General features: G+C 43.6%; 3 protein-coding genes across 9 annotated transcripts; all 3 read left to right on the top strand.

Moving 5' to 3' along the window:
* Positions 1–9,577: 9,577 nt before the first annotated feature.
* Positions 9,578–25,522, top strand: fhdc2 (FH2 domain containing 2). The gene is made up of 12 exons (XM_083785314.1): positions 9,578–10,024; positions 10,512–10,700; positions 11,051–11,109; positions 13,835–13,937; positions 14,743–14,828; positions 15,118–15,218; positions 16,459–16,529; positions 17,416–17,523; positions 18,291–18,361; positions 20,395–20,512; positions 21,306–21,467; positions 22,756–25,522. Exons 1-12 carry the CDS (start codon positions 9,719–9,721, stop codon positions 24,730–24,732), a joined length of 3,351 nt encoding a protein of 1,116 aa, XP_083641440.1. The 5' UTR covers positions 9,578–9,718; the 3' UTR covers positions 24,733–25,522.
* Positions 25,523–33,598: 8,076 nt separating this feature from the next.
* LOC310873480 (UDP-N-acetylglucosamine--peptide N-acetylglucosaminyltransferase 110 kDa subunit) lies at positions 33,599–59,230 on the top strand. 7 transcript variants are annotated; one of them, XM_083785884.1, is made up of 22 exons: positions 33,599–34,043; positions 36,320–36,470; positions 37,194–37,437; positions 37,856–37,924; positions 41,462–41,578; positions 41,725–41,804; positions 43,083–43,278; positions 44,201–44,341; positions 44,490–44,590; positions 45,139–45,292; positions 45,526–45,627; positions 46,052–46,231; positions 46,823–46,981; positions 47,804–47,893; positions 48,835–48,960; positions 49,571–49,741; positions 50,374–50,490; positions 50,969–51,139; positions 54,553–54,705; positions 55,518–55,770; positions 56,842–56,965; positions 57,699–59,230. In XM_083785884.1, exons 1-22 carry the CDS (start codon positions 34,007–34,009, stop codon positions 57,883–57,885), a joined length of 3,123 nt encoding a protein of 1,040 aa, XP_083642010.1. In that variant the 5' UTR covers positions 33,599–34,006; the 3' UTR covers positions 57,886–59,230. The 7 variants fall into 7 exon arrangements, with proteins under 7 accessions (XP_083642010.1, XP_083642008.1, XP_083642009.1 ...); XM_083785882.1 differs by having other exon boundaries at positions 44,183–44,341; positions 46,052–46,249; XM_083785883.1 differs by having other exon boundaries at positions 36,290–36,470.
* Positions 59,231–61,253: 2,023 nt separating this feature from the next.
* Positions 61,254–70,344, top strand: gcna (germ cell nuclear acidic peptidase). The gene is made up of 11 exons (XM_083785399.1): positions 61,254–61,375; positions 61,875–62,045; positions 62,602–62,674; positions 63,152–63,210; positions 63,439–63,502; positions 63,788–63,858; positions 63,998–64,847; positions 65,272–65,416; positions 67,469–67,607; positions 68,857–69,061; positions 69,765–70,344. Exons 2-11 carry the CDS (start codon positions 61,892–61,894, stop codon positions 69,994–69,996), a joined length of 1,992 nt encoding a protein of 663 aa, XP_083641525.1. The 5' UTR covers positions 61,254–61,375; positions 61,875–61,891; the 3' UTR covers positions 69,997–70,344.
* The last annotated feature ends 1,254 nt before the right edge of the window (positions 70,345–71,598 follow it).

Here is a 71,598-nt window from a genome sequence, read left to right as displayed (position 1 = left end):
ATTCAGAATAACTTTCCCTCTGCATTCCTGTACTGTAGAATATTTGCAAAAGCTAGAAAGTCATGCCAAAGAGTATGTGTGGAGAGAATACACAGAGTTAAAGTAAGACCAAGGATTATACTGTGTGTGCGCGGGCGTACGTGCGCGCTCGTGTGCGTGCGTAGTGCGTAGGTCCGTGCGTGCGTGCGTGTACTACTTGTGCTGGGAGTTGATCGTGATGATGGGGGAGGTATAAAGGGCCGGCTCTGCTTTGATAACTCACTATAGCCTCCAATGCATGACCACCCTGGCACGGCCCAGCCCTCCATTGCTCTCCTTGCTATATACACAGCCTATTTGGGGACGGGGGCTTTGTCTGTGCAAACGCGCTTTGTAAACCTCCTTTTACAGCAAACCCTTTGAATATGAACTGTGTGATCGCTCTTTGCCACACTGGCAGGCCCTCCAGACCCCCCCTGCCCTCCTAGAAGAGCTGCCCCAGCTCTTTGCACTCTGCCTCGGGGCTTTTTGCCCAAAACCACAGCCTGGATGAGCCTTTATACACCAGTGGATCTCAAGGTCTCTCTCAAACAGCCAGTTCGGGGGAAAATGTAATTTCCATTGCTTCGCACTGACATCATTCATGAAGCGTCTGATTCATTTCACAGCTGAGGACGCAACTGGAACTGGAGGGTCGGAGGATATGAGAGGAGTCTGTCGCGTTCGGCCGAGCGCGCAGAAAGACACAAAAGTGATAAGAAGACAACAGACAAGAGGAGGGGACATTTGTCAACTTGAGCGCGTCATTGTACGACTCTACTGGAGTGAGACTGTGTTCCTTACTGGTGTAATGACCATGGCAGCTGGGACAGGAAGGGTGCTGCTGAGGGTGGGGGCGTCTGGACTGGTGTTTTTGCAGGCCAATAATCCCCTTTATTGAGTCTCAGGATATCCTAATTGGAGTCGGAAGTGGCTCCAACTCCACTGGCCAGATGTGTGCAAAGACAAACAGATACTGGAGCCCTGCAACCCCCATGGACAACTGACCTGCACACACACACACACACACACACGCACACACACACACACACACACACACACACACACACACACACACACACACACACACACACACACACACACACACACACGCACACACACACACACACACACACACCTACACACGCACGTACACACGTGCGCGCCCACACATGCTCAGACGTCTAATACTAAAAGTACTGTGGCAGTAGACAGCTTGGTAAACATAGAAAAGCTTCAGCTGTGCACGCCGCGCAGCCTGCGGAAACGGCCGGCGGCGGAGGAGCAGGGTTCATGTATGGCTTGTCCTCTGATTAATAAAGTTGACAGACACAACGCTGCGCATGCAACGCTACAGCACATAGGAGCACATAGTGGAGATTCCTCTCGCATCTGCAATGTATAGAAATACTCAAGTTACAAGTAAAAATGGTCGACTCGCCATTCAAATTGTCAGCCCCCTGGTCACCCCAGGCAAGCCCCCAGATGCCCAGGTCATCACATGACATGAGCCCACCATATATGGTGCCCAGGTCATTGTGATTTATTGGTCATCCCATGCCAAAGCGACCGCTCTCACCCAGCAGTCTGACGTCACCCATGGGCGGATGTGTGCACGCGCCGATCTGCCCCAGCAGTACGACCTCCACACTCTCACGGAGGAGACTGCCGATGAGTGGCGCGGTCGTCTGGCCAGAACTAGAGTTCAAACTAGAGTTCTCAACAGGCCCGAAAATTAAGGCCCGGCCCTACCTGGGCCCTCATCAAACCCTGTACATTCAATACACTGCCCCCGCTGCCACCCTTAGATCTACACATTCCATATCTTGATCTGACCTCATCACACCCTGTACACTCAAGATACGCTCCATATATGGCCAGTGCATGCAACCTCTCAGGCGTCTTACTGGTACTTGAAGTACCAAAAGTAAAAGTATAAATGATGCAGAATGTCCCATTTCATGTTTTCAAATGTATACTAAATCCTTGAAAATGGCAGATCTACAAGCTCACAATGCATCACTCAGTGACGCATTGTGAGCTTGTATTTTCAAATGTCCGAAATGTATATAGGGGCGGCTGAAGGGGTTAATGTATGTTTTGTAATATTATCAAAATCTTCAAACGTAACTATAGTAACTAAACTATTCAAATAAATGTAGTGGAGTAAAAAGTATAATATTTGGATCTGAAATGTATATTGGAAATTGGAAAGTAAAGTACAAACACCTCCAAATCGTACGTAAGTACAGTTCTTAAGTAAATGTACTTATTTACTTTCCACCACTGAGAGGAACGCATAGTGGAGATTCCTCTCAGATCAACCAATCAATCCCCTCGTTGTGGCGTGCGTCTGCTCTGTAACAGACAGTAAGGCCTCTATTTTCGTCCATGCTAAACCCCTTATGCCTAAACTAGACGTTTAGGGATAAGGGGTTTAGCGGTGACGAAAATGGAGCCCTAAGAGTGCTTTCCCTCAGGCTGTCAGTCAGAGACACAAACAAGGGAGCGATATGCCGGCAGGTCAACTGTCTACAACCTGTAAATAACCCTCACTCACAACAACAGAACACATGCAGCTTTTTTAGCTCAAAACATTTAAAACATTTCCTTTCCTTTGTGAAACATCAAAGTGAAAGGGTCTGGCGGTGAACTTGAGACAAGTCCATGAAGGCACTCTGCTCAGTTGAAGTTATTTATCCATGGCAGAATAAAATGAAACGCAGGTGACCAAGGAGGGGTTTCGGCACTACAAGGCCTTCGTCGGGGTCCACTGGGTTTCAGTTTGCTACAATAATGACGGACCCACGTGTTGTTCCTTCATCTCTTTTAGATATTGTGTACCAATGTATTGATTCTCAACTTTTAAAATCTCAGTTCTAATCTAGTTCTGTAATCTACGGGACCCTATATAGTGTAAAACGAAAGAAAGAAAGAAAGAAAGAAAGAAAGAAAGAAAGAAAGAAAGAAAGATACAGAGAATCCTTCCAGCATTATTTTTCTCTGACTGACAGCCATGACAGGCTCATCTTCTGGTTCTTGTCTCAATAATGTTTGCAACAAGGTCTAATGGCCTGTCTGTGAACCCATACTGCCATACTTTCTCTCTGTCTCTCTCTGTCTAGTTTCCGTCTGTGTCTGGATGCCATGATCCTGCAGCAGGATCTCTCTGTGATTTCAACCACTCAAACCCTAGACACGTCGCTGACTGGAGTCCCCCCGGGGCCTATACTAGGCCCTGGTCTGTTTAATCTCTACGCCAAATATCTTCACAGATAGCTGATTGTAGATCAGTTCGGCAAGATTCAAAGACTTTATTTGTCATATATTCAGGAGGAGGAGGGCATGTACTTTATATATAACGTGGCAGGTGAGTGTGTGAAAGAAGAGAGAGAGAGAGAGAGGGAGAGAGAGAGTGAAATGGAGAGCGAGGGCGAGTGCGACTTGCTGTCTCTCCTTATCAGTTGTCGCAGTCTGACCAAAGCCAGAGATCCTTGTCCTCTTCCTGCACGTGAGCAGAATGCAGCTGGGCATGGAACTGAGACCTGAGAGCAACCTGGCTTTGATTAGAAACAACCCCCCCTCCCCCCCAGACCTACTGTTCCAGTCTAAGATCAGACATAGGTTAGTGTGTGTGTGTGTGTGTGTGTGTGTGTGTGTGTGTGTGTGTGTGTGTGTGTGTGTGTGTGTGTGTGTGTGTGTACCTACTTCTATTACTGTGAGGGCCAAATGTGTCCCCACAAGCAGAGTAGAATTTGAGAAATAGACATCATGAGGAAAACATTTCCTCGTCCTCAGAGAAATGGTTATTTCTATGGTTAATAAAGGATGGGTTTAGGTTAGAGTTAGAGTTACGTCTGAATCTGATTCATACTTAGTTGCATGCCGGTGTTGCACATAAATAATAGCAGATGTACAAGCTCCACACGTTAGTAAACTAATAATAATACAAACATGTGTGTGTGTGCGTGTGCCTGCGTGTGTGCGACTGTGCGTGTGTGTGTGCGTGCGTGTGTGTGTGCATGTGTGTGACCTATTTGCTTCACTGTGAAAGTGGGGGAACCCCAGGAGATAATCCACAGCAGGCAGGCAGGCATCAATACGTCGTATCAATACTCTGACATGGAAATGATTTCACTCACTGTGGTGTTTTTATGGCCCATATAAACGGAACAGCTGGGCGACAAAAATATATTCCATTGATTCCTTTACATCCGCATTCATTTCTGCAGCGTGAAATGCCAATTAAACCAGGGGTTAGATCGGGGGGGTCACTGCGTAGAACTTGATCGCCATAGCAAAAGCAAAGTTCTGAGTGTGTGTGTGCGCGTGTGTGTGCGTGTGTGTGTGTGTGTGTGTGTGTGTGTGTGTGTGTGTGTGATGCTTGAACACCATCTCTGGGGGAGTCCGGGGTTCAAACTGGGAACCTCACGGTTCCCATCCGGCATTTCTACCAGCCACTCTACCCCTGAGTCCCTGCATGCCGCTATGCATTTCTACCAGCCACTCTACCCCTGAGTCCCTGCATGCCGCTATGCATTTCTACCAGCCACTCTACCCCTGAGTCCCTGCATGCCGCTATGCATTTCGATTGTGTCTGGATATGTGTGTCGCGATTGTGATTGAGTGTGATTGTTTGTTAGTTTGTGGGTGTCTGTGTGTGCGTGCATGTGTGCCGTGCGTGTGTGCGTGTGTCCGTGCGTGCGTGCATGTGTGTGTAAGCAGTGAAGGAGGGAGGCTAATAGCCTTCACCTTTACGTAACCCTGCTTCGACATCAAAGGGAGATTAAGACGGAGGGAGAGGGAGAGAGAGAGACTAACACTTGCTGCACCGCTGCAAACCGCCCCATCACGCTAAGCACGCTAAGCACCCCCACTTCTGAAGGGGGGGGGGGGGTCGGCGCAGTGATGATTATGAGTTAACCCTTATTTCATCACTGTTGGGTGGAAACCTTGTATGTCCAAAACTGTTACTTTTCAGGAAATGGAAAAAAAGTTCCAATAGATCGTATAGTTATCAGTTAGTCACAAGCTCTTATTGGTTCAATAGTTATAAAAGCCACAGACACACTGAAACACTTTCACTGTCACTTTCAAAAATGTTAAAAATCACACCTGTGTGAACTGAGCGGTGCAACTATACATTTATTGTTATAGTTATACTGTACTGTGCTCTGTACTGTATTGTAGTGTACTGTGCTCTGTACGGTACTTTGATTATTTTTTGAAAATATCTTTGAGAAATGACAGTTACTGTGTGGGGGTCCCCGGGGGGGGGGGGTCCCCGGAACATCCAGAACCCCAGGAACGGCCCGGTGCCGGCGAGCCTTCCCGTGTCCGAAACGGTTGTGATCTTGTACATTTTCACTAATTGTACGTGACACTCTTAGGGCATTAATGGAGAATTGGAGATACAAGGTTTCTGCAACGAGTTGTTCATTGAAGAGAGAGAGAGGGAGCAGGTTCCCTCAACACATCTGAAAGATGATTTGTTCATTTGAAGAGGGTGGGGGAGAGGGAGCAGGTTCCCTCAACAACACATCTGAAAGATTCTCACTCTTTAAGATCTGTCGTTGCTTCACGGAGGTGTTGATGAGACTCACTCGTACCGTCGTGGCGCTCTTTGGCAGAACAACACCATCACAAACACCGTTTCTCAGCCGGGTGGCCGGGAGGCCTGTGGCGCCACAGGCCTCCCGGCGCTGACGTTCACGCAGGGCAGTCTAACCTTGAATGCAGTTATTCACAAAAACACTCAATGAGATGGGCCTTCCCTCTTGCGCTCACTCACACACATAAAGTCTTACACATGAACACCCTCGCGCGTACATTCATTCACCGAAGAATAGGGCCCACAGGCTTTTGGGGGGCTCTCTCTCTCTCTGTCACTGTTATGCAAACGTGGGGCTCCTCCTCTGGCGTTGGGAGTGGGCCTAGAAACTCCATCAGAGTGCAGACTGGTTTGCCTTTCCCAGTTCCACTGTCATGGTGAAACAAGTGAGGGATGCCTAAATGAACTGCTGTAGCTCTTCATTAATCACTGTCGCGGTGCTCCCGTGTTGCACTGAACCATTACGGCACACAATATACGGAATTGTGCAGGGCCGTTCGTGGGCTGTATGGGATTTAAGTAGCCCGTCGCTCAGCAGTGGCATTTCCTTGTATTCTGACCGGCTGCACTGTACTCGGGGGAGCGAGTGACTCAATAGAAAGTGAAGTTTCCTGAGAATGGTTTATTCTGGCACGAGTGGGCCCATAACATGCCTGCCGGCGGACAGCGACAACAATAGCCACATCTCAAGGGGTCCTAACCCCCTAATTACTGTTCCAAAGCCAGAGAGGTGCTGACTAGCACTTGTCAGCGGGCCATGGGAGAGGGGGTTATAGTTACCTGAGCTGCATGGTCCCCTGCATGGTCCCATGGGGTGCACCAGGTGATGTGGTGGGCCAGAAGCGCTCCAGCACTTGGGATGAAAGGGCCCGTGTTAGGGCTCTACACCCCCGCGTGTCAACAGCTCAGCCGTGGCCATTTCAGCACTCCATAGGAGACTTCTAGCTTCTTCATGTCTCTCTTTCTTCCAGGCGGATCCTGGAGAAATGAGGAGAAATGTGGACATCATTTCTGACAGCCATCTGCTCTCTCTCTCTCTCTCTCTTTCTCTCTCTCGTATATTATTTGCAGTCTGATCAAACCCCTCTGCACTCAAGGATCACAACCCGGACCCCCCCCCCCCCCCCCCCTCCATCCCTCTCAGGTGACTCCTCTGAAATAGACACTTATCAGGTTGTCAATATATGCTCCTGTTGCAGAAGACAGGCTTTCATCTCATAATCTTATCTGGACGTGACAGACATTGTTCTGCACAGTCTATAAATATGGCTCTCTCTCACAGGTTTTCCCATTAATTTGGGGGGGTTTAAAGTGACTGATTGTAGTTACTCATATATAGTCTATACGCACTTTCACCCAATACACAAAGGTGCGATGTACTCACTACTCGGTTACATTTACAATCATTTAGAAACTTTTTTAATCAATTGTAGGCTAGCCTACTTAGGACTTAGGGTTAAGGTTAGGTTAGGGTTAGGGTCCTACTTAGGACTTAGGAGTAGCCTAGTTTTACAGTTAGGGTTAGGGTCCTACTCAGGATTTAGGAGTAGCCTAGTTTTACAGCAACATACTATTCATTTTTACTATTCATGGATGTACTTTTACTTCGGCTCTTTTACCTTTGGGCCAAATGTAAAAGAGTAAAAGTAAGATTTTTTTTAAATGCACATTCTGTTTGTTTCATTCATTCTCTCAGAGAAATCAACTTCAGCCAATGTTGTTTATTTCTATAAGAGGACTTACCTTACCTAATTTTAGATTGGCTAATTACATTCTGATTATTTAATTGGATTGCATGAAGTAGCTCTTTACTTCATTTACTTTTACTCAAGCACATCTAGATTGTTGGACTAGTATTTCTACATTGCGGTATTGATACTGTTACTTAAGTACAACATTTGAGTACTTTTCCCACCACTGATGGGATGCCATTCCCACCATCAATCCATTCCATCCACCATCATGGGAAAACTGGGAGGACACTTTAGACTAGTCTGATCTGGCCGCGGGAGCGCGCCTGCGCGTTCCTGGAAGGCTTTGGAAAGTTTCCCGAGAGTTGAGTTTAGTTTAGTACACCGAGAAAGGACCTCAGTAGCGCACGGACATAAACTCACTCAACGTAGCAATTTACATTTATATTGCGTGAAGTTTATAGTTTAATATTTGTGGCGTGAAAGGCTGTAGCCTAATTCATCTATGTTGGATATTTGTGGAGATAACTCACTGTGTGGATATTGTGGAACTGTACTCGCGGAGGCGCACAAGTAAGTATTCTGAGAATTGTTTGGTTTGGATTGTGGCATTATTAAAATAGGCAGAATATAGCTAAAGTGTCAAGTCGTTTGTAAATCTAAACTAAAGATGAAACATCGCTTTGTTTTACTTATTAAAACCGCAAATGGGCTAGGCATATAGCTTAAATTAAGGTTGGGCTCGTTTAAATCAAACCTGTGACAGGTTTTGTAAATCACATAGGCTATCTATCTTATCTATACTATAGAGGGACTTGTTACGGTTATTACACTGACACTTGGCAAATAACATGTTTGAAATTATGAATTATAACTTGTATAGGTCTTAAAAAATCCTACCATTGAACCACGTTGAACTCGATGAACGGTGGCTTGATGGATTTCGTTGTGCACTCATGTGGTGGTGGTTGGTTGGCCACTCACTCACTGGAACAATTTGGCAATCAATTGTGTCAAAAGTGGTAAAGTGCTCTAATTCTTACTAGTCACGCTATTATGGAGTTCTGGGCTAAATCTAGAGACTACAACCATGTTAATGATTGGAGGCTTTTTCAGACACTTGAGTCCTATGAGTCATTTGTAATTGCATAGAGATAGACTAATCCATCCCAAAACTTGCTGGTGCAAGTGTGTACAATAATGCTCTTAGATTTGTTTTGTTTATTTGATCAGAGGTGACTGACCTCCCACAAGGACAAAACAGACATTTTAGTCATTTTGATTTGTCATAAACACTGCTGATAATAGCCTAACAAGTAAGAACATAATTTCTCTGGGTTTAATTTATTTAGGTGTTACTGTGTAGTGTGTAGCCTGTGTAGTGTGGGCAACTCTTGTACATTAACAGTTAACTTCATGCTGGCACTAAACACAGATTTTCTGCCACACAAACTAGGAGGTGTTCATTTGTGCCAGAGTGAAGTTAAATGTTAATTTACTGTAGGTGCTAAATTAAATTGATCTCCAACTAATGTAATTGGGGCTGTTTTCACTCTTTCATGGCCATTGCCAGAATACTTTCCAGGATTTCTATGCAGCCAAACCTGTAGCCCCTTTCTCAGTCCTGTGGTTACCTGTAGCCCCCTTCTCAGTCCTGTGGTTACCTGTAGCCCCCTTCTCAGTCCTGTGGTTACCTGACTGTGTGGTTACCTGTAGCCCCCTTCTCAATCCTGTGGTTACCTGTGTGTCCACCTGTAGCCCCCTTCTCAGTCATGTGGTTACCTGTGTGTCCCCTCGCTTCAGATGTCTTCATTTCAGTCTAATTAGAAGGAAGAAGAAGGCATGCGTGATTGTGTGTGTGTGCTGTGCACGCATGCAGTAGGGTGAAACCGAACAGGATGGAACAAGCTGTTCAAACAGCCAATGAAGGAGAGAGAGAGCTAGGGTTCATCTCACAGCTAGTACTTTCCCAAAGACGCCTTGAACTTCCACTGAAAGTTGAACCCGAGGTTACGTTCAGCTCCAACTGACTGCTGAAGCCACGCTAATGAAAGGACTTACAGGCCAGGTGTCACAATTAGCTCGCTGGCTAATTATGGAACATTTAGCTGAGGTCATCACCTTTTAGCTGAAAGAAAAGAAAAACAGAAATGGTTGCAACAAGAAACTCCCAAGATGTTTGTTTGTGTTCAATAATGTGGTCTGAGGTTATTTATTTCACTGTTTTTTTTCTTCTCCTCTAGTCTAAGAGCCGGACCGACTGACTGACCTTTGAACTGGACCACACTGTGTGGTAGAGAGGGCATCCTTGGCTGAGCAGAGACTGTTGGCACACGGGGATTAGCCTCCATGCCACAGCTCTAAAGCCCCCTAGCCGTCAACCTGCCTGACCCCCTCTATGCTTATCAACCTGAGCGTGTCCGGCAAGGAGTCGTCCCGCGCCTTTCATGGAACGCCGCCTGCCGTCGCCGTCGACCCTCCTCCACCTGCTTTCCCCGCCGCTGTGGAAGTGACTGCCATGGATATGCCGCCCGCCCCGGCGGAAACCACCAGCCCCCCGCCGCCTCCTCCGCCACCTCCGCCGCCTCCCCCCCCTCCACCGCCGCCCCCTCCGTCATCGCCGTCTTCGCCTTTTGACCGCGCGGACATCGCCCGCCGGAGCCGGCTGAGGAAGCTGAACTGGGAGCGCATCCCCAAAGAGAAGGTAAACCCCCAGCCTTCCCTGCCACCTTCTCTCCCCAATGGATGCTGGCGAGTAGCGACTGACCAACATATATACCTACTGTGCAGACTTTATTTTGGTCACTCGTTCTCATATCTTTTGTTTCTTAGGTTCGGTTTTTCTTGACCTCAAAATGTCAAGGATGTAATTTAGATGGCGTGTTATTTAGATAGATGCCAGGTTCACTGTTTAACTGCTATTCTAGAGTTTCAATGTACATAATGTTATAGCATTGACGACAGATGCTAGGGTCCTTGTTTACCTAGAATCCTATAGTTTTGATGTACATGAATGCGTGTTGTTTAGACAGACGCTGGTTCATGGTTTACCTGGTATCCTTAGGCTAGGTTCTCGAGGCACTGCACTGCTCTCTCTGCATTGTACACATGTTTTATTTACCTTGCTTATTGTAAGTAGCTCTGGAGAAGAGTGTCTGCCGAATGCCTGACTTGTGTAAACCGTAACTAAGGTGGAGGGGCGGAAGAGCGTGTGGAGCGGAGCGGTGACGGGGGAGGACGAGTTCCCCATCGACCTGCACTCCCTGGACGAGCTGTTCTGCCAGCGGGACGCCCGGCCTGCCGACGGCTCCGGCAGTCTGAGGCGGCGCTCCGTCCTGCTGCACTGCGGCTCCCCCCCAGAGAGCACCGGCACAGAGCAGGTCAGAGGGCGCACCGCATGGCACCCCACACGGTGCTTTGTCTCGTTTTGGGACCTTTTTAAGACGTGGTTGTAAAACGTAGACTCTATTGTCCTGTCTGCAGAGGTTCTCAAGGACCCACCACACATTGATATGTATTTAGCCACAGGCCAGCCGTTTGAAAATAGAAAATATCTTCTGCCATGGGCCCCCCACAAGAGAAGATGTGTGTTTATTTTTCAATAAAAATTTAAAAGACCCCCTTGAAATCCTTCAAGGAGCTCTGGGGGGGGTCCCATTTTGAGAACCAGTGTCCTAATGATCAAAGTGTTTGACTTGTTTCTGTCTCTTGTTTTGTTTTGTTCTCACAGAAACTGTTGGACGCCAAGCGCAGTATGAACGTCGGGATATTCCTGCGTCAGTTCAAAACGTAAGCCTCTCATCTTGACGGACTATCTGTTACACCGTGCGTGATTCTGTGTCTCTTTCTGGACAAAGTAATTGCGACCATATGGACCTTTTGGGTTTGCGCTTGCTGGAGGTCATATGCATCAATCAGGCGTGCCATTAGTTTTAAGAGCAGGAAACAGCAGTGTGTAGAACCGTCCCCAGGGGAAAACTAACGACACTTCACACTTTGAGCTGGACACTGGAGTACGGCTTCTGTCAACGACGTGTGTGAGTGAGTGTCAAGTGTGAAGACCCATTAAGCGATGGGTTGTCTGATGTTTGTGATGTTCGGGGTCCGAGGAGGGAGACAGCAGGTGGAGGGAGTTTTCACCCTTGGCTGCAAGGCTGGGGATCTTGAAGGAAGGTTGATGGGTGAGGGGCAACGTTTAGGCTGTAGACGGTCATCCCTAACGGTCAGAGTTGTCACCTGCTGTGTAAAAGCTGACCCCCCCTGTGGAGAGACGACCCTGCTGGAGACTTGTCATATTCATCTCCTCTTAAAAGCCACTGGCTTCAGGATGTTTGCCTGGTTCAAACAGGGGCTTCGCTTTCTCATTAATGAGTGGCTAAGTAATCAGGAAATCAGGCACATTTTGAAGCACTTAAGCCCTATTTTAGACTTTGGCTATTCGGAAATGGCACACATCTGCAAGCTCACGGCACGTTTCATTCCAATGTGATACGTTGAAATTAAATGGTGAATATTTGTGAAAGGTTTTCCCTGCTATATATGGTCAACATTGGGACAACAGGGTGAAAAGTAGTTAATGTGTCATCTCATATTACTTTATTTCTGGCAGAATGACTGATGTTGGCTTTGTAGATAATATCTACATTTATGATATGATGAAAGAGGGAAGCGAGGCAAAGCCCTGCAGAGCCGGTATGTTGTCGTGTCTTGCTCGTGTGTACACCAGAGGTGGTTCAATTGTGCGCATACTAATTGAAGAGCGGGCCTCTCTAAACTAGATTTGTCAAGACTTGTAAGAAGTAAAGCCATTATGTGAGATGAGCTGCTTCTATACATACACAAAACCCTGGTCCCGTCATCAGGAGGAGCGTATTTGCCATGTGTCTGTGTGACCGGGCAGCACAGAGACCGCCCCACTTCTGAAATAAGGGTGCAGCTTCAACAAAGTCCTTTTTTCCTTCCCTCCTCTTATTTTGGCAGACACTTCTGTTTCCTACCTTCTCATTACTGTCATGTTTCTGCTATGGGCAGTTATTGAATTCAGTGTTTTTTAAACACGGAAAGGACAAAAGAAAACCACCGCTCTCTTTGAGTGCCTGTGAAAATGAAAGAACAGAGTTACTCATTCTTAACTGCACTTTTGATGTCGATCCCTTCAGAGTTAACATTAGAATAGTGAGGTGAGTGATGAGTTGAGTCCATGGTGAGTGTGCGGGGAGGGGGGTGTAGAATAAAGGAAACTTTTAGTGTAACACACAAAGTGGGGTATGACTACCTAAGATAGGCTGAGTCATTTGGCAGAGGGGAGAGGAGAGCAAGTGTGTCTGTGTGGGAGTTGGGCTGGCATGGTGGACACATGTGAAGCAAGACAAGAGTTCAAACGTTCAAACGTGCCACAGTGAGTCGCCAGTGTGGCGTCAAAACTCCCTCTACCCTAACAGTCAAGATTGATAAGGGCTGTGTGTGTGTATGCAGGATAGTTGAACAAAGTCAATGCTGCTCACCTCGTTGACAGTAGTGTAAAGTAAGTTAATTTACTTAAGTACAATTTAGAAGTATTTGTACTTTACTCGAGTATTTTCAACTTCCAATACTTCTACTCCACTAGCCACTACATCTCAGATCCAAAAAATGTACTCTTACTCCAAAACATTTATTTGAAAAGTTTAGTTACTAGTTGCCATATATCCTTTTGAAAATAGCCGGTCTACAAGCTCACAATGTGTCGCATCAGCTTGTAGAACTGCCATTTTCAAAAGATTATTTATTATACATTTGAAAACTATCTGGGACATTCTGAACAATGAGTACTTTTACTTTTGGTACTTTATGTACATTTTGATGCTAATACTTTTGTACTTTTGCTGAGGTACATTTTGAATTCTGGACATTTACTTGTAACAGTATTTCTGCATTGTGGTATTGGATATTTTTCCACGCGAGTACTTTTTCCACCACTGCTCGTCTAGTCAGCTTTTGGTAGAAATTAGTCATAATGTTCATCCGTTGCTTCTGTGATTGAATGAACTCCATCCACTCCATGGTGAATTACGTTTTAAAAGCACATGAATGAATGCAAACAAAGTGGATTCTACCCATCAGAATTTGTTTAACCTTTTCCGCCTGTTGGTGGCATTGTCGTGCAGATACTGATGTTGGTGACTATTGTTGGGTTATTATAGTTGGACCCATTTTTTTCAAGTAGTGCAAATAGCAGAGATTTATATATATATATATATACTGTAGGCTCACAACGTGTCCCATCACGGTGCATTGTGAGCTTTTAGATCTGCTTTTAATGCAGTTTTTGAAAATGGGTGCTTCATGATGTATTTGTGTATGTTTGTGGGTCCTAGTGGGAACAACACCCGCACCCAATCTCTCTTTTGGGTCTGGAGTTGAGAGGTGTTGGGAAACTCCTCTGTTCTAGTCATTGATGCTGTCCAGCTCCCGTCTCATTGCGTGTTTAAAGGCGATGTGGTCATGCTAAAGATGGGTGTGTTTTTTTCCACAGCGCTGCTAAGGAGATAGTGGAGGACATCAGGCAGGGGGCCAGTGAGCGCTACGGGGCCGAGAAGCTCACGGAGCTCTGCAAGATGCTGCCTGACGTGGAGGAGGTAAATGTTGCTTTATGTCTGGTCTGACACTTGTAATTAAGTACATTTACTAAACAAGGAAGTGAACGGCTGCGTGCATGTGCGAAACATGTCCGGGTGCTCCTGTTGCCAGGCAACGGGAGCTGTCCAAAAATGGATTACAGCTACTCCGTTTTATATCATTAAAAAGGAATGTGTATACACGACCAAGGCAGTGAAGGCACATCCCGGTTTGATTAGAGAAGATGTATATACACGTTTTTAGCATCATAGGTATTAAAATATAATGAAAATAGTGTATCTGTGAGAAACAAGCTTGAGGTTGCTATTTTCACTATTAATATTATTGATATATTGAAAATATTCTGGAAAATGTCTGACTCTGAATTATACTTAAGCAGTTCTAAAAGCATGTGCTTTTGAACACTTTAATTTAAAAGCGAGGGCTAGCTCCAGTACTATAACTCAAGTCCAAATTTTCCAGATCAACTTGAATGTTTCTTTGTCCAAGAAGTATCTATCTATACTTTGACTCAAGTAACTGGGGGGGGGGGATAACGCCCTTCATTACAACAACGACACTGACCAACCCCCCGCCCCACCGAACACCTGGTCTCCATTAGCATGATCAAGAGTTTACCATTACGCCATCCCGCCCGATGTCTGAGTGTTTCCTGACGAGGGACTTTGGTGAACGATATTATAAGTGACTGCTAACGACATGTTGGGTTTTGGGGTATTTCTTCTGCGCTGCACTCCAGATGTTATGCTTATTGTGTGTGTGTGTGTGTGTGTGTGTGTGTGTGTGTGTGTGTGTGTGTGTCAGGAGTCCCGTCTCAGGAGGTTCAAGGGGCTACGTGGAAGTCTGGGACAGCCCGACCTCTTCATGCTGCTGCTAGTGGAGGTCCCCAGGTACGGTCCAACCAGGTCACCGTGGTGTTTCCCAAACAATGGTTTTCGGACCATTTTTACTAAGGGTTTAATGCAGCCATTTTACATTACCCAAATAATGTACCAGGTTTAGTGTGTGTGTAATATATATATATATATGTATATATATACTAAAGGCAGATTCCTTGTTTTTTGTTTCATTCTCACTTGTGTTCTTATTAGAGATGATTTGATCACCCTCTCTCTCTCTCTCTCTCTCTCTCTCTCTCTCTCGCTCTCTCGCTCTCTCTCTCTCCCTCTCCACGTCTAGTTTCCGTCTGCGTCTGGACACCATGATCCTGCAGCAGGAGTTTGACCCCGCCGTGACCTCTCTGTGTGTAGCAGCCAGATGTCTGAGGGAGGCGGCCCGAGGTAAAGTAACTGCAGGGGGCGCTATAATATGTAAACACAACACCTGTATGACTTGACCACTTCCCCTATTGAACTATGCAAATAGCAGGTCTACAACGTCCCAATGCTTTGCATCTCAACGCATTGTGAGCTGCTATAATATGGAAAATGAATCTTCTTCAAAGATTTTGAAAGGGTTCGCCTGTAATGGCGTGCCCAAAATAGGGAAGCCAGCATTCATGTGGTTAAGCGCTCTTATTTGCATTTAGTCATGGTGTTTAGTGTTTACGTGTGAAGCCAGAATGTAAATAGAACATGGCTTATACCAGTGGTTCCCAAAGTGGGGTCCGGGGACTTGAGAGAGTTGGGTCCCCAGCTAAACAATAATTAAGAACCAAATGGACCCTTATGGGTCTGTAACTCAGAGAGTGTACAAATGGAATCAATTCGGCCCTAATGGTCCATTTGGTTCCATTTGCACACTCTCAGAGTTAAATTTACATCGATTTTACAATTGTGGTCTCAGAGATAGAAATGCCATTAAATGGGGGACCGTATTTCCTACCTAATTCGACCTAATGCACGACGTCAAACCGCGGGCCCTTGAAATGAAAATGGCTGAAAATCACTGCTAGAGCCGTAAAAAAAACCTTCTCTTATGGGGGTCCTTGGCATATATTTTCAAATGGGGGCTAATGAGTATCATTTTGGGGGTCCTTGACATGAAAAAGTTTGGGAACCCCTGGCTTATACTATTGCGTATATTGAAAATCATACAGTTTCTGTTTTACACTGGTTTCAAGCTTGTCACACCGCGTTTGTGAGCTTGTAGATCGGCTATTTTCACTACTTCTTAAAGATTTGCTTTCAAATTTATGGGATTTCTTAGATTTTTATTTTATTTTTTCATGGAATTACTGGGAAGAAAATAAAGGCACCCAAAAGGTGTCTGCGGCCCGACCCAATGTTTGAGAACCAGTGCTCTGAGCTAGTTGTCATCTTATTTCACCGCAAGGTCTTTTTCTGTTTCTATTTGGCAACTTCGAATCAGGTAGTTTCTTGGTCCACTTCAGTTCATTCTGTATTATGCTTCTTCTCGGGTCCATTATTCGACAATAAAACATTTCCTTTCACTCCTATTCTGATTTCACACAGTTATACATTTCTGTTTCTGCTACTGCCTTAGTCCAGTGAACGACCTCATCCACAATTGCACAAAAACACTGATATATTATATTATTATATTATTGCTCATTCCCAGAACTGCTGAGCTGTCCAGAGTTGCACTCCATCCTCCGGCTGGTGCTGAAGGCAGGGAACTACATGAATGCTGTGAGTATGCCTCTAATTATTTGGTTTTATGATTTATAATCTTCAAATGGAGTTATCATAATACCGGGAAATAACTTAAAACACGGCAGTAAAACCTGAAACACGATCGTTTTATCCCGGCTTTAATACCATTTTAGCCATCCACGAGAAGCATGAGATTTGGGGCGCGTTCGGAAATAGCGCACTGTGCAATGCAAACTAATAGACGAGTGCGCTCCCGGTGCGCATTTCCAAACGCACCCTTGATTTAAAAATATCATGATGCTGCTCCAGGGCGATTGGCCACCCCTTGCTGGACTACAGATCCAGACTACAGATCCAGATCTAGACTACAGATCCAGACTACATCACTTCCGGCTTGGGCGGAAGTGATTCTTCTTCTCTGCTTATTTCCGCATTTCTCTGGCACTGGCGCCACGACCTCGCCTACAGGATTGTGTTAATTGATTTGTCATGAGTTGATTCTCATACACTTTATCAGCTGTTCTGTGCACACGTAGGCGTGTGTAAGTGACATAATTAAAATACCGTACCACCATTACACCACTGCTTAAGTGGTTCTCAAACTTCTTCATGTCAAGGACACCCAACATTATATGTATTTGGCTGCGTACCCCCATCTGAAAATATCTTGTTTCAGGGACCTCCCGAAGCAAAGATTTGAGTTAAAAATGTTCGCTTTAAAAATATATATACCTGTATTTAAATTTCAAAAATGGTTTAAAAAATAGCAGATCTACGAGCTTTTCATCTAAAATCTAAAAGGACACAGACAGGCAGGAGTCCGGGTGGGGTGCTTTTTTGTAAAGCTGTTTTCAGTGTTTAGTTTAAACGCATCACGATGTTGTGAGACGGTAAGAGACTGACCCTGTGCTTGACCTCGCAGGGTGGATACTCGGGCAACGCTGCCGGGTTCCGAATCAACTCGCTGCTCAAGCTGGCCGACACCAAGGCCAACAAGCCTGGCATGAACCTGCTGCATTTTGTGGCCATGGTAAGAACTTTGGCTGTGAGAAGAAGACACTGAGCAGGTGCTGCATGAAAGAAACAATATCACACACACACACACACACACACACAACTTTTGTTAACATAAATACATTGAATAAGAAGCCTAGGGAGCTATTCGTTTCACCTCCCTTTCCAAATATATATTCGGTAAAGGCTACTATTTATCTGCATGTGAGCGGAGCGGACGATAATTCCGCTCTTCGCTCTCGACGGCTTTTGTTACGCTCGCTCCGCACTCACGTTCATCTCCCCCCACGTCGCTCCCCGCTCGCTCAGCACTCACCTTCATTTACGCATCGAGCGCTCCCCGCTCCGTGCTCGCTCCGAGGCTCCACTCAGATGCCCGCTCCGCTCAGCAGAAAGAAATGACGGGGGGGAAAATAAAATGCTGTTTTCCTGAAATTGGCTAATTAAACCTGAAGGCCTTCGTTTCAAAAACCCGCTCCACGCTCACGTCAAAATCCCCTCGCTCGCTCCGCGCTCCGCTCCGCTCACATGCTCTGATCTGCACCGCACCTGTTGTTTTATTTCAACCATACATTTTACAGCTTTACGTTTTATATAATGACTATCCGTTCAGTTTTTGTTTTCAATTACTCTTTATTGTGCCAAATGTTTTTAGTTTGTTTAGAGAAGAGTAGCCACACTGTCCCACAGTCCAACTGAGTTCGATCAGCAGCATCAGAAAATGACTCGCTTGCTTCTTTTTGAAACGATAGCTGGAATAATCATTTGTCTCATCGTCCGCAGGAAGCGGTGAAACGGGACCAGAGCTTGCTGTCCTTCCCCAGCCAACTGGGCCACGTCGGCTCCGCCTCCAGGTCAGTCTTTTCCCAAAACATGGATCTGATCAGCGGTAGCCTGGGCAGCATTCCTTTAAAACATGGATCTGATCAGTGGTAGCCTGGGCAGCATTCCTTTAAAACATGGATCTGATCAGCGGTAGCCTGGGCAGCATTCCTTTAAAACATGGATCTGATCAGTGGTAGCCTGGGCAGCATTCCTTTTCGGGTTTATGATCTGGTCGGGAGCGGATGATATCGTTACGTCATCTTGTAGTCATTGTTTTGTAGTCATCAGCCCGGAACCCTCAATCTGGAACTTCCTTTCCCTCAAACCGGAAGAATAATACCTTCCCAATAAAAGCCTTGATGCGGTGTAGAGACTTTTGTTATCCCACAGGGAAATACTATTCTCATCGCAGGCTACGAGAGAACGAGTCCCGCTTTTATTGTATTCTTTCTTCCGTTTTGAGGGAAAGGAAGTTCCAGATTGAGGTTATCCGGCTTGATGACTACAAAACAATGACTACATGACGTAACGATATTATCCGCTCCCGACCGGATCACACGACAATTTAGTAACACAGACCAGACTTTCCTCCGAGGTGAAAAGCCAGGTGACGCGAAGTTAGATCAGTGGTGGTCACATTTTTTATTGAGTAAAATTATCAATACGGCAATGTAGATATACTCTGTTATGTTACAAGTAAAAGTCCGGAGTTCAAAACCCCACAAGGGTCCGTTTGGAGCCCCTGGTGGTCCCAAAACTCCCAACCTGACGTTGAGAACCCAGGGCATTTCTCAATAGCGTCGGTACACTCCAGCTGACTGTAAAAACACAACATCACAACGTAGCTCTGTTGAGTGTCTCTATCGGTGCTTTATGTCCAGCTGTTAGCAATAGGAATCTGGCTGCATGAAAGTGGGTCATGACTGCATTGATAATCGGAGCCAGTATTCTATCTCTGCTGGAGAGTTGGAGTGCTGTTTCTATTACCTTTCTTCCATGCTCTAGTCTAGAAATCAGAACAAGGTGCTAAAACAGCGAACTGCCGACGCTTGCTTTCGGCATATAACCCCCTCCCCAAACAAGATATACAGTATTAGAAATGCTAATAGCATATGGATTAACATCGTCACTGTCGGGCAGAAACCTACTATCAAACTTTTTCAACTTTTAATGTTTTTCATACATTAATGCCCTACTGTGTCATACTACACTACTACAGTGTCACTGTACTATGACAACGCATCGCCACTCGTTATGAGCTTGTAGATGGGCTATTTTAGAAAGGTTTTTAAAGTGAGAGTGGTTATTAAGTGTGTCTGTGGTTTTATAAATAAATGAAATAAAGTATTAACAAGAGCTTAATACTATAAATAACTACATATGTTGGAACACTTTTTTTTCCTTTTCCTGAAATGAGTAACCGTTTTGTACATTTCCACCTGACAGCAATGTTATTGTATGAATGAATGAATGATTGATTACTTTATTAGACAGAAATGTGAAACAGTAACAGTCGAACACTCAAACACAAAAGATGGCACCAAAAAAGGTCCTTACAGTCTTGTTTCCATTTGGGTCCTAGGCCTATGTATTCAATTCATAAACTGACAAAATTCAATGTCATCACAAAATGTAAAAACACTATTTAATGTCAATCCCATTTTAAATTGCATATTTCTGTCCTCCAGCTGGAGTCAACCTACAGTAGGCTAGCAAAATGGGTTGAAAGGAGGGGGGTCATGGGCCCCAGGCCGAGAAGTAGTCGAATTAATTTGTTTTGGGAGGTTAGAAGCTTAGTCTTAACCCATTTAGGATGGGAATCCCTTTTGCGATTTTTCCCTTTCAAGACGGGAACCCTTTTTTTGGTTAGTTGTTGCTATGTACAATGCAACATATTTCTTTTGTAATCTTTGAATAAATATTTGAAGTTTTTCAGAAAACGGGTCAGGGTTTAGAAGGCATTATTAGAATCGGCCTCAAGTCTAAATGTTGAGAATGTTGCAGAACCAAGAGGTGGAAACATAGTCAAAGGATTACAAGTGTCCATTCTTGTTCTCCCCAGGTTGTGTGAAGAGTCTGTGTTGGAGGACCTGTCTAGGTTACAGAGCAGACTGCTGGCCCTCAGTGTCAACACCCAGACGGATGCAGTGATCCAGCGGCAGACACTGCCCTTCCTGGAGGTATGATAAATACACTGTCTACTGACCCACAACTAGACCTGTCACAACTATTACATAATCGCCTAATCGCGATTATGTGAGACAATCGCAGTCATTTTGCATAATCGTCATAATAGTTTCCATGTTGAAAGATGTTAATACATTTTCAAACATTTAAAAAAGTAAGGGGACTGGCTCACATCGCGTCACATAGCGACACTGTGACACATTGTAAGCTTGTGGATTGGCTATATGTTCATAGCCAATTGGCTATATGTTGTGGATTGGCTAATATGTTGTTCTGACCCTCACGGCAGGATTTGCAGTGTTGTGAGTCTACAGTTTGGTTCACCAGGAAACTTTATTTTACTGCATGTCCTCTGTTCTACCAATTGTGTTCAGCTGGTGTGCCAGGTCCCACCACTTCCTGAGTAGACATCTAGTATGATAAGGAAATCAACTTCCTGGTAGGATGGAAAACCAGAAGTACTCTGGTCTCCCAGGACCGGAGTTAAGAATTTCAATTCGGTTCAAATGTATTATAGTGTCAAATAAAAACAAGTTGTCTCAAGACACTTTACTCGACAAAACATAGCCTCCCCCTTAACTGGAAGAAACCCTAGACCCAGGCTCTAGGGTGGGCCATCTGCCTTGACCGTGTCTGAGGGGAAAGAGCGAGGGAGAGAGAAGATACATTGAGAGTGGGAGGGAGAGAAAGTGATGCAAGCAATAGCAAAAATGGCAGTAACAATATTAAAATCCCTGCTGTGCTAAGAATTGGATCAAATGCTTTGTGATTTCCCTTTGTGCTCAGATGGCAGAAGAGCGGCTGAAGGAGGCAGAAGACGAAGTGGAGGGCATGAGGATGTCCAGCCAGGCTCTGGTGGAGTTCTTCTGTGAGGACGACACTTTCAAACTGGAGGAGGCTTGTCGCGTCTTCCATTCCTTCTGCCACCGTTTCCAAAGAGCCGTCCAGGTCAGACCCGTGAGATGAATGCAAATGTGTGATTGAAAGATACAGATTGTCCTGAGGCACATAGTCAAATAATGCCCTTCCTGTAAATTCCCATGGAATGCCCATGAAATGCCCGCTGGCTAAGTGGTCACATATAGGCTTTGCCCTTACAGCGTGTCGTGTGTTCCAGTCCCGTTCATGAAGACCTTTGCTTCATGTCTCTCCTCTTCTCTCTCTCCCTCTTTCCTGTCTAGCTTTACTTGATACTATCAATAAAGGCAGAAAAGCCACAACTGTCATTTGGATTCCATAGAATCCAGCCAACATGTCTTCTATGGAAGCGTGTTGCCCAGCAAAAATAGCCTAGATAGCTCCTAGATAGGCTCTATTTTTGGTTATTATTTTAAGATTAGAGCATTTGAAGTGGTCAAACTAGCACTATGTTCAGAAGAATCTTCCATAAAATATTAACAGTCTCCATATATTTCACATAAAAGCAAAAGTTAAAGCCTCAATCTGTGATTTCTTCCCCTGTTTGGTAGTATGTAGAACAGCAGGAAGAGTATTACAAATACATCATAAATTTAAATAATTTAAATATTGTGGTAATTGTTTAGGAATCCTGTGTGTGTGTGTGTGTGTGTGTGTGTGTGTGTGTGTGTGTGTGTGTGTGTGTGTGTGTGTGTGTGTGTGTGTGTGTGTGTGTGTGTGTGTGTGTGTGTGTGTGTGACCATTAACACTTACAGCACGTAGGACGCCTGAGAACGTCATAGGATACCGAACGTAGAGTTCTAAGGACGTCTGAGGACGTCCTAGCGACATCCCAGCGATGCGGGCGAGATATTAATATTCAGAATTTTTCCTATTTATTTTTTTGGCATTTCGCTTTTCGCTTGCCGTATGCTAACGCTCAGTGCAACTATTAGCTTATTATTGACTCCCACGTTAGCGAGACGGAAAGAATGACTCGTAGCTCCTAATCCAGGGCGCTCTCCGTGGTGATGAATAGAGCGATATGCTGGCGCTTATTTTCTGCTCCTCATCTGTCTCTCCCGCAAAATATGAACGCTTTTTGGAGCGTAAAACAATATATTAAGATGATCGGGGATGTTGAGGTCACTTTGTAAAGTCAACTTTTTTAGGAAAGTGTTTCCGGTTCATGGCTTTCAAAGTAAAAGCGATCAGACACCTCCGGTATTCTATAGCCTATATTTTGAAGGCAGTCGGCGTACTCAATGTGTTAAGACTTGGTCATACAAACATTTTCAGTCTTGAGGTTTTATTTTGCTTTAATCCGTGTGTGCCCCAGGAGAACGCAGAGCGGGAGCTGAAGGAACGGAAACGGCTTGAGCGCGAGCGGGAGATCGGGGAGAAGCGCCGCTCCGTGGCCGTGTGCACGGGGCTGGAGCTGGGCCTGAGGCCGGCCAGCAAGGGGCCTCGCGGCGACGAGAGCCCGGACGACCTGGAGAGACTACTGGAGCGGAACCTGAGCCACACCTGGAGCCGACGGAGCCTGAGGAGCACTGAGCACCGCAGGCACTCCCATCACCTCATGAACTACACCGCCCACCTGCAGAGTTCATCCACCCTTAGGAACTTCCCAGAGCTGGGCAGCAGTCCCACGTCAAGTAACGCGAGTGATGTCCCTGACCATCACGCAGCTCCTGGGATTTGTAGTTCCCCGCTGAGCGAGAGGGAAGCTCCCCCCACTGATGGCAGGATGCAGACCAATCAATGCCATGTGGGCGGCCAGAATGTGGAGGCGGTACAGGCCTCACACATTGCTGAAGTCAGTCCATCTCAGAGTCAGCATGGCCTTTGCTTCAAGGTCACACAACAGAGGCCCGACAGAATATCGTATGTTTCGCAAAGTCAGTGTGAAGTGGCTACTACGCAAACACACCGACCTAAATATGAAGTGACTCAAATCCCACATACACAGAGTACTGTAATGACCACTGAACCTTCATCCAGTTCCTGTACCAGCACTGTCACTGATACTACTACCCTGGGTGTTAAAAGCCAGAACTCTGCTCTCAGACACATGTTTGGCCAGCCTGTATCAGACACTACTCACTGGCCACAAAACAAGTCCAAAGACACTTCAGTTAACGAGTCTGCACCGAACTCCGTTCATATCACGGGAATACTCTCTCGTTGCGATGCCAGGGCTGTGTCTTCAGCTCGCCAGTCCTCAGAGAGTCGGTCAGAATCCTTCATGGCTACAGATGGTCCAGCTGGTACACATATGCGGCCAGAGGACGAAGAGGAACCGAGCCAGCCTGCTGCTAAACCTAGCGCTCTCCAATTGAGCCTTGTGCCTGAAGGAGGGCTAACAAGGCAGACAGACGTGTCGGCCTGCACGCCCGTGGAGAACTGGATGCCTTCCAGTCTGCCAAAGCTGAGCCCACAGCGAGCGCAGGAGTACCCCGACCTTCCGAATGCAGAGCGGGAGAAAGACACGTCTTATACTCGTGTGGGCGAGACACTGGAGTGCCACACTCTGGTGAAAGGCCTACGATCATATGATGCCTTGTCACGTCCGGCAACTCCACTACCGCGACCCGCACCCAGCCTCTGCTCTAAGTGGAGGAAAGAGAGGGACGCTGACTTTAGAGAGGGGGCGGTCTTGACGTCGCCTAAGGGGGATTCTGGGACCACCAAGACACCCGTGCGTAGTGGAGTAGGAGCCAAGCGAGGCCTTGTTTCGCGCACAGGGCCTTCCAGTAGCACAGGCATTCCTAGGGTTCGCTCCAAAACAGAGCCCACAAACAGAATCCAAGCCCCACCCGACCCACCCGCCACACCTCGCCGCCTGGCCGCTCCTCGCACTGTATCCATGCGTTCCTCTCCCATCGCGCGGCCCACCGGCGTACAGCCAGAGGTCAAAAGAAGCAACAGTGCCAGGGAGAGGACGCAGGCGGCAGGCGAGCTGCAGACTCCCGGAGATTCCACCCTGACCCGTAGGACCTCGGACAGAGCGGTGCCACCGAAGGTCCCGGGCAGTCCCCAGCCGTCCTTCATCCGAGGGAGCCCCCTCCGTGTGTCCAAACGAGTAGCTCCGAACTCTGAGTGTCAGGCCCCGTCCCAGCCTCGCGCTGCCCACAGTCCATCTTCCGCCACAGCCAAGACCATCCGCACGGCCGTCATATCTGCAGCCCGAAGCAAAGCCGCCAAGACTGCAAGCCCAGAGTCCCCCACTGCTGGCTCCAAAATCCCCGGTGCTACGCTTATTCCTGGGTCCAAAATGCCTCGCTCTACCCCAGCTCCAGCCCTCTGGAGGTGAGGGAGATTTATAGGTCAGTTTTCCAGTTTCTCCACACTTTATGTCTTAACGAGCTTTTGCCTCTGTGTATGCGGGTATTCATGAACTGTGTATCAATCTTTTTCTATTTGTATTGTTGTCAGTACGTGCTGGAGCATCATTCAGCTCTACTGAAGCCCTACATCAATGTTAAACTTAAATAAAATGTGCACATTGTCTTGAATGCATAAGGTCTCACTAGAGCTACATTTAGAACCCCCACATCCAACAGTGTCCTGTGCAGGCTATAGGGCACTGCATAGAGACGTGTCATTCATCTGCTCTCCATATATGAACGCCTTTAGTACGTCAGTATGTTAATTAATTTATCAAAATGTTCCAAAAATGTCTGCTTGAGGTCTCATCAGTGTGTGACAAACGTAATTATTGAATTGTTTCATTTTTCAGTGGCCTATAAAAAAACAAAATCCTATTGTTTAGTAATGACATTGACTGAATTGTCCAAAATAATGTTTTGTTTTGTTTTTAACTGTGGGCTGTTGCTGCGAGATTATTGTTGTAAGCCTCACTTGGCCAGTAGCCCGACCTTCAACCGATACGATATTGAACTCATCATCCTTTATTATTCTGAGAGGTCTCATTGTTCTGATGCACTTTACAAAACTGAAGAAGAGGCCGTGTGAAGAAGATCACTGTCAATCTTCTGCTGTTTGCCATGTTTGAAAAGAGCAAGAGATATTATAACTTAATTGAAAAGTATGAGTTGTTGTTATTGTTTGTTACGGTGCATTTGTAAATAAGAGAAGATGAAATAAAGAATGTAATCGTGGCCTGTGAGAAAATTGCTGTCCATGTCAAAGTGACAGTCCTATATATTCACAGCTGTGCTTCCTTTTGTATTTGGTGTGAAAGCCACAAGGTTTAAAGCCCCCTGTAATATATACCTCTCTTAACACACACACACACACACACACACTCCGGTGGGATGGTCATCAGAATTGTTTGTTTAGGGAGCCTTTATTTTCAAGTCCCGTCCACTTCCTCTGCCCTTCACCTCTGCTGTGTCTACTTAACCACTTAGGCCCTTTAGTACTGTATACTTCATCATACACCACACTGCAAAAATAGCAGACAAGCACAGCACGTTAACTTGTGAGCTTGTACCGGCTACTTTTGCTGTTTATGAAAAACGTATAGATGAAAGACCTTTTGAAAATGTGCCAAAAAATATGAATCCCACGGTTAATGTGATTAAATGTATCGTCGTCCCCTCACACACACACACACACACACACACACACACTCGGTGGTGGTGGTTGTCATGGAGATGCTAGGCATCCCGGGAGAGTCTCCCAGCAGAATGGAAGGGTGCAAAGGGGGGTTGGGGTGCAGAGGGTGACAGCGGGTGCAGGGTCCCAGTGGGAAACGTCTCTTTATGGGGGCTGCAGTGACGCCAGCGCCTCTTGGGAAAGGCAATAAACTGGTGCCTCTTTGTTGTTCCCGAGTGTCCGGTTGTCGGTCAGCGCTGCCCTCTTAACCTGCCTCAGTGTATAGAAGAGGTGACATCATCAGCGGCACCCAGAGCACTCTTCAAGTGATCCTCTCTCTTTAAAGCTGCCTTTATGGTGACTTGGTGAGAATAATGCCATGGTGTCTAAAGGTGAATAAGTGATATATGGGCTTTACAAACCAAGACCTTTTACTGACCCATCTCTGTGTGTGATGTATGTGCGTTGGTCAATTGTAAGTTGTAACAGACCCGGGCCTTTAGTTAATTGATTCTGAACCTTTGTGTGTGTGTGTGTGTGTGTACTGTATATAGGCTACTTATTTATTTACTGACACTCTTACCAGGGTATAGGCTGTAAAAATGGGACATCCAGAGTTCTCGGTCGCTGGCGTTCTTTTCTATCTGACAAGGTACATCCCAGTCTCTTGGTGTCTGCCTGGAGATCACACCACCAGGTGTTTTGGGGGCCAGCCGCTGTTTCTCTTCCCTTGAGGGTTCTAAGTCAGAGCCTGTCTGGTGGTATTTGACCTTGGTTTGCATAGTGTGTGCACATACAGTACATGCATACATACATGTACATTTAATATTTAAAAGAAGAAGAAGGGAAAAAAACGACAATAAGCCTCTCTGACGTACTCACAGGTCCATTTGGTTCCAATTAGAACACTGACAGACCCGTGACTCCGTATTTATACCTGGGGATTTCGGAAATTACATTAAACTTAACTCACTTATTTTTTTGTTTTGTTGTGATAATCCTCCCTACTATAGAGTGTGCTGGCCATATAAGGAGTTCCTCCCTGTCCCCAGTTAACCCCTGGGGGTCAAAAAACCTTAGGTTTCGTTTTTGACTCTCTATCCTGATTGGACGAAAGGCTGGGTCCCACAGCCAAAAACTAAACCTAAGGTTTTTTGAGTGAAATCACTGAATATACCTTTAAAAGGCAGACAAGTCTATGGCCTTTTAATTCGTAAGAAACAGCACCACATGTGGCAGCCAAGTCTATGGACTTGTAATGTTTGTTTAGAGTACAATGTTTGTTTAAAGACAATATAATGGAGCACAGAAGCAATAGATACAAATTCACCCAAATGTACCCTGGTTCCATGTGTACACCCACAGACCTCTCTAGTCTAGGGAACCATTGGCTTCTTGGTTAGAGTGGGTGACAATATTATCACACGAAAAGATGAAATGACCTACCTAGGTTCCATCCTGGAGGCAAATCTTTCCGTTGATAAAATGGCCACCAACATAATCAAAAAGGTCAACCAAAGAACAAGATTCCTATACAGGATCTCCTCACTGGTCAACAAAAACACCTTGAAGACCCTAACAGGAGCCCTCGTACAAGGTTTCTTCGACTATGCATGCACCTCTTGGTACCACAGCACCTCAAATTAAAGGCCCTTAAAACAAGGCTCCAGACTTCCCAAAACAACCAGGCTTCTACTGGGCCTCACCCGCTGAACCCACCTCACCCTTGCCCACTTTGACAAGCTGGAATGGCTTAGGGTTGACGACAGATTTGATACACCACAAAGATACCCAGATTCGGCACAGACAAGGGACTAAATTAATTTTGCTCCTATGCCACCAAAATGTGGAACGCCCTACCAACAGTCATTAAGACATGTACATCCCTTGACTCCTTCAAAACCACTCTCAAAGGGCTGCAATTCGAAATGACCCCCGTAAAATCTGAATCCCTCTGTGTAATGCTTTATTTGGTCGTTCACTCACAGTTTTTGTATTGAGTTGTGCTTGAAATGTACTGTAATTCTGCAAACTGTTAATAAATACTTCAATCAATCAACCAATCAATCAATCAATTGGTTCATGACTAACTATCAAACATCTAGCTGGGCACCCAGTGAGTATTTTGTCCACCACTGTTTAATAGAAAGTGGATACCACAAAGCAAGACTCAAGGGAGTAGGTCCACATGTAAACTGCATCCATCCTCATTCAACCTTCAGCTAAATGTTATGATGTAAGAACCGGCTCCTACCAGTGACAACATGACATATAGCTATGGGAAAACCTCCTTTCTGCAGATGTCACTTTTAAAATGCAGGTAAGGCTACTAATCAGTGCTTTGTAATCTACACAGCTTCAAAAAGACCCATGCTGTTATTTTTTAGGTCAAGGGGGTCAGCTTTTGGGATCAGCCCAACATTTGTCAAATTCCATGACATGGCACACCCACCCCTTCCCTTCCCCTGAACACTAATGTGATGATTTTACACAGTGGTGGTCACTGGTGGACACTGAACAGTAACAAAATAATTTACTAGTGCATTTTGTTTTAATATTTGCACTTTACTTATAGGTAGCCAGCTATTTGTATTTTTGGATATATTTACTTTAACTCCACATTTCAAAGACAAATAGGCTTTTGTACTATTTTTTACTCCACTGCACTTCTTGAAAAAGTACTAGGCCTACTTTATGAATTAACCACTTCATTTTCAAACATGTTTGGGGTCATTTATTTATTTATTTTAAATATAGGGAAAACAGGACACAATATATGCTTACAACGTTCACTAACTGATATATTCCTTTGAAATGTCTGGAAAATCTAAGATGTTAAATTTTAATAGAGCAATGCATTGCTATTATAAAGAAATGTAGCCTACTTTGTTATTGTTAATACTTTTACTTAAGTAAAACATTTGAATACTTTCAAAGTTCTGATTGACTAAAATACAACCAAAGATACAAAACACGCGACAGGGGGACCTACAATAAAATAGCCTAATGGGTTGTGTTTCTGAAATTCCAAAATGTAAAAATACCGTAGTTTGCGAGATGAATTCCAGAAATTCCCATCCGTCTACCAGTATCTGAATGTAGGTTTGTGGAGGGCGCCCTCTTTTGGAGACCATGATACTTTGCACCTCCTAGCAAGGTGGGTTACCCACCTCAGCTCACCTCAGCTCTAGTCTCTAAATTAATTGTGTTTGATACAAATATATGGAAGTAAAAACATGACATTATTCGGCACACATACCATCATTCGTCACGTGTATTTTAGCTCTCCTCACTTGTGTTTTAAACCTCGCAAATCACACGTCGCAAATGTATTGTCTGCAAAATACAACTCGCAAAGATTTGCACTCCTTCACTTGTGTTTTATAGCGTTTGCAAACAACTTAATTTTTTATTTATTATTTACACATTTGTCATTCCTTTTTTTACAAGTGAAGCACCAATTTCACATTTGTGGGATATCCGTGCATGGATATGCAGTAGCCTATGCACGGCTTGGGATATCCGTGGATATGCTGGAAAATATAGATATATATATATAAAAATAATATAATAATATAATAATATAATAATATATATATAAGATATGCAAACTCACAGCACATCTCATTCAATATCCCAAGCCGTGCATATCCACGGATATCACAAGCTGACGCCGTGCATATCCACGGATATCCCAAGCCGTGCATGCCTATTCCCACTATAGGCTGAGGAAGAAATGCCACTTGACAGTTTTCAAATCAGCCTCAGAAAACATCAGGTAAGTGATGACACCCATGGCGTAGCACCTGCATGGTAATTATAAAAGCCTATAACTTCATTTGCTCACTTCCAATAACACCCTAACACCCAATTAAAATAAGAAGCTGGCATATAAACAATTAAGAACTATATCATGTCTAAATGTAATTATAGAGGGCAATTATATAGTGTATTGAAGTCTGACTTAGAACTGACACCACCTGCAATTCTCTTGCCGGTTACAAGTCACAAAGTTGATTTGCAAAATGTAAAATACAAAGTTGGCGAGGGTCAAATGAGACATTATTGCACAAATGTGAAATTGGTGCTTTATCACTTGTAAAAAAAAACGACAAATAATAAATAAATAAATAAATAATTAAGTTGTTTGCAAACGCTATAAAACAAAAAGTGAAGGAGTGCAAATCTTTGCGAGTTGTATTTTGCAGACAAGTGAAGCAATGAAAACACAAGTGAAGCAGAATACATTTGCGACGTGTGATTTGCGAGGTTTAAAACACAAGTGACGAATGATGGTATGTGTGCCGAATAATGTCATGTTTTTACTTCCATACAAATACGCAATATAATTTCTCATCATGTCCAGAGTAATAGTAAGAGAGTGGCGACGCCGCGACACTAGCGTTGACTCCCATTGTAACAATGGAATGCGAAAGTGCTCATTCTATCTCAATGGGATAGTTCCAGGCTTCCAGCCATAGGAGCAATGTTTGGAACTACAGCCCTTAGGCACCCGCTTTGCGGCGAGATCAAAGCGTGTCGCTACTCTCCTACTCTACACACTCTGATCATGTCAACACACAAACATTCACTCACTCTCACACACACACACACACACACACACACACACACACACACACACACACACACACACACACACACACACACACACACACACACACACACACACACACACACACACACACAGAGAGGGGGGGGTTGGAGGCGGGGGATATAGAATCAGAGGAGAGAGAATATCTGAAATTATCAGAACTGATTGAACCAGAGCTCAGAGCTGAACATATTACATCAGAATTCCAAATGCCGCAGTGTTCTGTCTCACTCTCCCTGCACCAATATCCCTCCGCAGTCCGCACAGAATTAGACTCACGTCACGTTGTTTCAATATGCTTTTTGTTTTCTCAAATAATATCCACATCCATTCGTATAAAATTGATGCATTTTAATAAAAAATAAACTAAAATAAATAAACAATTCGATAACCATAATCCATATGAAACACGTACCCCTATACCCACCCAGGCCAGCCACTACCATCTACCCGTGCACCCTCACGTTTAGCCCAGATTGTTTGACTGGCATAATCATAACTGTCACGACGCCACTTCACCCTGTTTTGCGCATAGATATATATATATGTCTATGGTTTTGCGCACCTTGCTGTATTTACAACAAAGTCTACATAAACGTTCAGATTTATTGATTGATTGATTGAAATATTTATTAACAGTTTGTAGAATTTACAGTAGGCCTACATTTTAAGCACAAACTGTGAGTGGACGACCCAATTAAGCATTACACTTGTTTACAGGGTCCACATTGTTCAATTCATCAAAACATTTAGAGACATACAAATAGACACTTCTATGTATAGCTAAAGAACAGAACAGGAATTCATCATAAAGGAAGCAAAAAGGGAAAAGATACATATACAGTGAGGGGAAATGGGGCGGGGGGGGGGGGGGGATTCAGATTTTACAGAGGCCAGTTTCGAATTGCAGCCATCCGTAGGTGCCCTTTGAGAGCGGTTTTGAAGGAGTCAAGGGATTCACATGTCTTAATGACTGTTGGTAGGGCGTTCCACATTTTGGTGGCATAGGAGCGAAAATAATTTAGTCCCTTGTTTGTGCCGAATCTGGGTTGTACATGGTTTGTTGCACTCCCTCTGGTGTTGTGGGTGTGGACTTCGTTTACATTAAGGAAGTATTTAGACAGGTACATGGGTATCTTGGTGGTGTATCGAATCTTGTGGACCAGACCCATTGCAATATGCTGTACTCTGTCGTCGACCCTAAGCCATCCCAGCCTGTCAAAGTGGGCAGGGGTGAGGTGGGTTCTGGGGGTGAGGCCAAGTAGGAGCCTGACCAGTTTGTTTTGGGAGGTCTGGAGCCTTGTTTTAAGGGCCTTTGAGGTGCTGTGGTACCAAGAGGTGGATGCATAGTCAAAGAAACCTTGTACGAGGGCTCCTGTTAAGGTCTTCAAGGTGTTTTTGCTGACCAGTGAGGAGATCCTGTAAAGGAATCTTGTTCTTTGATTGACTTTTTTGATTACGTTGGTGGCCATTTTATCACCGGAAAGATTGGCCTCCAGGATGGAACCTAGGTAGGTAATTTGATCTTTTCGTGTGATAATATTGTCACCCACTCTAACCAAGAAGCCATCTGCCTTGCTGAGATTACTATTTGATCCGAAGAGGATGGATTCAGTTTTTCCCAGGTGTAAGGATAGTTTGTTATCAGCGAGCCAGGTGCAGATTCTACCGAGTTCAGAGCTGAGGGTCTTTTCAACCTGCAGTTTGTTCCTGTCCGAGACCAGCAGTGCTGAGTCATCTGCGAACAGGAACAAGTTGCAGTCACAAGCTGAAGTCATGTCGTTAACATATATTAGGAACAGTAAAGGCCCTAGTATGCTTCCTTGTGGGACGCCACAGCTCACTGGGAGGGGAGGGGACAGTGTTCCGTTCACCTCCACCATCTGTTCTTCTCTCTAGCTTCTCAAGAAGGCGGTCGCCTATGATGATGCTACGAGAAGTATAAGCAGCGCCGAAATATGGCTGCAGCTGTGTAACTCTGATTGTTATCTCTATCCCCGTAATTGCAATGAGTGCCTACACAACCAAATTTCACCCATGTTACTTGTAATGTGTTGTGACAATAAAGTCTGATTGATTGATTGATTGATTGTTCTCTCCCCTCCAGGTAGGATTGCATCCAGCTCACTGATGTGCTATCAAAACCAATAGCTTTAAGCTTGTTAACCAGTATGGAGTGGTTCACAGTGTCAAAAGCCTTTTGGAGGTCCAGCATGACCATGTCGCAGTATTTTCCAGCGTCCACCTCGTGTTTGATGTGGTCGCTCAAATAGAGGAGGCATGTGTCAGTGGAGTGGGATGTTCTGAAACCAGATTGGAATTCGTACAGCAATTTATTAGTGGCAAGATAGCCTACTTTTCAACCTGTTCATAGACTATTTTTTCCATCACTTTCGAGAGCTTAGAATAGAAATAGGGCGGTAGTTGCCGGGTTCTAATTTACTCCCTTTTTTGTACAATATAATTGTTATATAATATAAAGTGCTGACCCCCGGCGTGGACACGGATGTTAGAATTTTGCACGGTAGGGTGTTAGCACCCGTGCATTCCGTATTGTTCAATCAAAAGGGCATTTTTATCCGACCACCGTCCAGTTAGTCCTCAATCTCAATTTTTTGGGCAATATTATGCTTTCAACCACGCGCCCCTCTCAGAGCCATAGAGTAAGACGCTTGCCCCTCTCGGCTGGTAGGTGTATTGCACATTATAACCTTTTGAGTAAATGTCCGGCGGTCGGATTAAAATGCTTTTTGTTGAAGAATACGGAATGCACGGGCGTTACTACCCGCCCGTGCAAAATTATAACATCCGTGGCCCCGGGGGTGAGCACTTTATATTTGAAATCTGAACGTTTATGTAGACGTTAACGTTGTAAATGTACCATGACGTGCGAACCACCATAGATATGTTATGCAAACCACGGCTAGTGGTGGGTCTACTTTCTGTTAGAGGAAAGGAGTCCCGGCCGGTTTCGCCATTTTCTGCCTCTTTACCGCCTTGTTGTTTGTCAACGAAGAAGAAGCATCCATCACAGAATCTTAAGCAAATGAGCTGCAACAAACAACAACAACGCCGTTTAGTGTCGACGTTTACAAGCTCTTAGATGTCGTTAGAAGACCTAGCTTAAACTGTAGGCTTCGATGAGGTCGCGTGGGCCTGGTATCGTATTGTTTATTACTAGTGAATAAGCAGTAGTGATAGTCGGGTCTGGTGGTTGTTGCTGAAGGTGAACCTGCTTCGCTCCTCGTAGCAACGTGGTGGTGGTGGGTGTTTGTTCGAAAACAACGCCCTCGTTTTTGCCAAAGGGCACACAGGCCCGGGCTGTGGTGGGGGGTTATATATTTTTTCTCTTGGAATCGGAATTTGTCCGACAAACACACTGACGACCACCGTGCAAGACTCGAAGACCGAGGAGATGGCGAGCTCCGTGGGGAACGTGGCCGACAGCACAGGTAAGCTACAAGCTAAAACAATGCTCCTTGTTCTTGCTTACTTTAGTCCTTGATCGCAAATAGCAGATCTACAACCGACAAAGCGTTTTCGTCGGCTTGCGGATCTGCTACGGGTGGGCGGCTACGTACGTGTAGAGCTGGGAAAAGGCTATAACGATTATGCTTAGAATAGATGGCTAACGTTAGCATTGTAGCGTGCACGTGAAATGAATAGCAGCTTTTCAATATGGCTGCTGAGTGTAACATTACCAACAATTTGATATAGCTGAAGCTTTAGAGTACATAGACTACATTTATATTTTTTTATATATATATATATATATATATATATATATATCAATTACCACCCACATGTAGCTTAAAAATGCATTATTATTATTGTTGTTGTTATTATTAATATTATTATTGTTGTTGTGTTTAGCCTGGTGAATAGAATGCAAGTATAATGCATACGATATTTATCCTAGTCCCTTTTGGAGCCCTTGTTTACCTTTTCTGTGGAAGGCGGTCCCAAATACAGAAAAGGTAAACAACTAAAACAAGTGTGTCGAAAGGGGCTATATTTATTTATGAGGTGGCAGCGGTGTATAACTGCGGTGGCGTTACAGTCAGTTTGTTTTCCAATAGCACGATGCATTCATATATTTTATTAATTTACTTGTTTGCCTTTTTAGATACAACATCTAGCCAAAGATTGTTGTAATTAATCTCACATGTATAGTAGTTATGGGCCAGCCAGTCTTAACAAACGTTGGGCCAGGGCTGTTGATGCATGGGATCCCGCCTCATTTTGCATGGTCTGTCTTCCATGTCTGTGGCACCATTGCACAACAGCCATTCAATACTAAACATAACCATTCGAACCACCATTCTTGCCCGAGGCTGAGATCATTTTGCACCCAGTTATTATTTCCCTTTAATTACACATATAATAACATGTCATTGTTTTTGCTGGCCTGTACTTTGATGTGGAACGAGATATCACTTTTATGTGTCAAAGCTACATTTCTTAAAGCAAAAGTCCACCTTGAAACAGTAGTTGGGGATGGTTTGTAATAGAACACATGAATCCATCTCACAAGTTTTAGGAGTGGATATATTAAAGCTAAGGCTGTAGTTCTTGATAACACCAATCAACATTTGAGCCACTGAATAGCTGCTGACCTTGTTTACTTCATGACCCAATCAAAACAGTTTGTGCTGCAGTTTTTAGCCAACACATCTATAAAGAGAATATGTTTTCGCCTGGTTCCTTTGTTTTCTTTCTTTAGTGTCTATTTCCCACACGGCTCACAGGACGCCAAAATGGAAAATTACCAGTTGATTACTGGCTTGGCTTAGCCTTAGCTCCATTCCCATTTGTTCCCAATCGTTTTGAGAGGGTTCTTTATGGTAATAGACAATTCCAGGCTGAATGTTACAGAAACTAATTAAACCATGTTTTAGGTGGATTTTTTTCCTTTAAGTAACTTTGGTTGGTAGTGTTGATCAAAGTTGCATGTGTTCAAATGGGTCTCACTCTTTCGCAGAGTTTCGCCTAGTTGGGCGTGGTTTTGATGTTATTATTCTGTGAGGTTAAAGTTAGGCATAGTGTTTGTGAGGTTAGGGTTTAGGTTAGGTTTCGGCATATAACCATGCCCATCAGGTAGAACGCTCTGCGAAAAAGGCAGTCCCCTGTTCAAATAGGTAGCTTTCAAAATAAAGGAAACAAATAATAAGTAGTACATTCATTTAACATTTAACTTTGTGTGGTCTCAGGCTTTATTCATTGCATTGTTGCAACTGAGAAAAAAAGACAATCTTTTTACTTGGAACACTAGTTCATTGCATTAAATACAATCTCCTTCATGGGAGTTATTTGTGTGCACGTCTTTCTGTTTTAAACTACACTGTTGTAACTGAGACCATTGAGCAGTATGTTACAAAATACTCTGTTTGGCAGGAGTATTGGTTGACTTCTCAAAATTTAATTTTGAGCCACTCTAGCAGAATATCTGACGTGTGTAATCTGTGTCAAATTTCCAAGCTGTGAAGAATAGTTTAGAGTAATTTAATGTTTCCTTTATTTTGAATTTTGCATCCACATGGTTATCTCTTTAAGTATAACCTTCATAGTCTTGTTGCTTGCATTTCTCCTGGATTATTCCATTATTTCTCACACGCCCTTTTTATTTTGTCTGCCTCCTTTTCCTCCATCATCCCTAACGTGTTGTTTCCCACCGCCTTGGGCCGTGTTGGTGCTCCAGAACCGACAAAACGTATGCTTTCCTTCCAAGGGTTGGCTGAGCTGGCGCACCGCGAGTATCAGTCTGGCGACTTTGAGGCGGCAGAGCGCCACTGCATGCAGCTCTGGAGGCAGGAGCCGGACAACACCGGCGTCCTGCTGCTCCTGTCCTCCATCCACTTCCAGTGCCGTAGGCTCGACAGGTGAGGTGGGGTGAGGGAGACACGGGCTCAAAGCACACCACTTTCCTCATGAGAGGTGGCGGCGCAGGGAGGCACTGGGCCAGCTGTAGCTGCGGTGGTTGGGGGCTACCAGGGCAGGGCGTTCTGTTTGTGTCTCCTGAATAATTTCTCTCCTATAAAAATCTTAACCTGGCTGTTACTTTAAACTGTGCTTACTTTATTTCTTTTCAGGTGTTCAGTGGTGGAGGTTGTTTAATCTGTTAACATTATATCCTGCTTTCTGCAATAATTAATAGATTTCAGGGGTATAGATCAAGGAAAATAGAGCTTCTACTATCAATTATTTTCTCAGCAATTATTCTGTTGATTATTGTCCTTATTTTATACTTTGTCGCACAACAGTGTTATGTGAAAATGGCAGCTGTAGATCTTGTAGATCTGCTATTAAAAAAAGCAAACAAATGTTTTTTTCATCCTATGACATGCCAAAACGAGATTGATTGTTAATTAGTATTTTATGAAATGACCAATTTTGTTAAAACAAAACAAAAAACGATTAAATAGATTAATTCAATTTAACTGTTGTACCCCTAGGAAAAAAATGACTTTAATCAATACTGTTAAGCTACAGTTTGTAATCAGTACTGCGGAGTGGACTCATTGCTGGAGTTGATTTGTTCAGCTTCGCTGGCCTCTGCTCTCCAATCAGCCTCGTGACCGTTCCTATCCATCCTGACCCTGCAGGTCTGCTCACTTCAGCACCCTGGCCATCAAACAGAATCCCATGTTGGCCGAGGCCTACTCCAACCTGGGCAACGTGTACAAGGAGCGTGGCCAGCTACAGGAGGCCATCGAACACTACCGCCACGCCCTGAGACTGAAGCCGGACTTCATAGACGGATACATCAACTTGGCTGCCGCTCTGGTGGCAGCGGGGGACATGGAGGGAGCGGTGCAGGCCTACGTCTCTGCCTTACAATATAACCCCGTAAGTGACCGCCGTGTGTGGTGGGCCTAAGTAGTCTCGCCTAGCCAGACAACTATTCCACAGTCTTAGAATGCTATATAGTCTGGAACTACACCTCCCGAAAGGAAACTGCCATTTCTGTTAATGAACATACAGTTTAAAAGATCTTTACATTTCATTTCCATTTCTGTTAAGCAGCAAGCTATATATGATTTTGATGATTTTGATTTATATTAGGATCACTTTGCGCGACTGTAAAGACGAAACGGAAGTGGGAAGTCGGCGTCACTTCCACTTTATCGCGTACTCATTATCAGAGCTTCCGTTCTCTATGCATGAAAATTGCAACAGTCTAGCCATGCAAGACTAAGAACATCAGTGTGGTGTTTGATATGCAGTGGGTTAATGTAACTAAGATCTATTTTCTTTCCTTTTCAAGGAACTTTATTGTGTTCGTAGTGACTTGGGCAACTTGCTTAAAGCCCTTGGACGTTTGGAGGAGGCCAAGGTATGTCCCAGCCGATTGTCTCAAAACACTGTTGTTTCGTTTTTATTTTGATCATTATCGCAGACTTTTATTTTATTTAGACTTTGTTTAGATTTTTTTTCAGTAGCTCCCATTTGAACACCAAGGCCAAACATCTTTTTAGCCTTTTGACCTCTGAACTCTACTCCTCCCCTTACTTCCATGGAACCCTTCCCTGTACATCCCATCTCATCCTGGCTATCTATAACAATAACTTTACAAACACATTGGAAAACACTGGACTATCTGATGTCCCACACATGGCCAATTCCTTAATTTTTTAAAATCTATTCACCCAGTATCCCAATCTTCCTATTTTTGTTTGACTTTTCTGTCAAACCTTTCTATATGAATATATATTTTTCTAGTTAGAAGGGACATAATGGCCACCTCTTACCACCGACTCTCAGTCCCGGTGTCCTCTGCTCCACCCTGACCGCTGATCTGTGACCTCTCCCCCTCCCTTTTCAGGAAGAAAGGCTGGAGCTCTCAGTTTGATCTTTAGATCAGGGGTTTTGAAAGTCTCATACAGCGGCCTCCCTTGAGACAAGGCTCAGACAACGGCCCCTAACACGCACACACGCCAACCTTTCCTATGATATTACTGCTATCTTTGCTAGCACCGTCGAATAATTACAAAGCATTGCAACGTCTGTTGCACGAAGCGGCAACTTGTGTTGTCCATCCCTGTCACTCAATTGTTCTCTTTCACCTTGTCACCAGGTAGGCGCACTTTGCACTTTGAAAACCCCTGATGTAGATAATTGTCTTTACGTTAAATGCATGCATTCTGATGATGCTGATATTTGGAGGGAAAATGCTGGTTCGGTCTTTGAGGAATAAATGGACTGATGAGAAGCTAGTTCACGTTTGCAAAAGATAAGATGGTCTCTAACCAAACCACTGTACTCCAAGTATTGCAAAAAAGAACACCACAAGCTGCACAATTGCTTATTCTTTATATATTTCCTCGTGCGCTTCCCCTCCCCCTCCCCACTTGTTACTTTTAAACCATATCTAAGCATTAAGTTAAAGGGGCTCCGTCCTTGGGTTGGGTGAGAACTTGGAGATGTGGTTACAGGCCATCTTATTTGGTGCCAGAGTGGGGGGTAAAGGAGTGGGGAGGGGCACCAGGGAGTTCCAGCTCCCCTGCTCTGTCGCTCCACCCCCCCGCGCGCTCGCTGAGGACCGGCAGAATGCGCGCGCAAAGAGCTGTCTTCCTGACCCCTCAGCTTGGCCCCGTCGAGGCTCATGATGGCCCGATGGTGCTCTTTCTTAAAACAAACCCTCCCCTCTTATTTATGTATCGGTGCTTCTCAGTAGGCCCAGTGGGTCAATCTGGGATGTTCTAGTCTAGCTTTCATAAAGCTCTAGGAGCCAGTGTGTGGCCGTCCAAGCTTTCCCAGGCAGACAGCTCATTCTTTGCATTCTGCCGTCCGCGTCAGATGCTGGGTTAGAGAGACAGAAACAAAGCACGCGCAGCAAACGCCAATGACCTCTTTATTTCAGAGCTGTGGAGGCTTCTAGATACAAATAATCAAACCACAGTCTTTTTCTCCCTTACCTCATTGGCCAGGATTCAAGAAAGCAGGACAGGATAAAGAAATTCCAAGTATAAAATCTTTTTGTGCACAAAAAGGAGAAAAGTAATGAATATTACCTCTTCCCTTTACCTTCAAATATGCAGTGATATTATTTCCCAAAGAAATGTCATCAGTTCATTTGGGGAAGATCAAGCCAGTAACCTCTCTCCTTTTTTAAATTATTTTGATAACAAATTGGAGAACTAAGTTACTGCAGTGATTCAATAGAACGCACAAAAAGCCTTTCTTCCCTCCCCAATTTCCCCGATAAGCATTATTCTCATTTATTTTCTTTTGAGAAACATTCATTGCATGAATGCAAAATAAGAACAGTTTTTTTTTAAGTTATGGTATCGGAAACCACTTTTTAAATTTATTTATTTCCATATGAGAAACAAAGAAAACTATGTATTTGTTTTTGCAAAACATACTAACGATCTTGTATTCTTATTTTGTCTCTTTTGGTTTTTTCCACGACTGATATTGTTATTTAGAAGGTTTCAGGTGGGTGACACTATTCCTGCGTAGGTGCCTGGCGGAAAGGAGCACTAGGGCAGCATCAGTCCTCTCCTCCCCTCTTCCAGCCAGCTGCGACCGCCACTCTGACAGTCCCAAAATATGGTAACGGGTTTGTAACTGCCAGAAAAAGAAAAAACCACCTCACTCCATGCTTGAGATCCTCTTGTCTTGTGGCTTCCTTTAGAAGAGCAAAAACAAGATAAAAAAAAAAAAAAGTAACAAAAAACGGGAAGTACAGTAAGCTTTCCTTTAAACATGTTATACTAAACAGCAGTGCCCACATCTGTAATCAAGTTAAAAGTCAACTTGGGTTTGGAAGCAATAAACACGTGAAAGAAAAGAAAGTAAGAACCCCCTAACTCTTACATGTTGGTTTTTATTGTTCCTGTTTTGTTTTGTTTTTCCTTCTTTATTTGTTGCAGCGTTCTGATGTTGCAGATATCGCGCTGTGAGTCTGCAGTTGCGCAGGGGCAGCGCAGCGAATGCCCCAAAAGACGGCAAGCGCAAGCGTCTCCCAGCCCCCCCACCCCTCATCCCTATTGGCCTGTCGGTTGCAGACCTCTCCCCTCCCTCTGCTAGCCTCGCACCCAAAAAGAACCCTCATGCCACAGATAAGAGAGAATTGGCTCATCTGTTGTATCGCCCCAAAATCAATGCTTTTCCAAATGACCTGACAACATACAATTGGATCTTCACAGACAGTTTTCATAACCTGTTCTCAGTGACAGAGGGTTCTGAGAGCGTGCCAGGCTGGCGTAGAAGGGTTTCTGTCAGGGGTTCCGAGGTCTGCAGCTGTATCACCTGGCCAGTCAGCGCGCGCAGCGGCGATACCATGACCACTGCAAGCAGCAGTGGTCGCGCAAGCGGCGAGCGATATGCGGTGCGTTAAGGTGGTGCTTGTAGATGCACACCTGCACGCCTCTGTGGCTTTGTGCGCATGCATTACAGGGACCTTCACCTGCACGCAGAGTCCACCATTCAAGGTTGTGCAAAAAGTTAACCGAGGGAGAAAATACATTCTTTTTGGGCATCACAGACATCCATATGTAACATGGAAGTACTCTGGCTTATTGGTGGGAGCAGTACAGCTAGTGTGGGGTACCTCACGCTCTGAGGCCATAACTGGAGAATGGTGGCCTGTGTGTGTGTGTTGGTTGGATCTGCGCAGCGTAGGGAAAAGCAAAGCAGCTTAGCGCTGCAGAGTTGAGCGCACGCGAGCCCATACTGCAGACTCACTTTTTGCTGTGATGGAAGACGGTCACTAATTCTGTTTCCTCTGCCCTTTTTTCTTTTCTTCCTTTTTTATTCTCAACCTTCTATTTATTTTTCAATCCCTTGTCCTCCCTTCTATACACTATACCTCCCCTGTGCGTTTTGTTTTGTTTTTCTTTATTTTAATTTCATTAACCCATTCAAGGCTTGTTACCTGAAAGCCATTGAGACTCAGCCCAACTTTGCAGTGGCTTGGAGTAACCTGGGCTGTGTGTTCAATGCCCAGGGAGAGATATGGTTGGCCATACACCACTTTGAAAAGGTCAGTTGACTTGACATATCATTTTTCACGTACACATGTGTTTTACCCGCTTTGAACCGTGTCTCTATTTTGGTCATGTTCATTGATTTGAATAAGTTCACAATGTATTATAATGTAAATATAGAAACTGTTCTTTTTATTCATAGGCAGTAACGCTGGATCCTAACTTCCTTGATGCCTACATCAATTTGGGCAATGTACTGAAAGAAGCCCGCATCTTTGACAGGTGAGTGTGTTGTGTTTTATCTGAGACCGATTCTACAAATGTCTTCTAAATCCTATAACCGTTTTCTGGGAAACAAAAGTGAGTTGTGCTCAAACCTTTTCATGTCAAGGACCCCCAAAGTTATATGCATTTGACCACCGACCTGCATCTTAAAAATCTCAAACCCTCCCACGGAGCAGCACACCTAAACCTAACCTTAACCCATGTCTAACCAATGACTAGTCTAAACTAAGTATGCACCCCCAAAAGGTTTGCTTAAAAATATACATTCTAATATTTGTACCAATTTGCACGATCTTTCTAAAATAACAGATCTACAAGCATGAGCTTGTATAGCTGTTATGTTTTAATAGCAGATGTATGAAAAACGAAGCTTTTGCACACCTACAAGCGACACAGCGACAGGTGCGTAGGAGAGGGTACGGTGCAGATGTATAAAATGTTTTCCCGGTTTTAATGGGTTAAATGCAGGCAGTGAAACACGCCCTTGTCTTTTTGTGTCTTAGAACATTGTTTAATAATGCTGCCAAACGTGTTCTCAGAACGTGTTCTCTGTTCATATTATTGCTAAGATCATTATGTTCTATTTATATCATTGTTCAGTCCCTGCAACTCTCCCACGTACAAAGTTACTGTCACCTGACATGTCCTGACCAATGAAACTGAAAGCTTAAGCCTGCAGCATGGTTCTAAAGAAATTGTGACTCATTGTTTGACCACAAAGGACAGACGATATTTGTGTCCATTGGGGTGAGAAGCTGTCCATCATGGAGAGGGGTGTGTTAGAGATCTGTTGGTGGCTGTCTGGTGGTCCACATCAAGCATGCGAGAGGCATATACCTTGGTGGTGGTGGGCTAGTAGTCGGACCCTCTAGGATTTAGCAACCGCTAAATTTAACAGATTCGAGCAAGAGAGGGGCTGAAGTATCTTTTATTTATTTATATTCTTCCTGTAAATTTAAAGGGAGTTTCTCCCAAGGCTTCACAGTGATCGGTTGATCAGTCAATATGATGGCAGTAGTAATTGTGTGAAAAATGAACAGAATATGTTTTTCATACCACTTCTAACTCTATTGTCTATTTTGGAAAGTTTCAAACGTTGGACATGAACTCCTTTTGATTTGACTTTTTCTTTCTTTTAAGCTGTCCCACATTCTGTCCAGTTGTTGTGCCATGCAAGTCTTTACACTGCTTACCAAATTTCCAATTGGCTCAATTATCTTCTTGCATTTTGGGACACTGATTCCCCGCTCTCTCTCTCTCTCTCATGGTCTCCAGGGCTGTGGCTGGCTATCTGCGAGCCCTCAGCTTGAGCCCCAACCATGCTGTCGTGCATGGCAACCTGGCCTGTGTGTACTACGAGCAGGGTCTCATCGACCTGGCCATCGACACGTACCGCCGTGCTATCGAGCTGCAGCCTCACTTCCCCGACGCCTACTGCAACCTGGCCAACGCCCTCAAGGAGAAGGGAAACGTAAGCCACTCTAAACGTTTCACAGGCGCTGGCCGCCATCTCCATAGCCGTACATTTAAATATTTCCAGCCGGCTGCTTTTTTTTAGCACCTGACTGACCCTCTACTTGCAGGGGTTTTCAACCCTCAACATGCTCCATTAGTTATTCTGCGTTTTTGCCACGGACCACCATTGATTTAGCCTCTGAGACTAATATTTTTGGTTCCATAGGAGAGATAACAGACAAACATTGATCAAAATAATTATTCTACATTTTAAACTTCTTGCAAATTAAGTAATGCAGATGTTTAACAATAACGTAACTCTTGAGAGTATACAATGCGGGTCCATTTGGTTTTCATTTTGTGCTCTCAAAAGAGTCCATTTAGCTGGGGACCACCGGGCTGGAACCCCCTCAAGGACCACTGGTTGAAAACCACTGCTCTACTGGTGTAAGGAGCCTTGCATCCAATAGATACCAAAATTCGACACCTGATATTTGCACAATTTATATATTGTTTTTCTGCTTCATCCGCGTGTCACATTAAATGTAAAAGCTACCTACCTCACCAAGACACAGAATCATTATTTAATCACACAATAAATGTATGTATTTTATGTAAATGTAGGTACGTTATATTCATTATTCATTCCTTTCTGCTTATTGAGCCTTGTTGTTCAGACGCCGTGTGTGTGTGTGTGTGTGTGTGTGTGTGCGCGCGCGCAGTACTCAATCTCAATTCTGCTGTGCATATCCACCCCCTTCAAGGATAAGCTTTTCAAACGAGGAATATTAAGAATGTTAGGACCGTTATAGGGCTGTACGAGTATCTGCCCAATATCATTGTTGACTGTTTTTCAGTAAGTGTACCCTGTGTGTGTACTTATTACGCCTAATGCATTGACAGGATTTCACCTTATGCAGATCACACATATTTCACAGGTGTCTGAGGCGGAAGAGTGTTACAACACGGCCCTGCGTCTGTGTCCGACCCACGCCGACTCCCTCAACAACCTGGCCAACATCAAGAGAGAGCAGGGCAACATCGAGCAGGCCGTCGAGCTGTACAGGAAAGCTCTGGAGGTGAGCACAGTGTTTACTTGGTGTTGTCACTATTTGATCATCCATTTTCAGTATCATATAGCTGCCCTTTCATAGTGCTCCATGCCATAACTTGGCACTTCATTACGTTGTTGTTGACTGGCTGGTGGATTCTTTCTCTTTTCATTAGGTTTTCCCTGAGTTTGCTGCAGCTCACTCTAACCTTGCCAGTGTCCTGCAACAACAAGGGAAACTCCAGGAGGCGCTCATGCACTACAAGGAGGCTATCAGGTTGGTAACGATAACTACATGGAAGTAACAAATGGATACATTTCCGTTCAGGATGCACCAATGTATCGGCCACATATCGGTATCGGCCGATATTTGCCGTTATTGGTCAATATCTGTAACGGCAAATAACCGATATTTATCTGTTGTTGATAAGCGTACATACATAATGCGTCTGGTGTGTTGGTTATCTGCAGCCTACCAAGCTGTAGATTCTGAACACTTATTTCTGGTATTGAAGATGCATTTGTTTCCCTGGCACAACATTTCCCCCTAAAAACAACAAAAACTAAATGAGCATATAGGTATCGGTATCTGCTATCGTCTAAATTGTTATTTTAAACATTGGTATCGGCCAATAATTTCCATATCGGTGCATCCCTATTTTCCGTACATGGTTGCTTGTGATTTTGCGACAAGATTTACCCACAACTGTAACCAAAACTGTCGTTACTAACCAAAACCATGAGTGGCGGTGGGTTATATATTCGATGCATTCCGACACATCATTACAGATAGTTGTAATGGTGTTCCCTCCCCTGTGCTTTCAGAATCAGCCCCACATTTGCCGACGCCTACTCCAACATGGGCAACACTCTGAAAGAGATGCAGGACGTACAGGGAGCCCTGCAGTGCTACACCCGTGCCATCCAGATCAACCCCGCCTTCGCTGACGCTCACAGCAACCTGGCCTCCATCCACAAGGTAGTCAACGACCCTTTTTATGAATTAATACATTTGTCTTGAAGGTAGTCAATGACCCTTTTCATGAATTCAAAGATTTGTCTTGAAAGGTAGTCAACGACCCTTTTTATGAATTCATACGTTTGTCTTGAAAGGTAGTCAATGACCGTTTTTATACATTCAAAACATTTGTCTTATTTTTATGCTTTTACATTTGACCCTGGTATTTTGCTGATGTTTTCATCTTCCCTCAGGATTCTGGCAACATCCCAGAAGCCATTGCCTCGTACCGCACAGCCCTGAAACTAAAGCCAGACTTCCCTGATGCTTACTGCAACTTGGCACACTGCCTGCAGGTAGCCCTATTAAAACCTTCTGCTCTGCCTATTGTAGCTGACTATGTAATCCTGTATTGACTGAATAAGAAGCAAAACAATTAATTGACAGATAATGATTCACATAAAAGTTAAAGCACTGATTTAAACAACTGGTTTATTGATCATGTAAGAAGAAAATGAATATTTGTCTTTCCTTGTTCTAAAATAAAATGTTATTGTTTTTGACTGCTGGGTAAAGATGCTATAGCAGGATTTATGCTGGGTAAAGATGTGTTCAGATAACTTGTGATTAGCATGTACCATCATTTTGTGTTTTATTGCCATAGTTTATTTAATAGTCTATATTATTTGCACCGAATAATACAAAGAACAACCCCAAAATGTATGTGATTATGATAATGAAGTCGCATCCTTAGACCGATGAATATTCCTCTCCTTCCAGATCGTTTGTGATTGGACGGATTATGACGAGAGGATGAAGAAGCTGGTCAGCATCGTTGCTGACCAGCTGGATAAGAACCGTCTCCCCTCGGTTCACCCCCACCACAGCATGCTCTACCCCCTCTCTCATGGCTTCCGCAAGGCCATCGCCGAGCGCCACGGAAACCTTTGTCTGGACAAGGTACACGCACTGATCAAAGCAAGTAAACCATTCCATTTACATTTTATGGCCGCCGAGGTTGCTGGTGATGGCTGGGTCTGACCTGCTGGGGGTGGGAACGTGCTTTGGTAAGGGAGGATTTAATCTGACATGATGCTGGTCTGTCTCTGTGTAGTTTTGATTTGAGAGGAAATAATGGGTGATGGAGGGTGGTGCAATGTATGGTCTAAGGTTGAGCATGTGTTGAGCACTTCTAATTAGATTTATTTTGTGAAATGTGAAGGAAGAAATGATCACAGCATGCACTGCACATGATATTTGGCACTGATCGGTCGAGTGGTTTTCGAGAGTATCAACAGATAGACAGACACAGACCCTTTTCTTGGTCGCTCGCTTGCTAGGAGCCACACCGTCAAATTGCTATGTTGTGGCTGTCTGTGCAGCTAATCTCTAAAACCACTGGACTGATGATCAGCACCATGTTATTTGCCATTACCCCCATGATGTCGGAGATGGGCCCGTCTTGTTTTCACACCCTGCCAGGCCAGTTGAGTCATTCCAACAGTGAGTAAGCATCCTAACTGTCTGTGCCTCTGTGTTTCCGTTGAGCAGATCAACGCTCTGCATAAGCCTGCCTTTGAGCATCCCAAGGACCTGAAGGCCAGTAATGGACGTCTGCGCATCGGCTACGTCAGCTCCGACTTCGGCAACCACCCCACCTCTCACCTGATGCAGTCAATTCCTGGCATGCACAACTCTGAGAAGTTTGAGGTGTGTGTGCGCTCTGTGCTTGTGTTCCCTGACACACCTATATGTCACCTTTCTACTGTTAGTTGGCATAAAATATAGCCTGGAAATATTTACAGTTAATGTTAAATGTGTGACATAAGTGTGCCATACGCCCGTGGTTGCCTCCTTTAAAAAAACAACTCCTCAGTTATGTTTAAATGCAACTTCATCCCCTTCACCTCACTTTACTTACTTACTAAACAGTCTGACACAGGCATATTATACCATTATCTTATGGTCATTATTCACAACATTTCCTACAGATAGTTCCAGGTTCTTTTATGTTGGCAAGTAGCAACCCAGTAGAGATGTTATGCAATTGGTTTTAGTTGAACACGTGAATTCAAGCACCCTCTAGTCACTAGAGGGTGCTTGAATTCACGTGACTAGAGTCTAGTGGAAAGAAATAAAACATAGACCCTTTTTAGTTCAAGCAAGAAATGTAACAAATGTGTTGTATGTTTTTGTCAGGGGAAAGGAAGGAGGTCTGCACTGTTCTACAGCTCCCAGAGTAGTTTTATTTGAAATGAACAACGTTTTGACCCACAACAGGTCTTCGTCAGGTATAATACCGTACCTGACGAAGACCTGTTGTGGGTCGAAACATTGTTCATTTCAAATCAACTACTGTGGGAGCTGTAGAACAGTGAGCGGACCTCCTTCCTTTCAGCTGTATGTAACTTTTTGTTCAGCACCTGAAGAATTCTTTTAGAGATGTGCATGTTTTTGTTGCCTTGAAATGAAGGACAAAAAGAAACGTTTATACAAAGAAAGATTGTAACGTGCGTGTATGTTTTCTCTCAGGTGTTCTGCTACGCCCTCAGCCCGGACGACAGCACCAACTTCCGTGTGAAAGTAGTGGCAGAGGCTCATCACTTCACAGACCTCTCCCAGGTCAGTGTTTAGACCTTTTCATGACTTGTTTCATTATTGATTTTTTTATATTACCTGTGGTTCCCAAAATTGCTGATCTACAAGCTCACAACACGTCGCTTTGTGATGCATTGTAGATCAGCTATTTTCTCTACTACTTAATTATTTCTCTGCTATCTACGATTATAATCGTACCCCCTAGGCTAGTGTACGGTAGGTGCCAGCTACGTACATGTTTGTAGACAACCGTATGTTCCATATATGAAAGCGGCGACCGTCAATTTACCTTTTAGCATTGCTCCGGTTGTTATGAAGCGCCTCCGTTCCCACCAGCTATGGGATTTTTACATCCAGGCTCCATTTTAATCCAATAAAAGCAAGATTTTCAAAGCCCTGTATCTCTAAAGCTTCGAGCGCTGTCCATGGTGAGCCGTTGCGCTGATGATCGTAAATCATTTGTGACTTTGTCTCGCATCACTCCGGACATGTAACCGTTTTGGATGAGAGCTAACTGGTATGAGCTAGGTAATTTTATTTTATTTTTTTGCTAATGCCAACGATCACTGTTCACAACACTAGCCCCCACCTCTCTGATAACTCGGAAATGAAACGGGAGGGTCGTTGTTCAATGTACAATTGTACAATGAGAGTCAATGGCTGGCAAGGCTTAGCTGTGCTTATGCTACCACCTAGCGGCCAGCGAAAGAATGAAACATTTATTTTCTAGTTTATGGAATCTATTTTAGTTTTCTTTTAATTCTCCATGAAATTACTGGGAAAAAAATAATTTGTTTCTAACACATTTTAGCTTTTTTTTTAATACAAATAAATAAATCAAAAAAATAAATGGACCCATAAAAATGTGTCTGGGACCCACATATTTGTCCCGACCCAGTGTGTGGGAAACGGTGTATTATACCATCTGTACTCACCTGTCACTCTCCGTCCTGTTCTCCGGTCAGATCCCGTGCAACGGCAAGGCAGCAGACCGTATCCACCAGGATGGCGTTCATATTCTGGTCAACATGAACGGCTACACCAAAGGAGCACGCAACGAGCTGTTTGCACTGCGCCCCGCCCCCCTCCAGGTCAGAGAAATGTCTAAGCTCGCATCGGCAGGCTTTCCACCTCGGAGGAAAGCCTCGTCCGTGTTACTAAATTGCTGTGTGATCCGGTCGGGAGTGGATGATATCGTTGGATCGTTGTTTTGTAGTCATCAGGCAAGAACTCTCAAACCAGAACTTCCTTTCCCTCAAACTGGAAGAATCATACCATCCCAATAACAGGCTTGATGTGGCGTAGTTTTGCTGATTTTCTAAAATATGAATGTGAGTGTACTTTTCAGAGACTAGTTAGCGTCTGTATACCTTTGTTATCCCATGGGGAAATTCTATTGTCATGGCAGGCTACTAGAGAGAGAGTTGCACTTTTATTGGGAAGGTATTATTCTTCTGGTTTGAGGGAAAGGAAGTTCTGGTTTGAGCCTGATCAGTTGACCACAAAACAATAACTACAACATGACTTAACAATATTTTGTATAGATTAAACATAGAAACATACAATTTCTGAAAACTGTCGTTTGTAGAATCGGCCTCCGGTCTTAATTGTTTAATGTGAATTATCAGCGATGCATTTTCGTCTATTTCGTCAAAACGTAATGCAATGAGATGACGGGTGTTGTTTGTCCCTGTCCTTCAGTGCATGTGGCTGGGCTACCCCGGCACCAGCGGCGCTCCCTTTATGGATTACATCATCACTGACAAGGAGACGTCGCCCGCCGATGTGGCCGAGCAGTACTCGGAGAAGATGGCCTACATGCCCCACACCTTCTTCATCGGAGACCATGCCAACATGTTCCCTCACCTCAAGGTCAGGGACCTACTCCTCCTTGGTTTATAGAGCGTACCAAAATCTCCTTGAGGGGGCGTCAACATATGTGTCACTGACCTCACAATGGTGCAGACTTGCTCAGTTAATAAGTGCCACAGCAGGTCACGTCGAGAGAATGAGCCAGAAAACGGAATTAGATTTTCAGCTTTCCAGTATGGAGACAGCATCAAGGAACCCAGATTGACGAGTTTACAAAAAGACGTAGAATGGCTTGGATCTCGGCTGTACGGCACACGGGCGCAGAGACTTAACGTTCAACAAAGTATCTAAGCACAGCCGTGTTTGTTCACGACATTTTCCTTGTCCTTGTAAGGTATTTGGGTCCGACGTTCTTTCTATCCATCCTGGTGTTGGTTCACTATGTTGTCGCCAAGAACGAGCTCAATATTTACAAAAGCATACCACCGTCGCTCTATTCTGAGTGATGTGGGCTAGAGCTTTTCAGACGCTGCCCCCCTCTAGGCAACGTACACGTTTTTACACCATATACTCGTCATCTTCCTGACATGTGTCAAATGTTTGAGGCATGTTTGTGTTTCTAATAGTAGCTCTTTATGATGGTAAACTTTGAATGAATCTGAATGATTTTTCTTTATTTTGTGACCCAACAGAAAAAGGCAGTGATAGATTTCAAGTCTAACGGACACATCTTTGACAATCGCATCGTGCTCAACGGCATCGACCTGAAAGCCTTCCTGGACAGTCTGCCAGATGTGAAGGTTGTTAAGGTGAGTTTAGTAACACTGTCCTGAAGGGAATCGTCTCATGTTTGTTTTTGTTTCTTAAACCATTTCCAAGCCTTGCTGAAGGAAAGGAAATTTGTGGATGTTAATCTGTGACGTTGGCTGTTGATGAAAGCAAACCGCTTTTGATAACAAAAGCAATGTTTATTTTTGTGCCTTCCAAAAAAATCCAAAATAGCAGAAATACCAGTCACTTCGTGATGTGTTGTAAGCTTGTAGATCTGCTATTTCTGCTATATATTTTTTTAAATGTTTGAAAATGGATGGACATTTTTCATGGAAATATCAAATAAATGATTGATGATTATACAAACATAAATGCGACCATCTCAAAATAATTGCGATTGGACGATTATGCAATAATTGTGACGGGCCTACTCCTACCAATAAAGACATGGAGATGAGCTGCATGTAAACAGTGCAGTGTTCCTTTAAGTTAAACCTCCCTGTGCTTTGTGTCCAGATGAAGGTTGACAACAACCAGGACTCGACTGGGGACACCAACGGGCAGCTGTCCATGCCCGTCATCCCAATGAACACAGCGGCCGAGGCCATCATCAACATGATCAACCAGGGACAGATACAGGTCACCATCAATGGCTTCACTGTCAGCAACGGCTTGGCTACCACACAGGTATGCAGAAAACACACACTCACACCACACATTAATTTGTTCATTTAATCAGTGGTTTTCAACCCATTTCATGTCAAGGTCCATTATTTATCCGGCATTTGAGCGATCCACGGATCACCATCTGATGATGTTTAGCCTCTGAGACCCAAAACTAAAAGGTTTTGTTCTCGTTGGATAATTCCATGCTGTATTGATGTGGTACCATAGAAGAGATAACAGGCTGTATTGATGTGGTACCATAGAAGAGATAACAGGCTGTATTGATGTGGTACCATAGAAGAGATAACAGGCAAACCTTGGTCGAAATAACAATGCTTCTACATTATCCAATTGTGTAGACTTCTTGTAAATTAAGTAATGCAGATGTTTAACAATAAATAACATTCGGGTTAACAAACGGGTCCATTTGGTTTCATTTTAAGCTCTACAAGGGTCAATTTGGTTACCAACTCTCCATCATTTAGCTGGGGACCACCTGGAACCCCAGCTAGGACCACTGGTGGTCCCCAGACCACTTGTTGCAAGCCACTGCATTAAATCATTGTTCATATACATCCTGAACATACCCCATCTCAGTAGCATCCCTGAGGGCTTGTAGATCTGGTTATAGTTACTTTCTGAGAAAAGCCCCATATGGGGATGCCAGAAGAGGCACTGTTGCCTTTTAACATCATTGCTGTTAAAACATTGTGTAACTGTACAATGGCAAGAGCAGCCATTTATTCAAATAACATTTTTCCAGATATTCTCAAGAGAAGACATTGTAGTGTCTGTGAATGGGACGGTCCAGGTATTTGGGGGGACTACTGGGAACACAGATGGTGAAGGGTGGGACCAATGGTGGCTTTAGATCAGTGTTGATTTCGTCAACTAAAACTGACTACCTTTTTTCACTGACGAAAACTAAGCTATGATGACTAAGACTATATATATATATATATATATATATATATATATATATATATATATATATATATATATATATATACACACACACACACCATTACGACGCCTTTAAAGGCGCAGTGAAATGAAAAAGACGTTTTTCACACTTTTAGACCATATCCGTGGTCATCATATGGGCATACCTAACAATGGATGCCAAATTTTTTTGAAAATTCTCATTTCTGTGTGTTTTTATATCAAAGGTCCATAAAAACGATTGTATTATTTATTTATTAAAACGAAAACGTGCTGCGTGATGACGTGTAGAGATACACATCGATAAAAGCCAATAACAATGAAGCTCACCCGTTTAATTCCCCATTACTGCGCATCCATCCAGCACAGCTGCTTCTGATTACAGAATCCTCCGTTTTTATTTCCATTCAAGATAACATCCAGACAGTGTATTACTCGGTTTCAACTCAATCATCACGCTAAAATATGTATCTGAAAACATTACAGGGTAGAAATAAGCCTCATAACAGTAAACTGGTTGTGCTGGCCGACCATATGATTTATAAACAAACAACACCACGCTGTTGCGCATAGCATAGCTACCGTAGTGGTGGGGAAAAAAATCGATTAGTCAATTAATCGCGATGCCATCATGGGCGATAATTCATCGATGCACAAATGTCAAACATCGATTATATAATGTATTTTTTTTTACCGGAGCAAAAGGGCGGAACTAATCTGCGACTGCGCTGCGTCGTCGTACCGGACTGTTTAGAGTGACGCACACAGCGCTCGCACACGCTTTAGCTTTCAACAACCAAAACAACGAGTTACCAACGCGGAGGGGAAGAGAAAAAAGATGACAGAAAGGGAACATTTTGGATCGTATGAGGTTGAGGGGACACGAGAACTCGATAAAACTCACACCATCGACCGTCTGTGAAATGTGGCCGAGATGGGACGATGTAGTGTGGCTCCAAAGTGCTAACATGGCCCGGAATCCATCGCTCCCCACGACCGAATGTGAACGTAAATCCTTTGCAATAAAAGTGCCGATGGACTTCGTAATTCTAGTCGCCTTTTCTGAGTGCATGGGCAGCTGTCCGTGTGTTCGGGATCGGGATGGTTGTCTTGACTGCATCTCTGGATGTCAGTGGGCAATATGGTACACTGAGTGTATCGAGTTACCGTGTCCCCTCAACATCATAGAATCCAAAATGTTGCCATACACTTGTAAAATACTTTAAACCAAATGCTCCTTAATGTGTGCAAACAAACAGAAAAGTGCAACATATAGTCTCAAGAACTGACCCAAAGCTTCCTTAATGACACTTCAGTAACTGAAAATTAAATCCCTGAATAAGGAAACAAAGAAAAGCACCTTTTTTGTCCTAACAAAGAATAAAGGCAATTTGACAGAGTGCTGCTGACCTCAACCGAAATCCTGCCCATGTATTTCTATGACATGACACCTTATGTCATTATTAATATATATTTATTGTATGCTTGTACAAACTCATTCTTTTTTTTTTAAAGAAAGCTGCTTATTGCTGTTCTGTATTTGGCCACGGCACGGACACCCATCTGAAAATATTTTCTTCTATGGACCCCCCCAGAAGCAAAGATTTGAGTTAAAAACGTGCACTGTGAAAGAATATATATATTCATCATCATTATAAAGCACTTTGTTTATTAGTCACACAGTGACTGAGTGATTAACAGTGAGTGATTAATCATGATTAATCGGGATTAATCGAATCGTAACATAGCCCAATTAATCAGGATTAATCGGGATTAATCGAATCGTGACCCTCGGAAACGATGTGTAATCGCATCGCCAGGTACCTGGCGATAACCGCCTCTAAGCTACCGTCCCTAGCTACCGTCCCATCGCCTGAAGGGATGCGACGCTCTGATTGGTTCAGAAACTTCAGACCGGTGTTTCATGTTGAAACACCATTTTCATGTTGTTCACCATTTCCGTTTCACTGCGCCTTTAAGGTGTCGTAAGATTTTTGTCAACAAAATCTACTGTAGATTTAATCGACTAAAATCTTACGATATTTAGTCGACAAACTATACTAACACTAAAAACATTTCAGATGACTAAAATATGACTAAAATTAAACAAAACAAATTCAAAAGACTATGACTAAAACTAAATCAAAGTTTGCTGTCAAAATCAACACTGCTTTAGATTGAACACTGACTGTCACCAATATGATTGATTGACACCCGTCTTGTCACAGTTCTTTAGGGGCCCAGCATGAGATGCAGGAAGCTTTGATCACAAATTCTAGTATTGTTCTTCCTCTTGTGACCTGTCTGACTTGCAGTTTCTCACTCCTTTTATTTACCACTTCACGGTCAATTGGTGAAGATGTGTCTATTACATATGTGTGGAGATTATAACAGCAGTAGTTTAGATCATAACTTGTGGCATGTCTAGTCTCATATATAGGAGAATCTAAAGTGGGGATAATATAGCTTTCAACACGGATCTCCTTTTGTAGATCAACAACAAAGCGGCGACCGGAGAGGAGGTGCCTCGCACCATCGTGGTCACCACCCGCTCCCAGTACGGCCTCCCAGAGGACTCCATCGTCTACTGCAACTTCAACCAGCTCTACAAGATCGACCCCCCCACCCTGCAGATGTGGGCCAATGTAAGTTAGACTACGTAGATGGACTAGACTCAGAGGTTAGGTTAGATCAGTGGGCGTCAAAGGACCACCATATGTATACTCATCAGGCCGCTGGCCCGTATTTTATAAGATGTAGTCTCGGTTAACCACCTCTGATGAGATTGATTTAAAATTCAATAACTGTGTTCATACTGTAGATTGGAAGGTTAACAGTGTCAAATAGGGGAAATCCCTACTTACCTGACTATTCGATTCAGAGGGCTACGATTCTATTATGAATTGATTACCGATGCATCTCGATTCCAATACATGATTTATTTCCCCATCACTGTGTGACTAATAAACAGTGCTTTCTAATGATTCATAACAAAAATGGATTCATTATCTAATTATCTTTTATTGCACTACAAACTAAAACATTAAGCAGCTTTCTTTAAACAAGAATGACTCGCGTCATAACTGCCAGGTGCAGCAAGTTCACTATGGGTTTTATCTCCCATTGGCTTATAGGCTGTCAATCATGAAAAAGTGTCCACTAGGTCCTCACTAGTCTCAACATCGACGGTAATGAATTCTGTATCAACATACAAAAACAAATGGTAAAACAATAAATATATTGTAAATCGATTTATAATTGTCCAGGTCGCGATTAATCTATGAATCGATTTTTCCCCCCCACCCCTAGTGTAAAGTGTGAAACCTATGAACAGGGCTTTTCTAAGAGGCTGTGGATGTTTCTCACCACGGCAACTTCATTTCTTTAACTTGAAGCAGTTCTATTCTTTGGTTTATGTTCAACTCTGCTATGCCGCTGCCATCCTGTTCCTTCTTAGATCCTCAAGCGGGTTCCCAACAGCGTGCTGTGGCTGCTCCGTTTCCCCGCGGTGGGGGAACCCAACATCCAGCAGTATGCCCAGAACTTTGGCCTCCCCGGCTCTCGGATCATCTTCTCGCCCGTGGCACCGAAGGAGGAGCACGTGAGGAGAGGCCAGCTGGCAGACGTCTGCCTGGACACGCCTCTGTGCAACGGCCACACCACGGGCATGGACGTCCTCTGGGCAGGGACGCCCATGGTTACCATGCCAGGTACACAGCCTAGGATAGAGACTACATATAGCTTAGAGCCATGCCAGGTACACAGCCTAGGATAGAGCCAACATATAGCTTAGAACCATGCCAGGTACACAGCCTAGGATAGAGCCAACATATACTGTAGCTTAGAGCCATGCCAGGTACACAGCCTAGGATAGAGCCAACATATACTGTAGCTTAGAACCATGCCAGGTACACATCCTAGGATAGAGCCAACATATACTGTAGCTTAGAACCATGCCAGGTACACAGCCTAGGATAGAGCCAACATATACTGTAGCTTAGAACCATGCCAGGTACACAGCCTAGGATAGAGACAACATATGCTGTAGCTTAGAACCATGCCAGGTACACAGCCTAGGATAGAGACAACATATAGCTTAGAACCATGCCAGGTACACAGCCTAGGATAGAGCCAACATATGCTGTAGCTTAGAACCATGCCAGGTACACAGCCTAGGATAGAGCCAACATATGCTGTAGCTTAGAACCATGCCAGGTACACAGCCTAGGATAGAGCCAACATATAGCTTAGAGCCATGCCAGGTACACTGACTAGTATAGAGACAACATGTAGCTTAGCAGGGGAAAGTGAATTATTAAATCAATGAGAAACAATGGGACTAATGTTTGGGACATGAGTAAATGTCCACTTTTCTTTTCACGTTTCCTGCTTATTGGAAAACTAAATCTATATACATTTCTTTTCATATAATTTGATGCATAACATAACAAATTTGATAACATTCCGTACCTTTTAGAAACGCATTAGAAAATAGCAGCCGTGCAATGCAGTGTGAGCTTGGAGAAAATGAAATGGGGCTTTAAGTGATTTTGTATTTCTGTAAGTTTGTGTTCCGGATAGACTGGACACCCAGTTTCTTTTTTGGGTCTCGGGCTAAAACGATTTGCAACCGCTGAATTGGATAATGGGGAATGTAATGATGATTCAAGTAGTGGAATGCAGCAAATGGCCAGAATAGATCATTGATATAATCAAATGGTTTGTTATTGTTTGTGTGCTGCTTGGTGTGATTTCCATCCCAACTGTTTTTGTTTTAAAAGGTGAGACCCTGGCCTCCCGCGTGGCAGCCTCGCAGCTCAAATGTCTGGGCTGTCCAGAGCTCATCGCTCACACTCGTCAGGAGTACGAGGACGTGGCCGTCAAACTGGGCTCTGAAATGGAATAGTACGTAGAACCTTTTCATCTTGATGTCTGTCTCTGTGTGTGTGTGTGTGTGTGTGTGTGTGTGTGTGTGTGTGTGTGTGTGTGTGTGTGTGTGTGTGTGTGTGTGTGTGTGTGTGTGTGTGTGTGTGTGTGTGTGTGTGTGTGTGTGTGTGTGTGTGTGTGTGTGTGTGTGTGTGTGTGTGTGCCACTTTTGAATCTAAATATCATTGTTGTGATGTGAGGAGATCATGTGGGGCAAAGTATTTATTACAAATGTGCATGTGTATGCCTTTGACATCGAACACAGGCATTTGGGCTTTTTGTTGAGAAATACAGACAAGCATAAGATTTTTCCCCACATGTTTCTCACATCAGAACAATGGGATTTAGATTAAAATAATAACACACTCTGAACAATCTTTTCATAATCAATTAACCTGTTGATTAGTTAATCTGTGGGATTTAGACCATATAACGTTTGTAAAAGAAGATAAACTGAATACAAAATAGTAAATACTCATAACAAACAAAAGTTATGTGTGATCTGCATAAGGTGAAATCCTGTCAATGCATTAGGCTTAATAAGTTCACAAACAGGGTACACTGACTGAGGGTACAGTTAACAATGATATTGGGCAGATACTCATACAGCCCTATAATGGTCCTAACATTCTTAATTAATTATCATTTAATCAAAAGTAAGCCTTTTAAACTGACCAACTGTTTCTTTTTCTCCCCCACTGTGTGCGTGCAGCCTGAAAATGGTGCGGTCCCGTGTGTGGAAGCAGCGCATCTGCAGCCCTCTGTTCAACACCAAGCTGTACTCCATGGAGCTGGAGAAGCTCTACCTGTCGATGTGGGAGCACCACGCCAACGGATGCAAACCAGAGCACATGCTCAACGTCCACGCGGTGGAGGCCGGAGGAGACGGCAGCGCCTGAACACGCACTCTGTCCTCCAGGCCATTCCACTCACCCCCAACGAGACCCCCCTCCTCCACCCTTCTAGTCCACACCACCCTCCTTTATTCTCATAGTGGTTCTCAAAATTGTTTTAAATTCAATGTCGTCGTCCCCCCCCCCCCCCCCCCCCAAAAATAACTCTGAGAGCGTTCAAATGAAACCAAATGGAACCTTGTGGGTTCCATTTGTACGCTCTCAGAGTTACAGACCTGCTATGGTCCATTTGGAAACCACCTCAAGGAACCCCAAGGGTCCCATGACCTCCATCTTTGAGAACCACTGCTTATATCGGAACCCTGGCTTGATCTTTCATCCCCCCCCCCCCCCCCCCATCCATCTGTACTTGATCACCCCCGCTCTTTCTCCTGTAAATAGGACTCTGATTGGATAACGAGCCTGCAGGTGTTTCACTCCCATCATTTCTCCTCCAGTTGATCATGGTGTCACGTGTGTGTGTGTGTGTGTGTGTTTTCTCTAAGCCAGATGATGAGAGTAACCTGAGGCTTTCAGGCTCTTCCATCTGAGACAATTTTTTCCTCCTAAACCACACTTGTACAGAGTGTGACAGGGAAAAAGAATGCACCCCCATCCTACCACCACTACCACCCTCCCCTGCCCTCTAACCCACCCACCCACCCAAATCCAGTGCTTGAAAACTATTGGTGGATATTTTTTGCCCCCCCCCCCCCCCCCCTGTTTTCTCTGTGCGTATGGGACTCCTTACTGGATCTTTGGAGAGAATGTCCTTCCTCCATCTTGTCGCTGGTCTGCTTGCTTATAATTGGATTGACTCGTCAAGTGTTTTTTTGTTTTCCCCAAAGGGATAATGTTGCAACCTTTTGACTTAAAGTTTAATCTGCTTTTTTGTTATGCATTTGTTTAAAAAAAAAAAGAAGAAAAACTACATACTTTTGTTTGCGGCTGCTCATTATTTTGTCTTACTTAAGGCTTAGTACTGGCAAATCTGACTACAGAGGGTTAGATGTGAACATTCATTTTGAGGAACAACCACATTTTTGTCAAAGTTGTATTTCACCGTCACCAAATATGCCAAATTTAGGATTTCTTTTGTCATGTGTCAATGTAAGAATCCAGGGTGTTTCTTGTCAGTAATCATTGAAATGGGCCTAACATGTGTTTCACTAAGTTATCATGAACCCATATACATTTTATTTTTATCTCTAACCAGGACCGCCCTAGGTAAGTATTTTCTAAGCGTTTTTTTTTTGTTTTGTTTTGTAACCTCTTAACTGTATGCTGTCAATGATACTGCAAGACCCCTGACTAAATCTGAATAAATAAATAAATAAAAATGTATGGCATACATTGTGTCTTGCCTTTTGCATCAGGTAAAGTTCAAGCTAAGGCATGATTTGAATGGAATTTCCATTAGATCATGCTAGAGCAACGACTCCCAACCTGTTTGCCATGAGGATATGGCCCCCAAATAATTGAAAAAACTAAGTATGCAATAAAAAATAAAAGCAAAACATGACTATGTTTTGCTTTGCTTTAGTTTTTTCTTAAAAACATGGAAGAATGTTTTCATTGTGATAGATAATTAGTAACTTAAAAATACACTAAGCCTGAACATGATTGATTATTAAAATGAACATGCTCTGAAAATGTACACAAAGAAGAAAGAACCCATAGAACCTTATTCCCAAGTGTGTTGCTGTTGGAGGACTTGCTCTCTCTCGGATAGTACCGTGCTACAGCAATGATGAGAGGTGCAACCATAACAGCATTAACCCTCGTAGGCATGTCGTAGGGAAAACGCATTACAATATGCAAATAGTGTGCTGGTCGCACAGGCTGCTTACGAGCCTGCAGATCTGTTTTTGTTGTATGACACTGACGGTGTCTTGGATCCATATCAACGGTAGAATAAATTCTTCCAAAGCATATCTGTGGTGGGTGTGTAAAAGTGTGTGTTAAATCATCGTCGCTTTCCGGCAGAGACCTTGTATCTCCATTTGGTTAATATAATTTTCTTAAATGAATTCAGTCCTTTGTCATCATGCAACAATAGCAACACAGACGCTTCAAGAAGACCCAATCCAAGATCCATTGATTGATGCCTAGTGAAAGGATACCCAAAGTTGCCTTGAGATGGAAAGAGGGTCAAAACCAAGAGTCAAACCAAAAATGAAGAACACCTGGCGAAGGACCGTGATGATGGAGCTGAAGGAGATGGGTATTTCCTTGGGCGACAGTGTCAGTGTCACAGGCCAAAGCATGAGACAGGGTTCAGTAGCAGAATCGGAATCAAACTTGGTTGTGCAGACTCATATTGCAGTTAAAACTTATATAGGCCTACTATATATATATATATATATTCCATATGTATTGTCTTTATACATTTCTAATGAGTTTAAAAAGCATAGACTCAAGGTGTGAGTTTATTGTCTGTTTTGTCTATTAACTTCCCAGGCACTTTAGGGGCGGCCCCATATTTAGTATGATAGCTCATTGTGATGTATCCATATTTTATTATAAATGGTAAATGGTGCATTTTTGCTTTACATAGATTCTGCATTACATTCACCCATTCATACACAGATGGCAGCAGAAACCATGCAAGGCACCATAGCACATCGGGAGCAATTAGGGTTCAGTGTCTTGCTCAAGGACACTTCGACAGTAACTGGGGGAGCCCGGGTTCGAACTGGCAACCTTGCGGTTCCCATCCAGGATATATACCTATTTATACTCACATGATTGTTTATCCTGTCTTGGTACCATAATTAGTCTTTGATACTGTGTAAGAGGATAACAGGTGACACCTGTCGTTAATTACTGTTGATTGTATCTCACATAATATAAAGACCTCACTTCCTGTCATCTTGTCATAACGCTGACGAAGGCCACACCGAAACGCGTTCCTTATCAACGTCAGAGGTAAATAAATTCATATGAAAAGGACATACACAATGCTGGCATTTTCTTCATTTAAACTTGTATATTCGAGCCTTGCACCGTAAGGACTTTATTCTAACCTGGAGTGCTGGGTTTTCTGCTTCGGCAGTACTTTCTTAGAGTTGAGTTCTAACTATCGGATTAATTTGTAGTATGTACACAATAGTGTCAATATTATTGATAGGAACTACTGTATAGAGATTAAAAGACCCTTAAATTGGACTGATTTTAAGAACCGAAACGGCTAGTAGGTTTGTGTGACAATCGGTCAACACTATAGTACCGGACCGGTAGTAGGCTACTATTTATTATTAATTTGGAGATGTATGAAAGGGGATGAGAACCACTGTTCCAGTAGATGGCGTAATACAACTCAAGTGAGGATGCAAACGGCGATAAAACGAGAGAAGAAGATGGCAGTGCCCTCGTCAACATCCGGTTTAAATATTTGAATTTCCTAAACAAAAGGCAGACGTTCAGCGCCTCAGCCAGTGTAAACTAAACTACTACTATGAATTAATGTATCTGGACTACACTACACTATCTACCTGTTACGTAACGTATTGGTTATTTTTCATATGAAACGTACGGTATGAAAGATTATACAAAGACTAATGACGGAGTCAGACATGACTGAGACTGACTGAAGCGTATTTGAGTTCACAGCGCCGACTAAAGTCATAATGTATAAAATAATATATATATATATATATAAAACAACGCGGTTTAGTAGTTGTTGACCAGTTAAACGTCTGATTATTCTGTTTTATTGTTCAGTACGGGTCTCTCACTCTCTCCACATCTACAGCTCTTTAATTAACTGGTGTGCGTGTCCAACCGTCATTTTAACAAATACTGTAGGCCTACACATTTTGGAGAGAAAAAATGTCCTCATATAATACCTGAAAGTGATGATCATGTTTTAGGGTGGAACAAAATCACGGAACGCCATCTTTAAAGATTGGTGACATTTAAGGGTCCACTTTTTGCACCTCCATTGATCGAGCACCTAGTTGATTGTCTTTTCAATATCTTTTAATGTTGTACAGGAAAGCGAGAGGAAAAGATGTGGCAGCAATTCAAGCAAAGTGTCATGGGGACAGTGGGTGAACATCTGCCGTCTGACAGTGAAGATGACGAGAAGGAGAACCAACCCTCCAGAGACGCTCCGTACAGAAGTAACGTCCTGATGGAGTCCAGCGACGAGGAGTTTGACCTGTGTAAGTATCACGTTGTGGACTGCTTTCGGTTGAGGTTCAAAGTCCCGTTATGTCTGTCGCCTGTATTTCTGTCGTCATGTTTAACTTCCATTCATATATATGAACCGTCTGACATTAGTGGCCTATTGGCCATGGAGGTGAAGGAAACCTTAAAACACGCTTGTGTACACACACACACACACACACACACACACACACACACACACACACACACACACACACACATTTACTTTAGCATCATTCTATAAAAGTAGTATGGCATATAAATAAATCTGCTGTGTGACTGTGTGTGTGTGTGTGTGTGTGTGTGTGTGAGAGACACTTTGTGTGATAATACACACACGGGCTTGGCGAAATCATTGAATATTACATTGTGATGATATGAAGTGGCATATGTACAAGCTCAAGTCCCAGATCGAGATGATATCTAGACTCATCACAATATCTATTATATCAATGTATTGCCCAGACATACACAGTATTATATTTAAAAATGTAATGTAAAACAAAATGTGCTACATCATACATGAATGAAGTTTGATTGATGGATCCTCAGATCTGAAGGAGAGGGCTACACCCAAAGTCGAAGGCGGCTCAAAGAATCCCTCCAGTGCTGTGAAGAAAGACCGGTAAGAACAAGGTTACACAGTAAAATAAATCCCATGTAGTGGATCTACAAGCTCACAATGTGAGGCATTGTGTGAGCTTGTATATTAATATTAGTAATCGATTCGTAAGCGATTAATCATTGGACCCGTAATGCAAACATAATGGGCATCATTCACTAAACTTGTTTCCACACATATTTCGTTCTAAGGTGCATTTACGCACCTTTCCACGCTTTCCTCAAAAGAAAGTTGTTTGAGGATTGTGACAGACTTACACTCACTTACAATAGTGCATGTCACTAGCCCGTCTCTCTCTCCCCATTTTCTGTCAGCCTACTGTCCTATCAATAATAAAGGCATAAAAAGCCCCAAAATAGACCTAAAAATATATTTATATATAATATTATATACCTATCTATGTGTGCCAAACATTTGTCAACACCGTCACTGCAGTAAATCTTTCAATGTGGTCTAACTGCTAACCTGCGTTCTCTGTAGTTCCCAATCTTCCCATGCAGTGTTCCTGAGCTCAGACAGTGATGACGGCTTTGAGGCATGTGAGTACTCGAGGTTTAAGTCAGTTTGTTGTGGGACCCTTTCGAGTGTTACTTGAAATAATGGCTTTTTTTTCCTAGCGCAAATATTCTTCGGTTGAAAATGTGTCAGGGGAAAGATGGTTACAGTAGTATAAATCGGCCTTCAGAGTTTATATGTTTTGGCGAGCAAGTTCCCATCAATGGATGATAATGAAAAGTGTGTTGTGTTTTCGTCTGTCCATGTTGAAGTTGTCAACCGAATGAAAACGCCTAAATCCAAGCCAAGAACACCCGAGAGCACCAGTGAAGACGGGTGTGTTGACGTTTTGGTCATTGTTATTATGATGAATCTTTTTGATATAGTCGAAAGTGGCAGAGCAGCGCAGTCAATCGGTTGCTTTTGATTGGGTCCCTCAGCGATACAGAACGCTGACTGACTTCTTGTGCATTGTCAGTGTATTGACCATTAGTATGCTTGAAGCTATGGAGATAAGCTTGTAACACAGTGGAGCCTTCCTTAATTTAACTGCTCCTCTCAATGCTGTCTGACACAATACCATGTATTGTGAAATGCTGACCAATACGTGTTTCCTCACAGCCTGAAATGCTTCATAGTGGACGACGTATCATCTGACGATGACTTTGTTCAGACCAAGCCGTCTGCTAGAGGTAACCCTGCGTAACTGTTATATTTGCTGCAAGCTTATCCGGTGTTCAAGGTTCAAGGCTGTACTTTATTGTTACATCTTGTGTACAGGTACATAAGAGTAAATTCACCCCAGCATCATATCCTCCTGATCTTTTATAGTGAATAAGAAGACCACCACTCCGGCTACACCTCTGCCTCCGGTAAGACGGCCATTTTCTGAGTGGGATTCCCCGGTCTTCCTCAGTGATGATGATGATGATGACGAATGCGGTATTGTGATGAAAAGCACCTGGCGCACTCGTCACACCAAGCCCCAAAAACTACCCACCACGGTCAGCAGTCCAGACTATGATGAAGATGACAGCCAACCCTCCACACCATCATCTCCGTCATCTCACCCTCCTAAGAGCATTCACTCAACGCATAGGCCCACCAGCCTATCCTCTCTCCCTCCTAAGAGCACTCACTCCACGCATAGGCCCACCAGCCTATCCTCTCACCCTCCTAAGATCATTCACTCGGGTCCCTCCAAGCTGGATGACTGCAGCAGCAGCTCTGATGAGGAGTTCCTGTCTTTACTGGAACGACTGAAGATGAAGAATGCAAAGCTGAGCAGCACAGCCTCGCCTAAGCATCACAACACGGGTAACACAACAACACCACAATCGCACAAGTGGCCAATATCTCTCGACTTGAATCCAGGCTCCATCATGAAGCCTCCGTTGTCCGTTCCACCTGGAAAGGGACGAACACCCCTGAACGTGAAGACCCCAGCAGGGACCCCGCTTGTAAAGGGACAGAAAGCTCCGGTTTCTCTGACGCCGGGGCAAACGCCTCTGAATGTTGTGAAGAAGATCCCGATCCCACCCGTAAAGGGACAGAGGGCTCCACCGAAGGGTCGGTCGCTGGGGGAAATGCCACTGCATGTGAAGACCCCGGGCCAGTCGGCTGTCTACAACAAACCCACGTCGCTCAGCCAGACGGAGCCCAGAGCTGGCCCACTGAGCAGGTGAGCGGTTTTTACTTTTATGGAGACATTTGGCACGTCATCTGTCAAGGTGTTCTAAAAAGCACTGGTTCCCAAACACATCTTTATTTTTTGTTATTTTGTTTTTAATGATTTTTATTAAATTAAAAACAAAATCCAATGATTTTCTTACAAAGAAATTCCATAAATTAAAAAACGAATATTTAAGAAGTAGTGAAAGTAGCCAATCTACAAGCTCGCGGCGCAAAGTGTTGCGTTGTGTGCTTGTAGACCTGCTATTTTCACTATTTTGGATTGAATTCTGGGCAGACGTCTAATTGCATGTCAACTTGAAAGTTTTGGGAACCACTGTTCTAAAGACTGCCCCTCTACTATACAGTATGTATTGGTGATTTAGTTTTATTGTGCATTTGTTTCTAAAAGATCACTTTTCTTGTGTTGACAGAGTGCCAGTCTGTAGAACTCCAGGGTGCTTCCTCCAGTCGCTGTCAGAGCCGGGCTCCAACTATGGCCGCTGCTTCAAACAGAACAAGGAAGAGCTGACCAGCAGACTGTACAGGCTATTCAACACCAGTGTGTTTGACGACAAGGTAAACATTTCCGCATGTTGTTGACTCCCTATTGTGGGAAAGGAAAACGAAAAATCGTATTCTTCGCTAGCTGGTAGAGCTAGTTCAGTATGTTCAGTACCTAAGTGTAGTCGATCGGTTATTGCCACCATTTGTCAGTATATACTAGGGTGGAAAAGTAAATTATATATTTTTTGGTTAAAACAAAATGTTTTGTTAAAAGGTTAAATCAATGAGAAATCATTGCTATAGTGTTTGTTCAGGGGTCTCCCTGTCTCTCCAGCTCTTTTTAATAAACCGAAAATACATTTTCAGGTAGGTGACAAAATGGGATGCACATTCAGATTAGACACACCAACGGATCAACATGCAGAAACAACGGTCGGACATGTGGTCGAACATGCGCTGCTCCGTGCTTGCGGTTAGGTTTCTTATCTGGTTTAAGGACCTCAGCGTTTTGTACCATACTACAGAACAAAGAATGTCTGCTTTCGCTATCTTTGTTGAAGAAGAGTCTGGGCAATTATGATTTAGTCTTACTAGAATCACTAAAAGTTTCTAAATCTCATATTTAGATTTAGTCTGGCTTAATCTAGTCACCTACTTAGTACTTACCATTAGGATTGGTTAGGCCGGGGGGGCACGGTGGCACAGTTGGTAGTGCTGTCGCCTCACAGCTAGAAGGTCCTTGGTTCGATTCGCGCTCGGGGCGCTGTGGGTGCTGGAGGCGTGTTTCCTCCTCCGCGTCATCAGTGCCCATACCCGAAGGCGGGGTTGGCGAAAGGGCCTTTCTGTGTGGAGTTTGCATGTTCTCCCCGTGTCCCCTAGGGTAGATACCCTCACAAAAACATGCAGTAATCCTGGTCTCTAAACTGCCTCCCCCTGGCCAGCCGGGACGCCTGATGGAGGGGAAAGGAACTGGTTGGAATAACGTGCTCCTTCCACGCGCTACGTCCAACCAGGGAAAGTCCCCCCTGTCAGGTGTAAAGGAGCAACTTGGACACTCAAGCATGAAGGAAGCATGAGTTAAGTCCGTTGCTCTCCCTAGGTTGGCGGAGGGTGTGTAGAGCCCAGGATCACATCACAGGATGATTGACACAGGGGTGAAAAATGGGTTACAAAATCGTGGGACAAAAAATATAAATTATATAAAAAAAAGGATTGGTTAGGCCTTGTGGAAATGTGATGTTTAATTTGAATATCCACTGCTTCTCGGTAATTTCCAAGGCACAACTTCCAAATTCCAAGGCACAAATTCCATGTGTCAAAGTGTCATGAAATACTGTACAATTAATAATGTTGTTTCTTTTGCATTAATTGGCCATGTCTTCCCAGAGAGCCATGTACATTTTTGCATAGGCGGGGGCAAACCATTTCTCATGACTGTGCCTTTGGTTTGGAGATTTCTTGTTAAATTCATTTTTGGTCAGATTTAGGTTAAATAATTAGCAGTTCTACGTCAGTGCGTTTCCTGTCTGGATATTTATTGAAGACTTGAGGTAGGACCAATAGTATGTCTAAACTAAAGCCTGTACCCGACAAAATTACAGCCAATCAGGCGAGAGTAGACATTTATCCGCTTTTATAGTGTTCCAGTTCCAATGTTGTCAGCTCATTTCTTTGTGTCATCAATCATCACTTACAATTCCACTTGTTTTATCTGTATCCTGACTGCGTTCTCTATCCTTATTGGATATATTGTAGACTTTATTTAAGTTTCAGGTAAACTCATATTTAAAATCTCTGTTTATCTGGCTAATATTCATGAAGTCATGGACGGTCAAATTTGTTTTGTGAAACAATATTTTTCTCCACGGACTAGAGACTTCGAAACAGTCATCATAGCCTTCAACAACATAAATGAGCTTGCACAGCAAGTTAGTTTTCCTAAATTAATCAGTCATCGGTTCTAAAGCGTTTTCACGAGTTTTCAAAAATAGCAGATATACAAGCTCGTAGCGCGGCACTCGTTGCCGCGATACGAGCTTGTAAATCTGCAATTTTTCAACAGCTAAAGTTAAAAAGAATGGTTCATTGTGTTCATTGTTTTGTTTACCTGATGTGATTTCCCAGCTCCCCGCTGATATGTCAGTGACTTGGAACAAGAAGTTGAGGAAGACTGCAGGGTACTGCATCAGCGGGCAGCACCGAGGCCCTGCAGGCAGCCGCTACACTCGGATTGAACTTTCGGACAAAGTGTGCGACACTGCAGGTAAGATCTGTCCCTATCCCAGTGCTTAAGTTCACACTGCAGGTAAGATCTGTCCCTATCCCAGTGCTTAAGTTCTGAAACCCCCCCCCCCCCCCCCCCCCCCCAGCAGGCATGTAAAAATCGGCGCTATCGGCCATAAAAATGCCAAATCGGTACAGATTATTTTCACCGATAATGATGAGACAATAATAATCTGACCGTCAAAGGCTTTGTACTTGCAGAGCAGCCAGTCTGCCTGTCTCTGTCTCTTTAAGGGCGTCAGCTGTTAGTGGGGAAGGGGGGCTTACCATCTACTTTCATCATGACTCCATCATGGCCTGTAGCACTTACCCTAGGCCTAGTCCCTTAGATAGAACTTTATGTAGACTTGGATAGCATTTTATACAGACTTATAGCATGTTACGTAGACAGCACTAGAATTGCATTTTATGTAGTCGACTCGTAGCACTTTATAGTATTGTATAGTTTATATGTATAGTTTCATTATATATCCTATATATATTATTATATATTCCACTCTTACGTTCTTAGTTTATGCATGTTTCATGATAACTACTTTTGTATTGCCATGCTTTTTATTCTTGCCTATTGTAAAACGCACTGGATTAAGAGCGTCTGCTAAATGTCTAAATTGTTTGTCATATCTGCCTTGTGCAAGCTGTGATTACGAAGCCTAAAAGGCAAACGGAAATACAAATTGTAACTTTCCATTGTTGAATGCAAAAAACACAATTAAATTCTTAATCAAAATTAGTTGTGTGACAATTAATCGTCAACTTAAATTTGTAATCTAATCGTGACAGCCCTAACTAATCCCCTGAGTTTGTTATTGCATTACCATTAAGCCACAGACCCCCATAACTCTCAGAGCTGTTGGTTTCTAACGATAAATTATTTCGCTGGGGACTCCCTGGGTGTCCCAGATCCCACTTTCAGAACTACTGGCTACTATGAAATGGAGAAAACGGTACATTTTTCTCCTCCGTGAGTTGACCAGTCGTCAATCTGACATTGCACATGTGCTTTGTCCATTGGCATATCATTTAGACAATTTCATTTCATTAAAATGTCTTATTCATCAGACCCAAGTCTGCATGATGTAGTTGGGGGTGCATGCAACCCCGCTTACGAACTAGTATCTAGTGTATTGTTTAACTTGTATCCGTTTTTCATTCTAATTAGCTGTCAGTTGTCGTTTTTAAATTCAATTTTGACGAGTATCCCATTTTAACTCTTAACTTCCTCGTAGATCGTCTTCGGGACACGCTGGTTCATGAGATGTGCCACGCTGCTACCTGGATGAACCATGGCATAAGGGACGGCCACGGCAGCATCTGGAAGATCTACGCCAGGAAGTCCACGCTGGCACACCCGGAGCTGCCCATGGTCACTCGCTGCCACACGTACGACATCACGTACAAGTTCCAGTACCAGTGTGTCCGCTGCAAGAACATGTACGTGCAAGCTGTTGACGCCACTTGTAGACTTTCATTGTCATTTTTCTTTAACCTGTATGATGTATGTCTATGATTGTTTTCTCTGTAACGGAGGTGTGAGTTCCCCTAAACACACATTTTCCTGGAGAATGCCATTTCTCAAGACCCAAACATTATCCCTCACATTCTGCTGAATCCATGTGTATCCTAATTCTTTCAGTGACTGTGACCACCACCCTGACTTGGAATAAACCTGGGCTGGGGACCACTGTTGTGTTGGTTGGGGATATGGGCTAAGATTAGTGCTTTTGTAACGATTGCTATGCATCCCATTTCCAAAAAAGATTCCCTAATAATTACTCAACCAGACAATCCGGTGCACTTCCAACTCTTGAGATTCTAACTGAACTCCCTTTTTCTGTTGAAATTATTGACCTCCAACTTGTCAGTAATTGACTACATGGATGGTCATCATAGGTCACCAGGTCATTTAGTTCACTGTTTCTGAACTAGTGGAAAGGGAGAATAAAAACGACAAAGCCTACATTACTAAATTAATGATCATGGTCACATGCAATACTTCCATGGATCACCAGTGGTCCACGGACCACCTGTTAACCTCTGGTTTAACCCATTGCTGGCTGTATGAATTTAAAAGAAATAAGACAAAATGTCATGTTATTACTTAGAGCTGCTTTAACGTCTTTTTCTTTCTCCACAGCATCGGCCGTCACTCCAAGTCACTGGACACGGAGCGGTTTGCGTGTGCACTCTGCAAGGGAACGTTTGTCCTGCTCAACGCGGCCAGTCAGCGGCCTGCCACGCCGTTCGCCAACTTTGTCAAAGAGAACTTTGCGAGCGTACGCCAGCGGATGGCAGGACAGAGCCACGGCGATGTCATGCGCAAGCTCAGCGAAGAGTTTGCCACCAAGGCTAAACTGAGTCAAAGCTGAGATATCTCTGTGATATTGTGCGTCTTATACCGTACGTTGTTCTCAGGTTGCAGAGTCATTAACCACATTAAACCTGCTGTCCCCTGTGCTGGGGGGGGGCAGCAATTCTCAAAGAATTATGTAGGACTATATGCTTAATTTATACTTTTTGTTATGTTGTGCAGAGAAAATAGATGATCTGTTCATGGCGTGTGAAGGCATTGGGCTTAAGTGGCTATTCAGGGAATCCCTGAAGGACCAATCTACACCCTCATGCTGTACCTCAACAGCGAAGTGTGAATCTTAACCTCAAGGAACTGGTATTGTCATTGTCAAATCTTCTCCTGGTGAATCTGTTCAACTGTCCAAACTGAGGCAAACCTATGACATGCATTTTTGTCATTTGTGTGGTAGACTGTGATATTTCTTGTGTTTTTTTTAATATGTTTTATGTAGGAGATGTGTGGTCCTGCATTTCTTGTCGTGAATGAGTGTTTGCTTTTTAAAGGGAAATGTATTAATTTAAATAAAAACCTTTTTTTTACAAAAAAGTTTGTTTTGTCAGAGGGTAAATGTTTTAGAAGTTTTATCAAACTAACTGATCATTTCAGTTTGCACATCTGATAGGATTGATTTTCTTCATTTCTTTACGCAAATTGGTTAAAACAAGGTTTTTGTTCAAAAAATTAAAGCTCTATACCAAATTAGAACTGTAAATATGTCATGGATTTTAGCATCAAGGAAACAACTATTCCAATGATCAGATACAAACAGACTAGTACGATGATTTGCATGGTTTTCCCATGTTGCTCCTTTAGGCAAATATTGACACTCGGAACACAATACAATTCGAGTGCATCTTGTACCCGACTGTTGCTCATACACAAATGCAATCACCATGATAACACCATGCATGCTGTTGACTCACCCACTGTGCCACTGACCACAATGATGTGCTTCAAAGCCACGCAGGCCTTCCTGGTTCACCTTGTGGATACAACAAAGCTTCAGTAGAAATATACTGCTTTCTGGACGAGAGGGATATGAGTTGATCGTTTGCCCCCTGCCTATTGTCTCTTGGACGACCATTCAAGAGGGCTTCACCAATACATATCGGATGGTAAGTATACTCCACGAGACGTCTACTGTTAATCTGACTGATTTCTGAAATAAGGAAACTATTTGATTTTAAGAAAGCACACCAAGGAGACCTGTATTGATAATTCTGTAACACTTGCTAATTAATCTGCTCATAACACTATAATTATTGTTATAAGCATTCACAAGTACTCATAATACATTAACAATTTATAATGACTTACAACAATTCATAATTGCTGGACAATCACTTATCTTGTACAGGATTATAATTATCTTAGTCACAATACATTATACCTGTAATAATTATATAAATCATCATAACCACTGTTATAATCCATTATAGCGTGATTATAAGTCAACATACGTGGTTTAAGGCAGGAGACCAAACAAAACCTAATGCCTACCCCGTCAGCAATATCATTACTTTACTTAAAGCGCCCAATGACCACTAATGGTGTCTTAGAATCACACTATAATGCATAATCATTTAATTGTATGTATTCTGGCGGTGGTTGAAAAAGT

This window comes from Protomyctophum parallelum (assembly GCF_964188405.1).
Source record: "Protomyctophum parallelum genome assembly, chromosome: 16".
NCBI lineage: Eukaryota > Metazoa > Chordata > Actinopteri > Myctophiformes > Myctophidae > Protomyctophum > Protomyctophum parallelum.
This window is presented reverse-complemented; position numbering and strand designations above follow the sequence as displayed.

Excerpts from the sequence above, each read along its gene's own strand:
- LOC310873480 (XM_083785879.1), top strand. The coding sequence starts at position 34,007 with ATGGCGAGCTCCGTGGGGAACGTGGCCGACAGCACAG. Across the intron at positions 37,438-37,855 it reads CTGCCTTACAATATAACCCC|GAACTTTATTGTGTTCGTAG; the intron begins GTAAGTGACCGC and ends TTCCTTTTCAAG. Across the intron at positions 41,805-43,082 it reads GAAGCCCGCATCTTTGACAG|GGCTGTGGCTGGCTATCTGC; the intron begins GTGAGTGTGTTG and ends CATGGTCTCCAG.
- gcna (XM_083785399.1), top strand. The coding sequence starts at position 61,892 with ATGTGGCAGCAATTCAAGCAAAGTGTCATGGGGACAGTGGGTGAACAT. Across the intron at positions 62,046-62,601 it reads CGACGAGGAGTTTGACCTGT|ATCTGAAGGAGAGGGCTACA; the intron begins GTAAGTATCACG and ends ATGGATCCTCAG. Across the intron at positions 64,848-65,271 it reads AGAGCTGGCCCACTGAGCAG|AGTGCCAGTCTGTAGAACTC; the intron begins GTGAGCGGTTTT and ends TTGTGTTGACAG.
- fhdc2 (XM_083785314.1), top strand. The coding sequence starts at position 9,719 with ATGCTTATCAACCTGAGCGTGTCCGGCAAGGAGTCGTCCCGCGCCTTT. Across the intron at positions 10,025-10,511 it reads AGCGCATCCCCAAAGAGAAG|GTGGAGGGGCGGAAGAGCGT; the intron begins GTAAACCCCCAG and ends ACCGTAACTAAG. Across the intron at positions 14,829-15,117 it reads CTGCTAGTGGAGGTCCCCAG|TTTCCGTCTGCGTCTGGACA; the intron begins GTACGGTCCAAC and ends CTCCACGTCTAG.